Here is a 72089-nt window from a genome sequence, read left to right as displayed (position 1 = left end):
CACAAAATTAGAAGGAAGAAGGAAATAATAAAGGTTAGATCAGAAATAAATAATTTGAAAAAAAAAAAAACAAACAGAATCAGAAAAAAGCAATGAAGATGAGGAGCTGGTTCTTTGAGTTCAACAGGCCTTCTAGGCAGGCTCATAAAGAGAGAGAGAAAGGATTCAAGTAACAAAATTAGAAACAAAAGAGGAGAAATAACAACTGATACAACAGAAGACAAAGTATTATAAGAGATTACTATGAAAAATTATATACCAAAAATCTGGGCAACCTAGAAGAAATGGATAAATTTGCAGAAAAACATAATCTACCAAAACTGAAGTAGAAAGAAATAGAAAATTTGAACAGACCAATTACTAGCAATGAAATTGAATCAATAATCAAAAAACTCCCAAAAACCAAAAGCCCAGGACCAGATGACTTCACAGGTGAATTCTACCAAGCATTTCAAGAAGAGTTAAAGAATCTTGGGAAGATGTGGAGTAGGAGGACCCTAAGCTCACCCTTTCCCATGTTTACAAGTATATATCACTTGTGTTCAAGTAAAGAAACCAGAGAGTGATTCCAAGACTGGCAGATAAGCTCCATAACTAAATATAGAGAAGAAGCCACAGATGAGAGGTTAGGAAAGGCAGAAAAGGTGGTTGGGAGCTGCCCACAGGAGATGGGAGCCCACAAGGGAAGATGAAACCTCATGACATCTGACTTTGAAAACCAGAGGGGCTGAATTCCCCAAATTTATTTACCGATGGGACTAGGAGGCTGCACAGGTGAGAGACAAATACTGCATAATGAGAAAAGGGTCAGAGAACTCAGTGACACCATCAGGTGTCATCAAGTGTAACGACATCCAAATTATAGGGATCTCAGAAGGAAAATAGAGAGAAAGGGGGGCAGAAAAATGTATTTGATGAGATAATAGAGGTAAACTTCCCAAATCTGGGGAAAGAAACAGATTCAGGACAAACAGAGATCCCTCAACAAATTTAACCTGAGGATGTCCACACCAAGACACATAGTAATTACTGGTCAACAAATAGTGATAATGGAAGAATTTTAAAGACTGCAAGAGAAAAGAAGATAGTTACATACAAAGGAAACACCATAAGGCTATCAGCTGATTTTTCAGCAGAAATGTTACGGGCCAGAAGGGAGTGGCACAACATATAAAAAATGCTGAAAGGGAAAAATCTGCAGCCAAGAATATTCTATCCAGCAAAACTATCATTCAGAATAAAAGGAAAAATAGTTTTCCTGACAAACAAAAATTAAAAGAACTCATGACCACTAAGCCAGCACTACAAGTAATGTTAAGGGGGGACTCTATGAGTAGAAAACAAAAACCATATGTAAGAGTAAGAAAAATAGGCAGCTCAAAAGAAAAAAAAATAGAAGTATACTTGTAAAATTCAGTCAAGAGAAACACACACACACACACAAACAAAAAAAAAAAACACAATGTAAAATATGATGCCAAATATCTGAAAACTGTAGGGAAGAGAATTTAATGAGTTTAAAATGTAGTGATTGGAAGATGTTATATATAAACCAAATGGTAACCGTATATCAAAAACTGGTAATACATATGCAAAAAATAAAGAGCAAGGAATCCAAGTATATCATTAAAGAAAACCAACCATGAAAGAGACTAGACTAAGAGAAGCAAGGATCAGAGATAAACTATAAAACAACCACAGAAAAGTAATAAAATGGCAATAAATACATATCTATTAAAAATTAGATTGAATGTAAATGGACTAAGTGCTCCAATCAAAAGACATAAAGTGACAGAGTGGATAAAAAAAAAATTAGACTCATCTATGTGCTGCCTAGAAGAAAGTCATTTCTCACCTAAAGAAACCTGTACATATAAAGTGAGGGGATAGAGACCATTTTTCATGCAAATGGATGTCAAAAGAAAGTTAGAGTAGCAGTACTTAGATAGATAAAATGGCTTTTAAAACAAAGACTATAAAAAGAGACAAAGCAGGACACTAATATAATAATAAATGGGATAATCCAGCAAGAAGATATAATAATTGCTAATGTTTATGCACCCCACATAAGAACACCCAATATATAAAACAGTTAATAACAAACATAACAGAATGAATTGACAGTAATACAATGATAGTAGAGGATTTTATTTTATTTTTAAAGATTTTATTTATCTATTAATGAGAGAGAGAGAGAATGGCAGAGACACAGGCAGAGGGAGAAGCAGGCTCCACGCAAGGAGCCTGACATGGGACTCGATCCCGGGACTCCAGGATCAGGCCCTGGGCTGAAGGGGGTGCTAAACCGCTGAGCCACCTGGGCTGCCCCATAGTAGAGGATTTTAATACCCCACTTACACCAGTGAACAGATCATCCAAACAGAAAATAAGCAAAGAAACAATGACTGAAAGATACACTGGGCCAATGGATTTAACAGATATATTCAGAGCATTCCATCCTAAAACACATATTATTTAAAAATGCTCATGGAACATATCCAGAATAGATCACATATTAGGCCACAAAACAGACCTCAACAAATACAAGATGATTGAAGTTGTATCATGTATCTTTTCTAACCCACAACACTGTAAAACTATAAATCAATCAACTGTAAGAAACATTTCAAAAAGGCAACAAATAAATGGAGGTTAAACAGCACACAACTAAATGGTGAATGAGTCAACCAAGAAATCTAAGAAGAAATTAAAAAATACATAGAAACAAATGAAAAAGAAAATCAATAGTTTAGAATCTTTGGAATACAGCAAAAGTGGTCCCAAAAGAGAAGCATACAATGATATGGGCCAACCTAGGAAGCAAGAAAAATCTCAAATAAACACCCTAACCTTACATCTAAAGAAGCTAGAAAAAGAACAACAAATGAAGCCCAAGACCAGCAGAAAGAAGGAAATAATAAAGAGTAGAGCAAAATAAGTCATATAATTTTTCTTAAGCAGTAGAACAGATAAATGAAACCAGATTCTTCTTTGAAAAGATCAACAAAATTAATAAAGCTTTAGCCGGACTTTCAAAAATGAAAAGGAAGAAAGGGTTCATTCAAACAAAATCACAAATGAAACAGGAGAAATAACAAACACCATAGAAATACAAGTAATTTTAAGAAAAATATTATGAAAAAATATATGCCAACAAATAGAACAACCTAGAAGAAATGGATAAATTCCTAAAAACAAATAACCTAAAAAAAAAAAAATTGAAGCAGGAAAAAATGGAAAACTTGAAGAGATTGATTACCAGCAAGGCGATTGAATCAGTAATCAAAAATGCCCAACAAACAAAAGTCCAGGACCCCATGGCTCCACATATCAATTCAACCAAACATTTAGAATTAATACCTAGGCACACCTGGGTGGCTTAATCAGTTAAGAATCTGTCTTTGGCTCAAGTCATGATCCTGGGTCCTGGGATTGAGCCCCATGTCAGGCCCCCTCCTCAATGGGGAGCCTGCTCCTCCACCTGCCCCTCCCCTTACCTGAGCTTGCTCTCTCTCTCTCTCAAATAAAGAAAATCTTGTCAAACTAGTCCAAAAAATAGAAGCAAATTTCCAAATTCATTCTATGAAGCCAGCATTACCCTGATGCCAAAACCAGACAAAGACTCCACTAAAGAAATGGAATTACAGGTCAATATCTTTGATGAATACAGATGCAAAAATTCTCAACAAATCCAAACCATATATTAAAACAAACAAACAAAAAAACCATGAGTAGACAGGATTTATTCCCAGTATGCAAGGTGATTGATTCCCAAATCAATCAACATGATATATCACAACAATAAGAGAAAGGGTAAAAAACATGATTATTTGATAAATGCAGAAAAAAGTATTTGACAAAATATGATATTCATTCATGATAAAAGCCCTTAATCTAGTAGGTTTAGAGGGAACATACTTCAACAGAATAAAGGACTTCCATAAAAAACTGACAGCAAACATCATACTCAATGGAGAAAAGTGAGTTTTCCCCTTAAGGTCAGGAACAAGACAAGGTTGTCCACTTTCATCACTTTTATTCAACATAGTACTAGAAGTCCTAACCACAGCAATTAGACAACAAAAAGAAATAAAAGCATCCAAATTGGCAAAGAACCACAGTTGTCACTATTTGCAGATGACATGATAATATATATAAAAAACCCTGAAGACTCTATCAAAACAAAAAACAAAACCAAAAAAACCCCAAACTTACTAGAGCTGGTAAACGAATTCAGGAATAACACTGGATAAAAAATCAATACAAATAAATCTTTATTTTATTTTATTTTATTTATTTATTCATGAGAGACACAGAGAGTGCGGCAGAGACACAGGCAGAGGGAGAAGCAGGCTCCATGCAGGGAGCCCGACGTGAGACTGGATCCGGAGTCTCCAGGATCATGCCCTGGGCTGAAGGCGGCACTAAACCGCTGAGCCACCCAGGCTGCCCAATACACATAAATCTATTGCATTTCTATACACTAAGAATAAAGTAGCATAAAGAAAAATTAACAATCCCATTTATAATTGAACAAAAAGTAATACAATAATCTAGGAATAAGCTTAATCAAAGAGGTGAATGAAGTCCTACATTCTGAAAACTATAAAACACTGATGAATAAAATTGAAGACTACACAAACAAATGGAAAGATAGTCCATCTTCATGGATTGGAAGGACAAATATTGTTAGAATGTCCATACCACCCAAAGCAATCTACAGATTTAATGCAATCTCTATCAAAATACCAATAGCATTTTTCACATAACTAGAGCAAACAATCCTAAAATTTTTGTGGAATCACCAAAGGCCCTGAGCCAAAGCAATCTTGAAAATGAAAAACAAAAATGGAGGTATCACAATTCTGGACTTCAAGTCGTATTACAAAGCTTCAGTAATCAAAATAGTATGGTATGTTAACTACAGTGTAATTTAAATTTCAAAAATGGCCTCCTTTGTCAAGATAATTCTTATCTGCCTTCTTTCTGCTGGTTATGCAGGTTGCAACAAGTGGTACATGTATCAGAGCTCCCTCTTCAGGGACTCTTGACTTCATTTTAAATGAGGTTTTTTTGTTTTTGTTTTTGTTTTTGTTTTTTTTTTAACTCATTTTTACAAAAGTCACTCACTAAGTAATGCAATCCCACGCAACTGAACCATCTATCAGAGCACATAAGGTATTCAAAGAATGCCTGGTAGGAACTCATTTAACATTATGATGATTGAGCATCCTTTCCCATCCCTAAACCCCCAGGACCTTTCCATTCAACTTCAAAACAGTCTGAAATAAAGATTTCTTTAGCAAAGAAATGGAGCCATGGAAAGATCTTTGTATTTTGCAGCATTGGGATAGCTTACTTGGATAATTATACATAAAAACTGCTCCCAAGGACCCAAGACCGGAGAGTAGTAAGAGAACCATCAATGACGGACAAATGAAATCAGCCACTTGCCCGAGGGCCAGGGTAGTGGGGTTCTTCTCTCTCTGGAAGAGTAAGACAGTCAGTTGTTGGGGCTCAGAACAATAAATCCATGTTAACCAGATCAAACTCTGAGACTGTCACCACAATAAAGAGAAGAGAAAAGACAGTCCCATTTTTATGATTCAATGCTTGTGGGCCAGAAGGAAGTATGTGCTACCTGCGGTAGTAGGCTGAGTGAAGAGGTCAGGTCTTATCCCTAGAATATACAGATGTAACTTTATGGAGAAAAATGTTCCTTCCTGTCGTGATTCAATTAAGGATTTTGAGATTGAAAGATTATTTTGGATTATCTGGGTGGGTCCTAAATGTAACCAGAAGTGTACTTGTAAGAGAGAAGCAGAAGAGCCTTGACACACACTGCAGAGGAGAAGGAGATGTGACTGAGGCAGAAACTGAAATGGTGCAGCCACAATCAAGAAATGCTGGCAGTCACCAATAAAAAATAAATTTATTATTAAAAAAAGAAAAAAGAAAAAAAATGCTGGCAGTCACCAGGAGACTAAGAGGTAAGGTGTGGATTAAGTGTACCCCTTCAACACTTTGATTCAACCCAGTGAAAACGATTTGGCATTCTGGCCTCCAGACTTAAGAGCACAGTTGTATTGTTTTAATGGTTTTAATTCACCAAGTTGGTGGTAATTTGTTATAGCAACCACAGGAATCTAATACAGATGCTTAGCAGGTATAAAAACCTGTAACAAATATTTCACATATATTCATCAATTGTTGGCACAACTGAAATTTTAAGTTCTAGTGTCCCCATGATTAATTCTTAAAAATATAAGAAGTGCCTGGGTGGCTCAGTGGGCTAAGCATCTGCTTTTGGCTCAGGTCGTGGTCTCAGGGTTCTGAGATTGAGCCCAGCATCAGGCTCCCTGCTCAGCAGAGGGTCTGCTTCCCCTCTCTCTTTGTCCCTCTCCCTGTTTGTGTTCTCTCTCTCTCTCTCAAATAAATAAAGTCTTTAGAAATATGAAACTTTAGATAAAAAGATGCTATATAACTTATCTAAACTTCTTAGTCAGTGGTTTAGACTGGGGCAAGTTTATAAATAGTAGAATATAAGGTCAACTTTTTCCATGTCTCCTTTGTGTTCTGGTGCCAAGTTCATGTGAAGAGATGCTTAATAGTATCTGTTCATTAAATTAATAAAGTTATATAAAGGGTACAAAATTTAAAAAAACAGTATTCTGGGACTTTTAAGGGAAAAGGAAATTAGAGAAGGCTTAGAGAAACTGAAGAGATACTATAGAAGAAGTGGAGAATATATAGGAGGTGGAACTGTGAAGGGAGAGATGGGATGGAGGAAGGGGGGAGGAAGATTCTAAAGAGCACTCCTGCTGTGCGGTGATAATTCTTGTTAGGCTGAGCCAAAGTCTGCCCTGTTTGTCATCCTCAGTGAATTATCCGTGTCTCCCTCCTTGGACTTGCCTCAAGCTGCTTCCCCTTTAGGGAAGCTCTTATTTTTCTCGATTGTCTATGCAAACTCCGGCCTTCCTTCAAGTCTCAGTTTAAGGCCAAGAAGTCTCCCCAGACACATGCACTTCCCCAGTTCTCCCTCTCAAAAGTGCCTCATATGCACCTCAGTGGCACAGTCAGTTGAGTGATGGAATCTTGATTTCAGCTCAGGTCATAATCTTGGGGTCCTGGGATGGAAGCACGTATCAAGGTGCATGCTCAGCAGGATGTCTGCTTGAGGTTCTGTCTCCCTCTGCCCCTCCTGGTTGTGTGTTCTCTCTCTCAAATAAATAAATAAATCTTTAAATAAAAAAAAAGTATCTCATATGAGTCAATCTAGGACTCCCCAGCCTAACTCAGCTATATCAGAGTCATACTAATTAAAATTAATCTGAATATGCCTTAAGACTCTTATTATGGGTCACTCATGTACCAGAGCACAAAATATGGCTTCAGAAATGATTCAGAATTGACGAGCTAAAGCCAGGAATTATAAAGTTACACATTAATTCATTTGGCCAGTTTATTCCAGAGCTGTTTCTGGAGGAACAAATGTAAGCAAAACTCATGCCCCTCCCCCTCCACCTGCTCCCTTTAAGGAAGGAGGTCACAGTCTTACTCAGCACTACCACTGTGATGTGAAAGTAGCCATGAACAATATATCAATAATGTGTAATCGAGGTATAACTCGGTTCCAGCAAAACTTTATTTAACAAAACAGGGAGCTGACCCATGAGATACAGCTTGCTGATCCCTGATTAGGTTATAAGTCAGTGAAAATTGGAGGATATGGGAATAATGTGATGAAAGGATGAGCATAGCTATAGAAAGAGAGAAAGTTTAAGTTTCCAAAGATAGTCGACAGTTCTTATTAAGTGATCAAAATGAAGTAAATGCTTAGTGGTATTTCCCTCCTTGAAATCTTTCAGACATTCTCTGTTATTTATAAAGACCAAAAATACCAGTCTGGCACTGAAAGCAGCACTTTGATGGAAGTGGCAGTGTGAGATAGGATCATGACTAACCCCTGATATGGTTTCGGTATTTATAGTGAAAGATAAAATAAGATTATAAATTTACAAGAATGGCACCAATATAAAATAAGAATAAAGATGAGAGCAATAAATGGATGAGAGTATGTGAGACAATGACTGCTGAGAAGATTTCCTTTTTAGGTAAGGAATGGGGTTGATAGGAAGTCTTAAGGTCTATAGCTTTATAGTGTCATACTTGAAAAGCAGCAGGATAAGTTAAATTGAATCTAATCTCAATATTTTGTTTTCCCAGTTATAATGGCCATATCAGCAATATTTCCTTATTTTTCATCTTATTTATAAAAAATGTCCTGGTAAAGAAATATAGTAAAATAAAATGGCTAGTCGCATGGGTTACAAAATCAGACTTCTTGGGATCAACTCCCGGTTATTTCATTATAAATTAATCCTAAGAAATTTGCTTCAATTCTCCAATGTAAGTTTTATTTTTTCAATTATAATTGTTTCTTCCTATTGCTGTGAAGATTATTAGAAGCAATGCATATAAGGAACTAGAACAATGGCACGCTCCCAGTACTCAATTAATAGATGGCTGTGGCTTAGAATTGTAATTATTATTAATTACTGGATCTTCCATGAGATTCTTTGGAGATTTTCCAATGAATAAGAGAATATGAAGGTTGTTGAGGGAGGGCTTACCTCGAGGCAGCAGGTCCTTTACAGTTTTGAAGAGTTCTGATGAGTTGGTTATGTCAATGATTCTGACTACAATATTTTTCCCCACAGTTTTAACCCTGTAGGATCACAGCAAGGCAAATATGAGAATAACAAAGCAAAATATTTATTGGGAACCAAGATGAGTCTTTTTAAAAATATTTCTTGGACACAGAATGAAGGTCTTAGGGAATTTTCTCTAACTCATTCGCATTTATTATTTCACTAATAAGCTTTACATCAGGCAGAACAAATAAATTACCCCCTCCCCCCTTTTTTTTGTGAGGAAACCAAGGCTCACAGGGAAGGTCTAGACAAGTTGCAAGGATTTGATCTTACACTTTCTCTGTAAGGATTTAAAATCACCAAGATATGGAGTCTACTTCTTCCTTCTCTGAAAATCCAAGGTCCTAGGGCAGGGAGTTTTTCTCATGGATCCAGTGAAGTTATCTTAAAGTATCATATGTTCTACAGAAGGAGAGCAGTGGGCAGGAATGCTATATACAGAAATCTCAGATTGTAACTGGAGGAGATTTTTCTTTCACCTTTGAGACCATGGCTGAGGGCACATTCCTGACAGCTGGTTTTAGCTTAAAGCTGAGGTCCAGAAGTAGGGGGCCCAGGACAGGCTGGGGCATGTACAGTCTCCCCTTGGTCCTCTCTCCTGTACTCCTTATCTTCATCTTTGAGAATGAGTCAAGGCCCTGACCTGTTCCTAAGATGATGAATGAGTAGGTCAGAACAGAAGCTCCCCTACCATCTCAGTCACCTTTCCCATGGAGACAGCAGTGAGGCCTGACTGGCAATGAATCTTCCTAACAAGATGCTCCTTGACATGTAGACACTTTAATGAGCCAGCCCAGATTTGTGGCCTGACACCAGGGCAGAGGGAGAGAGAATAATTAGATGCTTCTGTCACAGGGACAGGGAGAAATAATGCACATGGTCAGAGGGCAGCTAATTCAACTACAATATAAACCTCTCATCAGGAATCAATTACTCCATGCTGATGGCAGATTGATTGATTGGCAGGGGTGGAGTGGAGAGCAGAGAGAAAGGAAAGAGAAGTTCTGTGTAGGTGACAAGAAGAGACACTCACCTACCACTGGGTTCTATAGGAGGCTCACCTGTGCTCACAGCACCCCCTTTAGAAAAGCTTTACTGGCCAACTCTATTAAGAGAGTAACTTTATAGACCACAGCTTCTTTATCCCTTCATCAGTCGATGGACACCAAGGCTCCTTCCACAGTTCGGCTATTGTGGACATTGCTGCTAGAAACATCGGGGTGCAGGTGTCCCGGCGTTTCCCTGCATCTGTATCTTTGGGGTAAATCCCCAGCAGTGCAATTGCTGGATCATAGGGCAGATCTATTTTTAACTCTGAGGAACCTCCACACAGTTCTCCAGAGTGGCTGCCCCAGTTCACATTCCCACCAACAGTGCAGGAGGGTTCCCATTTTTCCACATCCTCTCCAACATTTGTGGTTTCCTGCCTTGTTAATTTGCCCCATTCTCACTGGTGTGAGGTAGGATCTCATTGTGGTTTTGATTTGTATTTCCCTGATGGCCAGTGATGCGGAGCATTTCCTCATGTGCTTGTTGGCCATGTCTATGTCTTCTTTGTGAAGTTTCTGTTCATGTCTTTTGCCCATTTCAGGATTGGATTGTTTGTTTCTTTGGTGTTGAGTTTAATAAGTTCTTTATAGATCTTGGAAACTAGCCCTTTATCTGATATGTCATTTGCACATATCTTCTCCCATTCTGTAGGTTGTCTTTTAGTTTTGTTGACTGTATCCTTTGCTGTGCAAAAGCTTCTTATCTTGATGAAGTCCCAATAGTTCATTTCTTCTTTTGTTTCTCTTGCCTTCATGGATGTATCTTGCAAGAAGTTACTGTGGCCAAGTTCAAAAACGGTGTTGCTTTTGTTCTCCTCCAGGATTTTGATGGATTCTTGTCTCACATTTAGATCTTTCATCCATTTTGACTATCTTTGTGTCTGGTGTAAGAGAATGGTCTAGTTTGATTCTTCTACATGTGGATTCCAATTTTCCCAGCAACATTTATCGAAGAAACTGCTATTATAAATGACAAATATCCACCATTTGCTTCAACGTGGAGGGACCTGGAGTGTATTGTGCTGAGTGAAGTAAGTCAATCCGAGAAGGACAAACATTATATGGTTTCATTCATTTGGGGAATATAAAAAATAGTGAAAGGGATTAAAGGGGAAAGGAGAGACAATGAGTGGGAAATATCAGTGAGGGAGACAGCACATGAGAAACCTGACTCTGGGAAACGAACAAGGACTTTTTTTTTTTCTTTCTGCTGCATTTTCTTTATTTCAAGCCACAGGTCTACTTGGAGGGTCATGCAGCAAGTGGCTTATAAATAAAATCGGAGTCTATGAATAGTGTCATCACATTAAAAGACAATCGTTGGATTCTCCCATTAGGCAAAGAGCTTGCATCTTTGGAATCCATGAGTTGGTATCATTTATGGGATACCTGAGATGCACCTTGCTCCAATTAACATTACCATGCTACTCACTATAAAAAAGCCCAAGGGTGGGCGGGGTGTTGGAGTGACTGGGTGATGGGCACTGAGGGGGGCACTGGACAGGATGAGCACTGGGTGTTATACTATATGTTGGCAAGTCGAACTCCAGTAAAAAATATACAAAAAAAAAAAAAAAAAAAGAGAGAGTAACTTTAGCCATTTGGGCTTGTAGCCATGGAAAATCCTCCACAATTTTTGTAATTTATTATTCTGCTTCCAATACTTGACCTTGCCTAGTAGGAGTGGATAATAAAGGTAGATTCTCAATCTCAATAATGATTCTCAAGGAGGCAATTCTCCTACTTCCCTAGAAAATCCATTCTAATGATACAAGAGCCTGAGATATTTGATAAGAAGTGAGACTATATTCAAATAAATGGAAGATTATTTTCCTGATCCTGAGCATTTGAAAGCTGATGGGCCAGTTGAGAAAGATTATGAAAACATAGGAAACTTGGAGATTGAAGAAAAGAAAAGAAAAAAAAAAAAAAAGAAGGAAGGAAGGAAGGAAGGAAGGAAGGAAGGAAGGAAGGAAGGAAACTGAAAAAGCAAGGATCACAGCATGTGGGGAGAACATGGTGGTTCAGTTAGGACTCTAGGATAGATTTCTGGCTCTTAGTCCCAACTCTGTTTCTGTGTAAACTTGGACAAGTTACTTAACCTTCTGTGCCTTGGTTTCCTCATCTTTAAAATATGGAAATAATATGCTTAGGCTTGAGGATGTAATAAGATACGTTAAGTGCTAACTATACAATGATTTTGATTTAATAGAAGAAAGATGGTTTCTCTATATTTTTTGAAGAAAGAAAAAAAATCATGAAAATCCATAAACTTCCAACCCTGTCTTAGTTTATTCAGGCTGTTATAACAAAATATATGATAAACTGGGTGGCTCAAACAACAGACATTTATTTTTCGTAATTGTGGAGTCTGGGGAGTCCAAAAGCAAAGCACCAGCAGATTTTTTTTTAATAAAATAATTTTTATTGGTGTTCAATTTACCAACATACAGAATAACACCCAGTGCTCATCCCGTCAAGTATCCACCTCAGTGCCTGTCACCCACTCACCCCCACCCCCCGCCCTCCTCCCCTTCCACCACCCCTAGTTCGTTTCCCAGAGTTAGGAGTCTTTATGTTCTGTCTCCCTTTCTGATATTTCCCACACATTTCTTCTCCCTTCCCTTATATTCCCTTTCACTATTATTTATATTCCCCAAATGAATGAGAACATACACTGTTTGTCCTTCTATGATTGACTTACTTCACTCAGCATAATACCCTCCAGTTCCATCCACGTTGAAGCAAATGGTGGGTATTTGTCATTTCTGATGGCTGAGTAATATTCCATTGTATACATAAACCACATCTTCTTTATCCATTCATCTTTCGATGGACACCGAGGCTCCTTCAACAGTTTGGCTATTGTGGACATTGCTGCTATAAACATCGGGCACCAGCAGATTTGATATCTGCTGAGGGCCTGCTTCTTGGTCAGAGATGGCTATTTTCTGTCTCCTTACATGGCAGAAGGGGTGAGGGATCTTTTCTATATGGAAACTAATCATATTTGGGAGAGTTCTATCTTCATGATCTAATGAAGGCCCCACAACCTAATATCATCACATCAGGGTTTAGGTTTCAACATATAAATTTTGGAAAACCATAAACATTTTCATCTACAGCAAACTCTTACCTCTCACGTAAGAGGTTGAAATAGTGCCTGTCTGATGGCCTTTTATGTTCTAATGAGAAGTGAGTCCAGTTTATCTGCTAACACTGGGGATTGGATGAGAATACAAAGGGGTTAACAAGGAGAAGAATCTGTAAAATAGACATTATGGAAGTGGTAGAGTGAATTTCTCTGAGAAATGTGGTAAGATGGTAAACTGTGTTGGGGTAGGAATCATAAATATGTAGTGTGTTAAAAGTATAGACAGACAAAAAGGTATCTTTGGTATCTTTTAAAGTTGATTTTGAGCAAAGAAACTACAGCGGAGTGAGGATAGGGCAAGAAAGTTGAAATTTTCTGTAAGGAGCACAGATTTAAGGTATTTTTTTTTTAAGATTTTATTTATTTATTCATGAGAGAGAGAGATACACACAGAGAGTGAGAGAGAGAGAGAGGCAGAGACACAGGCAGAGGGAGAAGCAGACTCCATGCAGGGAGCCCGACGTGGGACTGGATCCTGGGACCCCAGGATCACGCCCTGGGATAAAACCCACGCTAAACTGCTGAGCCACCCAGGGATCCCCAGATTTAAGGTATTTAAGGAAGTAAATAAATTTTAGAAGGACAGGATGGATGGATGGATGGATGGATGGATGGATGGATGAATAGATGTGCAGATGAACAGACAGATGTATGGATAGTCCTAACCAATGGGTAGCAGGTCTTAATGAAAGCAAATAGTCTTTGCAACTAGGCTACTTGAGCTCCTGGGGTAGAAAGAGAGGATATGGTCAGAGTGGGCTACTTGAATTCATGCTGAAGATGCAACAGAGTTTGATAGTGACAAAGTGTAGGTAGGGCATGACCATGAGTGGCTGTGAGGTTGAGAAAAGATCTCTAGAGATGAAAAGGTTAGAGAGGCCAGGTGTTCATTATCATATGGATGGTGAAGGCCTCAAGATGACGGACGAAGTAGAAGAGGATAGGGATAAAGGAAAGGCCAGTGGGGGACTATACCTTGGAGAGAGGGCACTGGGTCCCTACAGAACCTGATGGCAGCAGCCTCAAAGAGGGGTGCAAGTATCCCACTGATTGCAGCAACAGCTGTCCCTTGTCTTCCTAACCCTCTTCCCCCAAACACTTCTTTCCTCTCACAGACACTGGTTTTGATTTCTTGGTTATTGTGCTTTATTTTCTAGTGTTATGGTAGTCTCAAGAAACACTTTCTTTTACAAAATGCAAATGCCCACAGTTTGCTGCCTCATTTACAAATATAATTTTCCCATTAAAATCAGCTTTGTCTTAATATTCTTATAAAGCTAAAAATGAACTATCTCTTAAGCATTCATTATTAATTTTTTTCTATATATTCCCCATTAGATTTCACATGGTTTGGGCTTTGTACTTTTTAAACAATTGATGATCTGGAAACAAATTCCTAATTACCATGGATGAGAATCCTCCTAGCTCAAATTCCTCTCAGAATAGCAGGAGGTTAGTGTGTTATCTTAAAGATCTTGTAATTCCTGTAACTAAAACATTACTTAAACTCCAATGTAAGGCTTATAAGATAACCTAAAGAAAGATTTCTCTGCAGGAAAGATTTGTAGCAGCCTACAATCTAATTTTCATGGCCACTGTGGTAGGACAGCATTTCCCTTGCTTAACTTCTGGAGGCCATTGCCCTGATTGCAATTATACTTAGGCTCTATATAAAGAACCATTTTGGGCAGAGGCCCTAGCCTAGGTGACACGTCTTGCCTTTTGCAAAGTCCTGAGCTGCAGAATCCCAGAGAAAAAAAACACAGTGGCTTCTTTAATCTTTGTATCTCAGTGGTTTAGACACAGTGATAATAATAATAAAAGCTACAATGTATTGAGCATTTTTCATCAGAACACTAAAGAGACACTTAACCATGCATTTTTCCTCTTCTCTTTCTTGTTCTTATTTTTCTTTTCTCCTCTTTCTTCCTCTCCCTTTTCTTCTCCTCCTTCCTTTTCTTCTCCTTCTCTTCCTCCTTCCTCTTATTCTTCTCCTCCTCCTCCTTCTCCACTATTATTATTAATGTTAGTGTTATTAGTGAGAACACTTAAGATTAATTGCCTTAGCAAACTTCAAGTGTATAATACAGTATATTAATTGTAGTCATCAAGCTATACATTAAATCTCCAGAATTGATTCATCCTGCATAATTAAAACTCTATACCCTTTATTTTAAATTTCTTTTCAAAGAAGATTTTATTTATTTATTCATGAGAGACCCAGAGACAGAGGCAGAGACACAGGCAGAGGGGGAAGCAGGCTCCCTGCCAAGAGCCCGATGTGAGACTTGATCCCAGGATCCCAGGATCATGCCATGAACTGAAGGCAGATGCTCAACTGCTGAGCCACCCAGATGTCCCAAAACTCTATACCCTTTGATCAACATCTCCCTTTTCTTCTGCTTTCCAGACCCACCATTCAGACTGTCTGCCTCTCTGAGTTTAACTATTTTAGATTCCACGTATAAATGAGATCATGAAGTATCTGTGTTTCTGTGTCTGCTTATTTTACTTTGCATAATGTCCTCCAGGCTCACACATGCGGTCTCAAATGGCAGAATTTCCTTCTCTTCTTAGGTCGAATAACATTCCGTGGTATGTGTATACCACACAATTATATGATACCACATACATTATTTATCCACTTGTCTGAGAATGGACACTTGGATTGTTTTCACATCTTACATGTTGTGAATAATTACATGTATGCACATTTAGTTCTCAATCATCCCTTCAGGTAGATATTTCAATATTCTTTGCTTTGCAGATAAGGAAACTGAGGCATGAAACATTTTAAGCAGGTGTGCAGACCCCGCAATTAGTACAGTGAAGAACCCAGGAGATTTAGATCAGAAATGGAGATAGGCCTCTGCTCCCATCCCAGTTTTTCCCCTATATTCTACTTGTGAAGGTGATTACACACAGGTATGAGAGGCTGAAGAAGATTTTAAGTAAGAGGGGGGATGTGAGTCCCACTTCTCCAACCATTTCCTTGGCTGAATCCATGGGAAAACCCTCCTTGAGGGGGGTAAGCTGTTTGTGCAGCATTGGAAATCTAGTTTTCTCATTCTAAAAAGAGATGAGAATATGTGTCTCTTAGCAGCAGTGTCTCAAGGACCTCTCTATGTCCACAGCCACTCAAAGGCAAATAGGTTGCAATTTGGGTGATTCCTATAGGTCCTGGGGTCCTGGAAGTGATAAATATTTCCACTCTGGTCTTCTTTCAGGCAATAAATGATGGTTGTGTTTGTCAAAGACCCCAGTAAAAAGCCTCAGCTTACAGTTAATTTTAAAGAAAAATAGAGATTCTCCTTCCTAAGCCTGAGTAAATATCACATTGCTTAGAACCCTAGTGACTTCATCCTTCCTTCCTTCATCCTTGTCCTGACACTTGACTATCCCTAACTATTTATAAAAGCCTAGCTTCTTATAAAAGGAAAAAACCGTTTCTTCCTGTCAAGTTGGGGAAAGCTCTTCAAGTCCCACTTTTGCTACCAAAAGGTATTTATGTCCCCAGAGGCTGAGGAAGATGTTTGTTTATCTCCTTTCCTCAACTTCATTTGCTGTGAAAATGAAACATACTCATGCCTCACTTTTCCTACTTCTTACTTATTTCATCCTCCAATCTGGGGAAATTTCCAAGGAACCTCTGCATGCATGTCCTTCCCCTAGTTTTGCAGACAGTCCTGCTAGACTCACAGCCTTTCCCCAGGGCCCACTGGCCCCTGAACTGCCACCTCTCAGGCATTCACAGGACCGAGATTCCTCGTTGAGACTTGAAATAGACTATGAACAGAGGAGGTGAGATGCAAACATTAAGCTTAGTCAGTACTTCCAGATCCAGCTTGTCCTGATCTGGAGGGGAGGAGCAATGATCTTAATTTTTTGTGACCCCCAATCCACAGGCACAATTCTGCCAAAATGATCTTTCCAATTTTTCAGACTACTTTTTGGACAAAAATCTTAAATAAGAATGATTAAGAAATATATGCAGTGCTTACCATGGGCTAAATTTTTTCCTGATGCCATCTCCTTTAATGCTCAACATTTGCACAAAATCACAGACCTAAAAGTGGTAACTGTGAGAATGTGGTACCTGCATTCCTATTCTAAATCTGCAGGAATTTTAAAGCATGATCTGCATATACTGACAAGGAAAGAAAGCAGTAATACAGTATTCTTAGCAAGTAATAGTAAAATAGAATGCAGAATAGTGTATCATTAAAAGTGTAAACATCCAAACTCAATAGCAAAAAAAAAAAAAAAAAAAAAATATATATATATATATATATATATATATATATATATATATTTCTTTGATTAGAAAGTGGGCAGAGGAACTAAATAGATATTTTTACAAAGAAAATATACAAATGGCCAATAGGTACATGGCAATGTAGTCAACATTGCTAATCAAACCACAATAAGATATCATCTCACATCTGTTAGTGGCTATTATTAAGAAGACAAGAGACAAGTGTTGGTGAAGATGTGGAATAATTTGTGAATTGTTGGTGGGGATGTAAATTGGTACAGTCACTATGGAAACAGTATGGAGGCTCCTCAAAAAATTAAAAGTAGAACTATAATTTACTTCAACAGTTTCACTTTTGGGTATAGGAATCAGAATTACTGGGCACCTGGGTGCCTCTGTTAGTTGAGAATCTGCCTTCAGCCCAGGGTCCTGGGATTAAGCCCCACATTGGGCTCCCTGCTCACCGGGGAGTCTGCTTCTCCCTCTCCTCTGCCCCTCCACCCACTCAGGATCTCTCTTGCATCTCTCTCTCTGTCAAATAAACAAATAAAATGTTTTTTTTAAAAAAGGAATCGAAGTTACTATCTTGAAGGGATATCTGCTTTCCCATGTTCATTGTAGCATTATTTACAATTAAGACATGAAAACAATCTCAGTGCCTACTGATGAATGGTTAAAAAGAAAGAAAGGAAAAGAAAAAGAAAGTAAGGAAAAGAAAAAGAAAGGAAGGAAGGAAGGAAGGAAGGAAGGAAGGAAGGAAGGAAGGAAGGAAGGAAGGAAGGAGAAAAGAAAGAAAGAAAGAAAGAAAGAAAGAAAGAAAGAAAGAAAGAAAGAAAGAAAGAAAGAAAAAAGAAAGGAAGAAAGAAAAAGAAAGAAAGAAAGAAAGAAAGAAGAAAGAAAGAAAAAAGAAAGAAAGAAAAAAGAAAGGAAGAAAGAAAAGAAAGAAAGAAAGAAAGAAAGAAAGAAGAAAGAAAGAAAGAAAGAAAGAAAGAAAGAAACAAAGAAAGAAACAAAGAAACAAAGAAACAAAGAAAGAAAGAAAGAAAAAGAAATAATGGAAACAGAGAACAGATTGGTGCTTGTCAGAGATGGAGTGGTGAGGATGGCAAATGGATAAAGGTAGTCAAATGGCACAAACTTCTATTTATGAAATGAATAAATTCTGGGAATGAATGCACAGTGTGGTGACCATAGTTGAAAATACATTATTTTATATTTGAAACTTGCTAGGAAAATAGATCTTAAAAGTGCTCCTCACACACAAAAAAAATGTAATTGTTCAAAGTAATGGATATTAACAAAACCTATTGTGGCAATCATTTCACAGTAGATACATATATTAAATCATTATGTTGTACATCTAAAATCAATACAATGTTATATTTCAATCATATCTCAATAAAACTGGGAAAAAATCCGTAAAACTCACCATATGTCAGTATCTGTACTGTAGTCATGTCTCTACCTATTTGTGTGTGTGCCCAGATATCGGAAAGGATGCACTAGACTGCAATACAAATACCCAAAGCACTCCTGGAGAATGGAACTTTGGATAATCCTATAATGAAGCAGATGATTGGTGAAACACTTTTAGGTTTGTTGGGGCTCAGGGGAGTCAGCCTTAAGGTATGTCACAGTGACATATTCATTACTTTGAATCAAGGTAGCTTAAGAAATAGCCAGCGCTATTTATACCGTGACTCTCCTTATTTCCAGGAAGCAGGAGATAAATCTCCATGTGGAAGATGTCCTCCCTTGCTAAAGGAGGTAAGGAGATATCCATATTGGCTGAAGCCAGAAATTTAGGGCCAAGGAGCTTGGGCTCTAAACAAACTTTGTTACTTTTACTAATTTACTACTCTAGTTCAAATTCTATTTAGAATTTCTTACTAATTGTAGGTCTCAAACATAAATTTCTTTTTCCTGTCAATTTCTCACAAATTTACTGTTTCTTTGTCAAAAAGGATAGAAGCAGCCTGTCCTGATCTTTTCTTATGTCTCATATTTATGAGACTCCTATATGTATGGATTAAATTTGATTTTCTCCTTTTATCTGTCCAAGGTCAGTTTAATTCTAGACCAGCCAGAAGAATCTTGAAAGCTAAAGAAAATTTTTTTCTCCTCAAACAGTTGTAAATCATAAATTAACCTAGAGTCGGAAAGGGGGTATTTATTAACTGAAAAAAAAAAAATGAGAATAGGCACAATTAGACTGAGGGCTCAAGTAATGTCATCAGCATCCCATCTCTCAATCTCTCTCCTCTCTCTCTCCATGTCTTGCTTCCCTAATACTCTGTGCTGATCTTATTTTCAGACAGAGTCACTGATATGGAAAATAAAATCAGAAATAAAGCCCAAACTGACTACTGGTATCTCCAGCCTTAGTAGCCCTCTCAGATCATGTTGAATCTCTAAGTGGTAGCAGATGAGTTCAGAGAGATAATGGGTGGGGGGAGCTGATATTATTTATGAAGGCTTATAGGTCATGTCAGGAAGCCACTACCACAATTCATGAGAGGTGACCACGTGGATCAGGGTGGTGATAGTGGAAACAGATATGAACTAAATCAAGAGGTAAATGTTTCTCAGAAGACTGATGGACTGACTATGCAATGTGAGGGATAGAAACAAGCAATTGAAACCAGGGTGACTAAAGTAAAAAAAACAAACAAACAAAAACAAAAAACCTTGCCCAATATAGTTTCTTTCTCTAATATTTCCCTCCTTCTTCAAAAATCCTACAAATCTCAGTGTCTAAACTATTAAATAACAAGTGTACATCCCTGCACTGGAAACAAGAAGGGGAGAGATCATGAAACCTATGCTCACAAGGGCTTTGCAATATAGGTGGAAAGGCAAAATTGAACATTGTAGGCAATGAGGTTTGTTGACATCCTTGGCTCTAAGTCAGCCTGAGGTAAGAATAAGGGTGAACTGCGGTGAAGAGAAGTTTGAAGAATTTAGAAGGTCTGAAAAAGCTTCATGGAGTAGAAGGGAAATGAGCTGAACCCATAAAGATGGAAAAGGTTTGGATAGGTGGAGCAAATCCTTAAGATAGAAGGGGTAGGGCGGGGTCCTCAAGGTAGAGGGAAAGAGCAAGTAAAGACTGGAATCAAGATAGGTGCTGGATTAATTTGCATAAGGAAAAGAGTTGAAGAAGTAGTCTGATGTGCATAGGAGATAAGAGTTCTAGATTTATACACTAGATTTATACAAACCATTCCAGCTCAGACACAAGCCTACTCTGTGATCTGGGAAAGTCTTCAAACACAAGAAGGTTTCAGCCAAAGAAGATAAAAATGTCCACCTTTATTTTTTTTTTAATTTTTTAAAAGGTTTTATTTATTCATGAGAGACACATAGAGAGGCAGAGACACAGGCAGAGGGAGAAGCAGGCTCCATGCAGGGAGCCCGAGGTGGGACTCGATCCCTGGTCTCCAGGATCAGGCCCTGGGCTGAAGGCGGCGCTAAACCGCTGAGCCACCAGGGCTGCCCCAAAATGTCTACTTTTAAAATAGCATATGTAATCCTCCTGATACGAGCCTGGAATTTAAGACCTTTGATTAATGCTCTATTAATATTGTAAATAGAGCATAAGACAAAGGAAAGAACACAGATTTTGGAGTTACAAGTACTGGTTGACTACCAGAGTCACTACTAACTATCCTAGGAAGTTCAAGCAGGTGCACTGGTTCCGGCAACAGAAAACACACAAGACTTTCCAAACAGAGTGGAATAAAATTCAAGAAATTAGATATATAGGTGTTAGAAGACAGATGGAACAAAAGTAGATACTAAGGTAACCTAGATAAAAAAGAACTGTTATTCCTGATCTTTGGGAAACAAAATAGAAATGCCATTACAGAACTCAGGAGTCAGAAAGAGGCACCATCTGTCAGATGCTGAAAACTTTGAGGGTTTGCCAAGTATCTGATTCTTAGAACTGTGGAAGTCTAACTTGTATTAGGGTTAGGGATTCTAAGGAAAAAAAAAAAAAAACAACAACAACACAAAACACTGGGTCTTGGATCCTCAGATATTACATGTAACTAGTGTCCTGATTTGTGTCCTGAGAGCTACTAAGGAGGCCAAATGTAAGGAGCTGCAGTTATGGACTGCTGCTGCAAAATGACAATAGGAATCAGAACAGAGACCCCCTTCCCATCCTGCAGTCTCCGGTCACATTCTAATGCCTCTCATTGTCAGGACCCAACTGAAAGTAAACTGACAAGCTGTCTATAAAAACGTACTTTGGAGACTTTCATCCCCAGAATCACAGAGCAGACTATGCAGGGTTCTCTAGGTTGAGAGTATGTAGTCAGTGCAAGTAGTTTGTTTTCTTCTTTGTATCATAGGGATAATACCTTAGTTGCAAGGATTAGAAGTTGTTAAAAAGGAAACCATAAGCCCAAAATGTAGCCATGTGTACTAAGCCACATTACTAAACCAGAGCATGAAACCTAGTCTAATTAGTTTCAACCTCCCCTAGAAATGATAGTCTTCATTGGTCAAAAATTTTCTGGCCAGTACCAATAAGGTAATCTGTCACATGGGCCCTCCTCATCACTCAAAGGACTATAAGGCAATCCAGCTAATATGACACTTTTGTCCTCAAAAGATGATTTCATTTGAAATAATCCTTTTTTTCTGTTTATGACATCCTTATCCTGTCTTTAATAACATTTTCCTTTATGTAGCTCTTTGTAGCTCCCCTTTACTTGCTAGATGAGATCCTGCTCAATTCTTGAATTTATTAATAAAATCAATTAGATCTTTAAAGTTTACTAGGTTTAATTTGTGTTATTTAACAAGGGAAAGCAAGTATAGCGTCGAGCATAGTGCCTGGCCTGTGGGGTGATCAATGGTATTAGGATAGTGTAATTCACAATGCTTACACTTGAATAGCTATTTCGAATTTTCAAGCCTGTTTACATCTATTTTCACATCTAATACTCAGAAACCTCCTGTGAAAAGAAGTAAATTTGGACACTAATGCTCATGTTACTAAATGATCTATCATAGCTGTTAACTCAGGAAATAAATGTGTAAGACCTGGGGCATTGCCATGGCCAATGGTCCCAACCCAGGAAATGCTGAAGGGGATGGACAAATAAAAAACACAGCTCTGGGCTGGGTTTGTCAACACTGTTGTCAAACAAACTCTGATAAACTTATTGCAAGAGAAGCCAATAACTCAAGAGATGAAGGTTTGAAAAAGAGAAAAAGAGAAATTTATTTTGGATGTCCGTGGTTGGGGACAGGTAGCAGTCTCAAGCCTTAACAACCAACCTTTCCACCTGCATGATAGAGACCTAGGGGGTATGTGCGAGAGAGCAGGTGGAGAGCTTGTGATCATGAGTGAGGGGTCAGTTTATGTTCAGCCCATGATGATAGGCGGGAAGGGGTCATGTGTGGAATGGTCTTCTAGGCCTTCTCTTGTTATCAGGGCTTTTTTGGTCCGGGGGTATTTCCAGTCATTGCAAAACACCTTCATCAATGCCTCAAGAAAGTGCAGTAAGAAATAAGTCCAGGGGGTTCTAGTTAGAGCATAAGCTAAGCAGTATTGTGTATTTCTGGTTTTAACTGTTGGGGCCTAGAGTCAAACAAGAGGGCTCACTAACACCCAGGTTTTATTTTGTTAGTTAATTTGTTTGTTTGTGTTCAGGATAACTCAGCAAAATAAAATTCCAGTTTATTGTCAGACAACGTTGTTTCACACATATATCAAACAGGCCAAAAAATAAATAAACGGCAACCTCATAGACAAAAAAAGGGAAAAAGAGAAGCCTTTTATCTTTAGCCTTTTTAACCAACACACCAACTACTTACAGTTCAGCTAAGTACATACACACACACAAAAATTTACCGGAATGCTCAGAATAAAAGTTTGTTGTTGTTGCTGGTTTTGCTTTTCCCACAAGTTTTTTTTTTTCTCTTCTTCTTCTTCTTCTTTGAGATGGAAGAATTGTGGTCCCACCACAAGTAAAGTCAGAAGTAGGACAGAGAATGTACTGAAGGCTGGTTTGGTCATCCAAGATCATTAAAAATGGCTGACCACTAACAATATGTAAAAAAATACAGAATGTAAATAAAAAAATAGAAATAAATTTTCTTTTTAAAGTACTTTTAAGGGATCCCTGGGTGGCGCAGCAGTTTGGTGCCTGGCTTTGGCCCAGGGCGCGATCCTGGAGACCAGGGATCGAGTCCCACGTCAGGCTCCCAGTGCATGGAGCCTGCTTCTCCCTCTGCCTGTGTCTCTGCCTCTCTCTCTCTCTCTCTCTCTGTGTGTGATTATCATAAATAAGTAAAAAAAATAAAAATAAATAAAAAAAAATAAAGTACTTTTAAGAAAAAGATCAGGACCTTGGAAATTTTGGTGTTTTTTCCATTATAAATTCCCATTGTTGTTTTTTGGTGACAGGGCACTGCCCACATGGGGCTGCCTGGCAGGACTGTGCATTCCAAGGGGGATCACATTCTGATTCTGACATGGGAAGTGAAGGGTGAAGAGGTCATGGAAGACTTTGTTTTTGTTAAATTTAACATTTTCCTTTTTTACTGTCTAGTCATCTTAATCAATCTGCTTCTTGGTGTAGACATCACCATCCTCATCATCTTCACCTCCCCATGTGCCCCCAGCTGCCTCAGCCTCCTTGTTTTTTTAAAAAAAATATTTTATTTATTTATCCATGAGAGACGTACAGAGAGAGGAGAGAGTTAGGCAGAGGGAGAAGCAGGCTCCATGCAGGGAGCCCGATGCGGGACCCCAGGATCACGACCTGAGCCGAAGGCAGATGCTCAACCACTGAGCCATCCAGATGCCCATCCTCCTTGTTTTCCTCTCCACTCTCTTCCTCACCATGTCTTCCTCCTCTTCCTCCTCCCTACTTCCTCATCTACCGCATTGTTGGCTTCCTGCTCCCCATTTTCCTCTTGAGCATTCCCGTCGGTATGCATGTCTCTTCCATTCTCACATCCTGCACAACTTCCTTCTTCTGTAAGTCCCTGGCAGTAATCTCAGAGCTGGTGTCTATGGCCATGTTGGACAAGATGGGGCAAACTGGTAACCCGATGCAGCAGATTAAAAGAAAAGTGGGACTCTGAGGATGAAGCTGCTGCAGCCTGCAGTGGGGGTGTTTGCAGCGAGAGAGGAGCTGGACTGGGAATAATGCAAAATTGGTGTTTTAGAGCAGCAAATGGGGTCAGTTAGATTTTAAATGATGATATCCTCCCTGGGGCTCTGACTCAGACCCTGGGCAAGAGGATTTCCTCATATGGTAACAAATGTCAGTAAGAATCAGGGTTATAAAAAAAAAAAAAAAAAAAAAAGAATCAGGGTTATTCCTCTCCAGAGTGAAGTATACATCTGCCTTTATCTGCATAGACTGCTCTCACTAAGGACCTCTCCTTTATCTTCCCCCATATTAGAACATCATCCTTTGATTAAAGCAATTACAAATAACCTTGAAAAGGTAAGATACTGGGCAGCCCGGGTGGCTCAGCAGTTTAGCGCTGCCTTCAGCCCAGGGCCTGATCCTGGAGACCCGGGATCGAGTCCCACGTCGGGCTCCCTGCATGGAGCCTGCTTCTCCCTCTGCCTGTGTCTCTGCATCTCTGTCTCTCTATGAATAAATAAATAAAATCTAAAAACCAAAAATCTCTCTAGAGAGATCAAGAATCAAGTTGATATGAGACAGATTAATAGGATTTAACTTAACAATTAAATTTAATAGCATAAGTACAGGGAATCTACACAGACACGGAATTTCAGATTGTCAGGTAACATGTTTCTCATACAAGCTAAGGAGAGGGGACCCGGATCTGAAGATACAATGAGGAGAAAGACCATTAGCAGGAAGGTGAGAGGCAAGGTTTGAAAAACAAAGGTTGCTCTATTATGTAAAGAGGAAACTCTGCTTTAGGTAAAGAGGAATCTCTGTTAATAGCTCTCTTCCTGGTACGAGCAGAGTTGAGGCTATGGCTAAAAACTATTCCTGAATCTGCTGGGATTCTTTTGTTTTTAAAGTCAAAATAACATTCATGCCAAAGGGGCCCATCTTGGAGGACCTGCCCTTGGCCCCCGCATAGGGGAAGAAAAATAATTTTGTTCTCTATCTTTCTAGGTTCTTATCTGAGATTCCCCTCACCCCACCCCAGTAATAGAAAACAAAACAAAATCCCCTTACGGGAGAAAAAACAGCAAAGATTTAATAACATGTACCTCCTGTACACGTGGGGGAGAACCAGGAAAACCGAGTAGCTTTCTGAAATGGTGGCATAAGCTACCACTTTAAATATCATCTCTAGTTAAAGATAAAAAATGTTGGGAGTCGGGGAGCAGTTATGGGAGGTTACCAGGAAAAGCACAGTAAAAAGGATAAGGTGGTTATGCAGATTTAAATCCTTGTCTTCACTTTTGATAAGACTTTCTAGAGATTTAATCATTCTCTTCTTGGTACAGGCAGGGGGAACCTTTGCAAATAAATATTTTTCTTAGAAGTATAAATGTCGTTTACAAAAGGGTAACTCAGCTTTCAAAGCTTTTCCTGCTTCTGCTGTTTCAAAACAACCCGAAACAAACAAAAACAAAACAAAAACAAAAAAACACCTAAAGATAATTCTTATGCCAAAGAAGCCTATTTTGGACTGGAAAATTCTGCTCTGCTTCAAGACATACCCAGGAACACTGTATAAATCTCAAAAATGGCATAAGCTATCACCATAAATAGCATGTTCAGGTCAAAACAAAAGAAATATTTGAGTGGAATAGAGTAAGGCCAGTTAAGGGAGGATATCTGGAAAGCGCAGTGAACAGGGTAAGGTTGTTATTACAGATTTAAGTCATTGCCTTGATCATCAACAAAATTCTCTTGTGATTTAGTCTTCCTTTTCTTTTTGGTAAAGAGAGAGGGAGACACCCTTACAAATGGAGATTTCTCTTACCAATGTAAATTCATCCTACAAAAGTATAACTTCTATTCAGTTTTCAAAGCTGCTCAGATGTCTGTTGTTATTTACTAAATGAAGTGATAGAAAAAAAAATGAAGTGATAGTTAATTTTTTAAATCTTGTTTCTTTTGTTTGTTTCAAGTTTTGTTATTTAAAAGTAATGAGCTCAAGATCCTCCTTATGCCAAAAAGCCGAAAACTGGGGTGTCAAATTCTGCTTTCCTTCACTGTCTCTATGTTATTGTCACTGGTCAGGGGTCCAATCAGAAAAAGTTATTATGGGTAAGGTACCTGAGTGCTCAGTCAGCTAAGTGACCAACTCTTGATCTCAGCTCAGGTCTTGACTTCAGGGTCATGAGTTTTAGGCTCTGCACTGGGCTCCATGCTGAGTGTGGGAACTATTTTTACAAAAACAAACAAACAAAAAAGAACTTCAATACCATATTTGGAGTGCCTGGTGGCTCAGTCAGTTAAGTGTCCAACTCTTGATTTTGGCTCAGGTCATGATCTCAGGGTCATGAGATCAAGCCCCATGTTGGGCTCAGCTCTGCACTGGGTGTGGAGCCTGCTTAAGATTCTCCCTCTCCCTCTCCCTCTACCTCTCTTTCCCCACTCAGACTGTCTCTCTCTCTCTCTCTCTCTCCTCTCTCTCTCTCTCTCTCTCTCTCTCTCTATATATATATATATATATATATGACAAAAAGAAAAAGAAAATGTTATTATATAAAGGAATTCTCAAAGAATTCCCAGCTCCAGTGGGTTCCTAAGACACAGCTCTTAAGCTGGGCTCAGGGTGCAAAGTTTGAACAGTACATGAGGATCATAAATGGGATTGTCAGGTTGACTGCCTCTAAAGGACTACTCTCTGTCCCATTTGCTGGGAATTAGTGCTCCCAGAAGCAATGGAGGGTCACTTTTCCACTTGTGGTTTACATGAGAAAAATGGGTAGATACTGTGCTCTGGGGGATTCCCTGACCACTCTTAAGACCGCTGGCCAGAGTTCACATGGAAGGAAGAAGTGTATGTACACATTTAGAGTCAGAGCGTAGGCATTGGGAATACATGAAGAAAGACCACAAAGTATATGCTATCTATGGTTCTATTTTCCCAAGAATTCTGTTAGGGTTGGTTTAGAGACAGGGGCTTGACAGGGGCTTAAAAGTGAGTTTGGCAGAAGTTTGGAATCAAATCGATGCTCATCTAAAGAACTAAGGAGCTTTTTAAGGAAATAAACTAGTTGAATAAACCATGATACTCTGCAGAATGGAGTATTATTTAGCTCTAAAAAGGGATGGAGGATATCTTCATATAGAAAATATCTTTATATAGCTTCATCTTCAGGATAAAGTGTTAAGTAAAAAGAATCAGAATAGAAAATTATGTGTACAGCAGACCACCATTTTCCCATGAAAAATGTGAATAACAAAAGAATATAAATAATTCTATTTTTAAAAAGAAGGCACCTAGAGAAAATAGACTTTCATGAATTTTTTAATATCCCTAAAATTAAAATCAAATTAATTAACTGTGTATATAGTTGTTGGCAAATCACAAAGAGAGGGCAAGTGACTTTAAAAACATACTAATTGGATTGAACATTCCTACTATTCTTAAAAATTTGAGGGACGCCTGGGTGGCTCAGCAGTTGAGTGTCTTCCTCAGCCCAGGCCGTGATTCTGGGTCGGGGGATCGAGTCCCACGTCAGGCTCCCTGCATGGAGTCTGCTTTTCTCTCTGCCTGTGTCTCTGCCTCTCTCTATGAGTTTCTCATGAATAAATAAATCTTTAAAAAGAAAAAAAATTTTTGATTCTTATGGATTAAAAAGTCCTACTCTTTATATTGCCCCAAAACTTTAAATGGTGCTTTGTAATCATGTTTGTTCCATAGTGGTGGTTTTTTTTTTTTTTTAATTTAGAAAATAATAGTGATTATCAAGAAAAAATCATGTTGCTGAAGACAGGCAAAAAGTTAGAAGCCTAAGGAAAATTTTGTGAAAAACAAATTGGAATTATTATGTATTTAATAAAGAGGAAAAGATTAAGAGAACAAATAAGAATCTTTGATATGATGTAAACATAAATATTGCCATTGGAGCCCAAGAAAGGGAAATTTAATTGTAAGTTTTTTGTTTGTTTTCTTTTTCTTTTTTTTTTATTATGAAACTTTACAGAAAAGTAGAGAATAGTGTATCAAACAAACATGTATTTACAACTTGAATTTAATAGTAATGTTTTGCTGTTTTTGTTTTCTCTCTTTGCAAATATATTTTAAAATAAAGATATCATTACACTACATCTGAAATAAAGTAGTATGCATCTCTAAAAAATTCAAGACTTACAATTACAAATTTTGCTACTGAGATCTGAGAACCCCTAGAAGACATGACCTTAGTTTTGCAAACTAGAGTGTGCAAGCTATGGACTCTAGCATAATAGTTGGGATGGTAAGGGGGATTTTTGAAAATTGTTTAAAAGACTTAGAAATGGAAAAATACTGAGCAGAGTGTGAGAACCCAGAAAAGAGACAGAAATATCTAATGGGAAAGTGTGATTATATTCTGCTATTTGGCACGTGAGTTATCCATTTTCTCTATCTCCCTACAATGTTTTAAATATGCACTTTTAAAATTTAGATATAGTTGATATATGGTACTATATTAGTGTCAGATGTATATCTCAATGATTTGATGTATATATATTGCAGAATGATCACCACAAAAGTCTAGTTAACATCAATTACCATACATAGTTAATTTTTTTCTTGAGATAAGAACTTTTAAAATTTACTCAAAATTTTAATTTTAAATTTTAGCAACTTTCACATATACATTATTGTTAACCATAGTTATCACACTGCATCTTAAATCCTCATGGCTTATTTTATAACTGAAAGTTTATATCTTTTGACTTCCTTCATCTATTTTGTCCACTACCATCCCCTGCCTCTGGCAAGTACCAATCTGTTCTCTGTATCTACAAGTGTTTTTATTTTCCTTTTGGTTCCACATATAAGTGAAGTCATATGGTATTTGTCATTTTCACTCTGACTTATTTTATTTAGCATAATGTCCTCGAGATCCATCCATATTGTCACAAATGACAAGAGTTCCTCCTTTTTTATGACTGAATAATATTCCATGTGACACATACATCACAATTTCTTTACCCATTCATTTGTCAGTGGACACTTAGGTTACCTCCATGTCGTGCCTTTGGTAATTACTGTTGCAGTAAACATGGAGGTGCATAAACCTTTTTGAGTTAGTGTCTTTATTTCCTTCAGATATATATATATATAATTATATATATATATAATTAGTGAAATTGCTAGATCATATGGTAGTTCTATTTTTAATTTTTTGAAGAAACTTCATACTGTTTTCCATTGGTGGCTACACCAATTTACCTTCTCACCAACAGTGTATGAGGCTTCCTTTTCCCCACATCCTTGCCAACACTTCTTATTTCTTGTCTTTTTGATGTTTGCCATTTTCATAGGTGTGAGGTAATATCTCGTTGTGATTTTGATTTGCATTTCTCTGATGCTTAGTAATGTTGCACACCTTTCCATGTACCTGTTGGCCATCTATATGTCTCCTTTGAAAGAAATAAATGTCTATTCACTTCTTCTGCCCGTCTTTTAATCAGATTTTGTTTTGTGCTATTGAGTTGTATGAATGGGTTGTATATAATTCTCTCATCAGATATATGATGTACAAATATTTTCTTTCATTTTGTAGTTTGCCTTTTTATTTTGTTGATATAGTGTTGGTATATTTATTTTGAGATGGCTTCATTTGTGTTCAAAGGGAAAATTAATGAATTAGGCTGATGTCACTGAAACCCAGGAATTTCAGTGAGGAAGAAATATATTTTTTAAAGATTTTATTTATTTATTCATTCATGAGAGACACAGAGAGAGAGAGGCAGAGACATAGGCAGAGGGAGAAGCAGGCTCCACACAAGGAGCCCAACGTGGGACTCTATCCCAGGTCTCCAGGATCATGCCCTGTGATATATAAGTATATATATAATAAGAAAGGAATATATATATATATATATATATTTCTATATATATATTTCTATATATGTATTTCTATATATATTTCTATATATATATTTCTATATATAGAGGTGCATGCATGCATTAGAATCGGTTCTCCCAATTAGTGTTTTTGTATTTTTTTGGATAAATACCTAGTAATATGTATACTGGGTTGTAGAATAATTCTATTTGGAACTTTTTGAGAAATCTCCATATTATTTTCCACAGTGGCTGTGCCAGTTTGCATTCTTACTAATGGTTCACAAGAGTTCCTTTTTCTCCACATCCTCACCAATACTTATTTCTTGTGTTTTAATTTTAGCCATTCTGACAGATGTGAGATGATTCCTTGATTTGAAGAAATAATTGTGTACAATTTTAAGATATTGCTGGTTTTTAAAAGTATGGTAATGGTATTATGGTTATATTTCAAAATAATATGAATGTGAAATTTGAATATAAATTATATATTAGATAACTTCAAAATTAAATGTTGAGTAGGGTCACTGTTTTAGTTAGTGAGAATGTTGTTATTTTGAGAAGATGGTTGCTAAAATACTAAAATATCAAGATATATACAAATTACTTTCAGGTGGTTTAACAAAACAAGAAAAGAAAAATATGACTGCTAATTTGGCACTTGGTAACATTTTTTAAAATTTTATTTTTATTATTTTTTAAAGATTTTATTTATTTATTCATAAGAGACACAGAGAGAGAGAGGGAGAGACACAGGCAGAGAGAGGGAGAGACAGAGGCAGAGGAAGAAGCAGGCTCCCTGTAGGAAGCCCGACGTGGGACTCGATTCCAGGACTTCAGGATCAGGCCCTGGGCTGAAGGTGGCACTAAATCGCTGAGCCACCCGGGCTGCCCACTTGGTAACATTTTAAATGTGAATCGAAGACTTGGTCTCTAAGTAGGTTTTTCAGTAGAAAAGACAGAGTTCAGTTATGAAAGGTGGGGTAAGATTACTTCACTTTGCTTCTCCCAATTAGTGCAGCTATAAAAACTTGGAAAGAATTCATGGAACTATTCTGAGAGGTAAATAATAACAAGGTAATTGGAGGAAAAGATCAAAATTCAAACTACCATCAAACTGATGGTGAGTTTGCCTATTATATCCCTCAACATCCCCCTATCAGATCTCAATGCAGCTTCAAGGGCAGAATAATTGAACAGAGAGAGCTCCAGGAGGAGCCTTCTAAAGGATCTGGAAAGGGTTCTTCTGGCAGGGACAATAATCTATCAGAATCCAGATCCTTTACTCGTTTTTTAATTGAATTGTTTTTGTTGTTGTTGTTGTTTGCTATGGGGTTGTTAAAAGAACCAGGAAAGGGATCTCTGGAAGCTAAGACCACAGAAACTCTGAAGAAAGGGATGTTTCCTCTTCAATAAGAGGAACTGTGGTCCTGAAAGAGTAGAATAAAGTCCCGTTGTTTTCTCTTTCTCTCAATCTTTCCACAACCCACAGAAGTCCATCATAATCTGTGGTCTCTACCCAATTTCACTGATTGCCTTCTAAAACAAAGTTACCAAGATTCTCCATATGATTTAAATAAAATACAGTGTCATAACACAATATTAAAATTATCTAGGATACAATCCAATTACTTGGTCTAGAGAGAACTAGGAAAAATAGCAATTCATATGGGAAAAGACAACATGCCAATATTGGTTGACACAGATAGTGGAATTTTCCTTCTTTTTTTTTTTTTAAGATTTTATTTATTCATGAGAGACACAGAGAGAGATTGAGGCAGAGACATAGGTAGAAGGAGGAGCAGGCTCCATGCTGGGAGCCCGACGTGGGACTTGATCCCGGGACTCCAGGATCACACCCTGAGCCAAAGGCAAGACGTTCAACCGCTGAGCCACCCAGGCGTCCTAATAGTGGAATTTTCTGATAAAGACTTTAAAACAGTTATAAAAATATTCCAGCAAGAAATTGTGAATGCTCTTAAAATGAATGGAAAATAGAAAGTCATTGTACTATTATAACTTTTATGTCATAATACTATCTAAGAAATTTATATCTAACAGAAAATAACATCTAACAAACTATGCCATTAGAACATCTAATGAGTTTATTCATATATAAAAATAATCTCATACCCAGTCTATGTTCAAATGTTTCTTACTGCCTCAATAATATCTTCTTACAGTGAGTTGGTTTGAATAGGGATCCTCAGTCCACTCATTCCATTTTATTATATTACTTAATTATCTTTGATTTTGAAACATCCTACTTTTCATTTTTTATGCTATTGACTAGGGCACTTGCCCTATAAATTGTCCCATGTTATGGGACAGTTTGGCCAATTGCTTCACCATGATTTAATTGTCACACTGGCTGTGTAAACTGGTAATTAGATCTAGATCCTTGGTTAGATTTAGGTTTTATTTCAAAAACAAAAATATTTTATAGTTGGCATTGAACTCTTCCTATTGCATTACATCATGAGTCATGTATAATCTAGTTATCCCACATTTAGTAATTCAAGATTAATCAGTGGCTCAGGTGGTGTCAGTTTAATTTCTATTATAGGCATTATATTCTATATGGCATTTCTATTATCAAATGCCCCATTGATTTTCTGCCTAATGATTTTAGCATCTACTGATGATCACTTTCTATATCCATTATTTTATTAATGTTTGAGAAAATGTTCCTTTTTAAAAATTTAGTCATTTCTTTTGTTCTTATTAGCCATAATTTTAAAAAAATTATTCACAAAGTATCTGGACATGCAATGATACAGTTTATTCAAAAAAGAAAGAAAAAAGTGAAGATACAGAATCTATATTGGTTTATGAAAATTCAAAATAATGAATTCCAACACAAAACAATATTAAACAATTGTTTCCAGCACAAAACAATATTAAAAATTATTTTATGAACTTATGAATTTGTATATGTTTTATTGTTTCAATCTGTGACAATTAGTTTTCTTTTTGATGCTCAAATGGTCTCATCTTAGGCAATGGGAACCCTGTTAATAGTAGACTGCTGTTTCTATCTCACATGACATCTTATTTTATGGGACAAAAATATTTCCTAGGATTATCTTGTATATGTTGGCACCTGGAATTGGCAATTTCTCCAAGGAGCCACATCTCATTTTAGTGGGAAATAGCATTTAGAGGTTAGAATACAGGTATCGGCAGTATAAGGTGTTATTTAATCTTCATAATAATTCTGAAATCTACTTATAATATCTCATTTTAGTAAAGATTCTATGGCTCAGAGAAATTGATAAACACAACTAAGATCATAAATTTATTTAGTGGCAGAACTCAAAAATTTTACATGTGCTATAGCAGAGTACACACAATACAGAGATGTGACCTTTGTAATTTGTAAAGAAATGAAATTATTCAAGTGCACTATAAGATAGCCAAGAATAATACTGGATTTCATGGCAATAGAAATATGGCTGCTGACATAAACTATAAAAATAGAGATGATATTTAAAGAGTTGGGCTTATGCCTTATTGGTAGAATAATTTGTAAGAGGTAGAAACACTAATACATACCCCGGGTGTCTTAGTTTGAGTGATCCTTAAAAACAGCACCTGAGATAAAAATGTATGTGATAATGTTTACTTTGGGGTGCTAGGAAGTTGAAGTAAGGAAGCAGAGAGAGTGAGGTAAGAGAGGAGAAGCCAGTCAAGGGTACATTTTCAAAGTTGCTGCTAGAGTTTCAAGGGCTCAATTCCACCTCTGAAAGGATACAGAATACCACTCAAACTGTTCTCCCAGAAATTGGTCTAGGAGTTTTCCTACATGTTTTGAATAACACCCCTTGTGCTTCTGGGCTGCACCTGATTATACGTAGGTCAGGCATAGGGAGAAAGTTTTAGAGAAGACCCTCAGCAGAAAAACAAAAAGACGAGGTCTGCACTTAGGTTGGACTCTGTCATTGTGCAGGCGACTCTTTGCCACAAGGGTGTCTAAAATGACTTGTGAGAATGTGGGTGGTCTTTGAACCCAGTTCTATGACCTTCTTCCATTCTGTTTTCTCTAAGTTGTCCTATCCCATTCTTACTACTGCTCTGGGTTTCTCTTGAACAGAGCAGCTTCAGAAGGGAGAAAAGTGAGAGGACTGAGTGCATGTGTGACACGTGTTTTCCAGGGAAAATGAACCTTACCTATGAGGCTCCTTTGATCCCCTATTGGAGGTGCAGTCCACAGAATAGATCCATTCTCAGCTCTAATTGGAGATGAGAAGAAAAGGGATGAGGGCTCATCCCTCTTTCATAATTTTAGGTCTCTCTGCCTTCTAAAGATTCTATTCCTATTATAGGTTTATTTTTCTTTTTTTTAAAGATTTTATTTATTTATTCATGAGAGACACAGAAAGAGAGAGGCAGAGACATAGGCAGAGAGAGAATCAGGCTCCTTGCAGGAAGCCTGATGTGGGACTGGATCCTGGAGTCCCAGGAGTGTTTGGGCCCTGAGCCAAAGGCAGACACGCTTAACCACTAAGCCACCCAGGTGCCACATCCTATCTTAGGTTCAAAGCACTCCATGTAAAGTAGTAAAACAAGTAGAATTCATGGGGTACAGGAAACAAACATTGGTCTTGTCTACACTAATCACATTCTCACTCCTAGAAGAAAGAAGGGGAAAAGAAAATGGGAAAGGCCTGCTGAGGAAGAACAATGAAAGCAGGTGAACAAATGCCAGCAGATCAGAAAAATGTATCTTCCCATACCTTTCCTAGAAAAATCTCCACCAGCTGAGTGCCATGCTCCACTCTGCCCAGCATCTCCTAGCATTCTTCTTCTTTTTTCTCCATACCTCCAGTCCTGATATCTTTAAAAACACTCTCCGCACCTCTCTTCACATCCAAAAAGGATAAGAAAATGATAAAGTCCTGAGCCCAATGAGAATGTTTTTTTCTGGCAAAACATCACTATGTCCATGCAGGAAGGAGTACATTGCCATGTGTCTGTGTGTGCACGTACATGCTCAGGAGTCCTTGCTATCTTTCCTTTTTCTATTAACAATTATAAGCCTTATGCCATCTGTTACCAGGCCTTTCATGCACCTGAGATAGTACACAGTAGCTCTGTAATAGCAATCAATTAATAATGGCAATGATGATGATGATGATGATGATTTATTCTACTGACTAATCCAGATCTCTGGGAAAAGAAGGACAATCACTCTTGAGAGACAACAGAGCTAAGAAACTGCCAGAAAAGTTTGCATTTTCTAACCAATTTTTCAAGTTTCCATTTATGACTTTTCTTCAAGTATGACACAAATGAATTGCTTTGGTTTCTGAAAGAACATTAACAAATGAAAAAGTTTACTTATACATTTTTAACAACACTCAATAAAAATCACTCTTGTGTTTCAATGTGAACTACTCACATTATAAATATTTGAAAATGTATTTTTGCATGAATAAATAATAAAGAGAAGTTTTGAGGAGAATTTATATTTTAAATGTCACTCAAGGAACAATTTATAAATACCTATGATCTGTAATTTGGCACTCATCGCCCATTATCTACAGCAACTTCAACTTTATATGATATTATGGCTTTATTTTGTCTTGACAAATCTTATAATCACAATTACTATTTACTTCAAATTGTTTCAAAGTTCCAGATAAAACTACTATCATTACTAGTAAGTACTTCTTCAAGGAAGCAGCTCCTGGTGGTTCTTTCCAGCTAAGTTTTGTAGATGATTGCAAAACAAGCTCTTCCTACCCCTGTTCCTTCTATGAGGCTGGCAAACAGCTGGGTGACTTCTTTTCCATTCTGAAGGCTTCATTTCCTAAGACACTACAGCTGCTCAGGCAGCTCCTGTTATGATATTTGTTCTCCATTTAGATAAACTGCACCCAGCATGAAAGGGTAAAGAAGCTGCCCTTCATTTATTTATTTATTTATTTATTTATTTATTTATTTATTTAATAAATTAATTTTTATTGGTGTTCAGTTTACCAACATACAGAATAACACCCAGTGCTCATCCCGTCAAGTGTCCCCCTCAGTGCCCATCACCCATTCACCCCCACCCCCCACCCTCCTCCCCTCCCACCACCCCTAGTTCGTTTCCCAGTTAGCAGTCTTTATGTTCTGTCTCCCTTTCTAATATTTCCCACACATTTCTTCTCCCTTCCCTTATATTCCCTTTCACTATAATTTATATTCCCCAAATGAATGAGAACATACACTGTCCTTCTCCAATTGACTTACTTCACTCAGCATAATACCCTCCAGTTCCATCCACGTTGAAGCAAATGGTGGGTATTTGTCGTTTTTAATGGCTGAGTAATATTCCATTCAGCCCGTCTGATGGGGGAAGAGGTCTATGGGGAATGGGAGTGGCAGAGTCATTTCTGCTCAGAAGGTTTTTCCTCTGTCTAAAAATTTCTCCCCAGGAGTGGTGTGTGTTCATTCAGTGTATGAATAATTATTTGCTAGGCATTATTCTTGGTGCTCAAGTAAAAATATATGAAATGATAAAAACAGAAATAAAGTGACCTCATCGTTTAAATACAAATCCAATGATGCCAAAAACAATGCTCATGAACAAAACTAAAAACTAGGCTTGATCAAAATTGAAAACTATTTGTCTGTGAAAGATACCGTTAAAAGAATGAAAATCAACCACAGTGTTGGGAGGAGAGGTTACTTTGAAAGTACACATCTGATCAAAGACTTTTATTGAGAATATATAAATTACACTTGAAATTTAACAATAAAAACAAAAAAACAGTTTTTAAAATAATCAAAACAAGTGAAAGGACTCTTCATCAATAAAGATATGTAGATAGAAAATAAGCCAAAGAAAAGACATTTTGCATAATTTGTTACAAGAGAAACGAGATACCACAACATACCCATTGTAATTGTTTTAGGAAAAAAAAGTGACAATACCTCATTTGTTACTGGTGGGAGTTTAAAATACTACAGCCACTTGGAAATACAGTTTTGCAATTTCTTATAATATTAAATGTACACATCAACATACCAGCAAAGTCACTACTGGCTATTTGTGCAAGTGTTTCGGAAAACTATATCCACACAAAAACCTACATGTGAATATCTATAGCAGCTTTACTTACAAATGCTAAAAATGGAAAACAACCACGATGTCCTTCAAAACATAAGCAGATAAACCAGTTCTAGTCCGTCCATCATGAGGAATTCTACTTAGCAATAAAAAGAAAGGAATAGTTTATTCATGCAACGACACACAGGAAGCTTAGTCGCACTTTGAGAAGTGAAATAAGCCAAACTACAAAGGCCACGTATTGTATGATTTCATTTATATGTCATTTTGGAAAAGGTGGGACTATAATAATAGAAAGTAGGTCGGTGGTTGCCAGGGATTGAGGGGGCAGAGAGTGATTCACTGCAGTAGGTCACCTGGGGAGTTTAGATTATAGAACTATTTTAGCGTGACTTGTTGATGTGCATGCACGCATGGGTCAGGATGGATACATGTATTTCGTGTCTCTGTCCACTGCTAAGGTCTAAGGGAAGTGATACTCTAATAACAATGAGTCAAATCTCCTCCAGATTTAGGTTTCTAAATATCATTTTACAATAAAAGAAGAAAATATCCTTGGAGAAATGGCTGATCCTCGAGAAATGGGAAGGGACATGAAAAATGCAAGACGTCCCTGAAGTATCTGGTAACGTCAGAAAGTAAGGAAATGTCAGAAACAATATTAGTGGAAACATGAGCAAAATACGAATGGAGTTAATATTGTACTAATTCAATTCCTTAGTTTGGGCACTTATAACAGTGATGTGAGATGCCAACACTGAGGAGTTTGGGTAAAGGGCATACATAAGCTCTCTGGACTTCCTCTGCAATTACAACTTCTCCGTAACTGCATTAATCCTGGCAACCACCTGGCAATTGCCTGGCAAATCGTCTCTCTTCCTGTCTTCCGGCTCCAACATGAGGAAGTTCCTGAGAATCAGGCATATGCCTGTGTGTGTGTGTGTGTGTGTGTGTGTGTGTGTGTGTGTGTGTTTGCGTGCATGTGTTCATGGTACAATCAGGACTAGATGCAGGGGTAGCACCGAGGGAGAGCTGCAGGTGGACAGAAATGACTCCTTCCTCAGCTTTCATTCATGCTATTGGATTTCACGGTGTGAATGAGGCAGGCAGAGGACAGGAGACCGTATCAGGAGGCTGCCCATCCCCTTCAGGATGGTGTGGCTGTTAATTTGCACCCTTCAATCAACAGGGGATGCCCCTAATATAAGATCATTCCCTCTTACCCTTATCCATCTTGTTTATCAGAGCCTCATGCAAGTAACTCTGGAAAGCCCTAATGAAATACAGAGTTACCGTCTAAACAGACCTCTGACATTTCAAGAAATTCCATGGGGGCACAACTGAACTCCCCAGAATAATGAAGCAGCCCAATAACTTACTTTAATCAGCAGCCTCTGAAAATAGCATTGCTTCCTCTCCTCTTGCTATTTAATTTCCCTCCCCCTTCCCCACCCTTGCCTCTTGTAACATCAGCCGGGAAGCATGTCCCAGTCCTTCCTACATCAGCCATGGAAGCTGCAGGAGTCTGAAGAGCTAAGAAATAAGCCCTGTGGCCTTCTCCTCTCATCCTACCCACCTTCCCTCCTGGGTCGCTCAGTCCTCTTTGACATCTTACTATCCCCTAACCAGGGAACCCACTTTGAGGGACCTGAGACAAGCAATAGAAATCCAAATGAGGGGGTGCCTCCCGGGCACCAGCATAGCTGCCAGGTGGTCATCAGGGAAGAAAAGGCGGCAGAGCCAGCATGACCCGAGGTGCAGTCGGAGGGACAATCTCACCCGCAAGCCAGTCCTTCCTTTAGGGAACAGGAGAGCTTCCGGAGGTGTTCACACAGAATAAAATGTTAAAATATAAGTGGCTCATCAACCCTTCCACTCCCGCTCCTGTTCGGTGACCACTTGACTCAGGGGATGAGTAAGCTGAGCGCCCCCCCCCCCCCCCCGCAAGGGTCAGCTGCATGGTGGGGAAGGCCGCAGGGACTCTGCGACGGGCCCTGACATTCTCCAGGTCTGCGCGGGCCCTCGCCGGGTCCCTTGGCCTGCTTTTCTCCCACAAAAGGATGCGTCCTCATTCCTTCCAACTCCAGCCCGTGTGTCTCCACTTGCTTCACGGACAAGTATCTGTGGTCGTGGTGCGGGCGGCCCAGTGGCCTCTCTGGGCCCTTCCAGTCGGCCCAGCCTCAGAGCAGTCTCTTCCCGCCTCACTTCACCTGGTGTTCTTGTTGCTAAAACCTGAACAAGCTAGATTCTCAAAAATCTGTAGGAAAGAGGATGGGCTGGGGGAGAGGAGGCGCCCGGCACCAGCCCAGCTTTGCCTCTTCCTCTTCGCCAGCGGTGACTCCCATCTCTGCCTTCAAGCTCCGTACTTGCCACTGTTCCTAAGATCAGACCTGGTCTGAGACAGGGCCGCTTTACATTTTGCTAAGGCTTTTTTTTACTCCCCCATTAAAAACGCAGTTTATATTCATTGAAGAAAATACATTAAGTCAGAAGAGTCAGGCAAGATGGCAGAAGAGTGGGGCATCTCACTGTTGTCTTCCAGGACTTTAGCTAGGTCGCCGTCACATCATTCCGAACACCTGCGAATTCACCTGGAGATCTAAAGCAGAATAGCTGCGCAGAAAAAAGCAACCACTGTGTGCAAGGCAGGAAGTGCAGACAAGTGAATCCAAGATGATATATGGGAAGATAGACCTGGGGGGGCGGGCTCTGGAAGCTGGCACCAGAAGCTGATAGAGCAGCAGAATGCAAAATCAGAACATTTAGATGTCTGCTCCCATGAAGGACATCCCGGCCTGAAGGCACTCAGGCGACTAAGCAGGGAGGAATCCGAGGTGGACAGTGTGGGCTCAGGATCCGGAGCGCCTCGGGAATACCTGGGGTGCCCGAGTGTGGGGAGTTCCCAGGCATCAGAGCCTGAACCTGGCTGCTGTCAATGAGCCCAGGAGTGGGCTCTCAGCTTGGGGCTGAGACCGGGTGGGGGGGCAGCAGGTAGCCAACCCCCACGAACCCCACCCGCCCTGGAGGAACAGGGGGCGCATGAGCCACAGGATTCCTCAGGGTTAGGAGACACAAACTGGGTTTGCACACCTGAGATGGAGATGCTAGTCACCGGCTGGGTGAGCACAGACTGCGGACAGAGACCAGGGACACACGGACCATTAACGGCTTCCCTGGAGGGCTCATGAGGAGTGGGTCCCACATTCTCAGCCGCTGGGCTGGAGATTGGGAGGCCGCATTTTTATTCTCATCTAAAGGGGTGCAGGCATCTAGAAGGTTCTGGCGTCAGCTCCATGGTGTCTGCGGAGAGGCTGGGTCTCCCTGGAGCTGGGCCCTGTCTCCCACGAGGAGCAGGGGACCATGGCCCCAACCTGATGCTCCCCAACCTCTGTCCTGGGGCCTGGGGAGGCTCAGGCTCCACACCCTCCCTCCCTGCCCTGGCCTGAACCCTGGCATCTACCTGCAGCCCCACAGAAGCCTTCGGGACTGTGGGGGCCCTGGCTGGGGGGTGTGGGTGAGAGCACCCCTGCGGACTTGCCCCAGACCAGGCCGTCCCCCAACGGAGAGCACGCCCCAGCCCCAGAGCCCCTCACCTGCGGGAGCCCCTGCTGAAGGGACTGGACACCCCCCCCCCCCGGATGCAGGAGGCAGACACCTGGGCCTGCCCGAAGAAGGCATGGAGGCCCCTCCTCTGAGTGTCCAGGGGCCTCCCCCGGGCCCAGCTCCCTTCCTGCCCACGCCCCGGGTCATCCTCCGGGGTGTCTCAGCCCAGCGCAGACATGGCCCTCAGAGGGCTCCAGGGGACGAGGTCCCGACCTGGGGGGGGGGGGGTAAGCCTCCAGAGAGGTGTTCCTGCAAATGCCACCCCCCCTTAGATGGATGAGGGGTGTCCAGGGGACTCACTGCAGAAAGCCCTGGTGGTCAGTGACCTTGCACAGTGACTGGTCCTGCGGAGACCCTGCTTGGTGCGCCTGCAACAGAGGGGGCTCTGTGGTGGGGACCGATCAGAGCAGGGAAATGGGGACAGGAGGGAGCAGAAGGGGTCCTCCCTCCCCCTGAATCCTGAGGGAGCGCCGACCCTCTGAGATTGGTCGGGCACCAGAGGAAGGGCCTGTCTGCCCGGTGGGCACAGCCTGACAGCCTCACCTGCTTCTATCTATCAGTGATGATCCCCACCTTGGCCTGACCTGACCTGGTGACTGTGGTCCCCACCTGGCCCTCACCTGGACCCGGTGACTGTGGTCCCCCACTGGGCTTCACCTGGACCTGGTGACTGTGGTCCCCTACCTGGGCCTCAGCTGGACCTGGTGACTGTGGTCCCCTACCTGGGCCTCAGCTGGACCTGGTGACTGTGGTCCCCTACCTGGGCCTCAGCTGGACCTGGTGACTGTGGTCCCCACCTGGGCCTCACCCAGACCTGGTGACTGTGGTCCCCACCTGGGCCTCACCTGGACCTGGTGACTATGGTCCCCACCTGGGCCTCACCTGGACCTAGTGACTGTGGTCCCACCTGGGCTTCACCTGGACCTGATGACTGTGGTCCCCGCCTGGGCCTCACCTGGACCTGGTCACTCTGGTCCCTACCTGGGCCTCACCAGACCTGGTGACTGTGGTCCTCACCCAGACCTGGTGACTCTGGTCTCCACCTGGGCCTCATGTGGACCTATGACTGTGGTCCCCAACTGGGCTCACTTGGACCTGGTGACTGTGGTCCCCACCTGGGCCTCACCTATACCTGGTGACTGGGCTCCTCAGCTACCAATGACTAGGATCCAGGATGGACCCTTAGTTGCTACTGACACCGGGACCATCCCCAGGGTCTCACTTGTTCCTGGTGACTATGGTCCTTGTCTGGGCTGACCTGGCTCATCCTTGGCTCTGATCCCCTCTTGAGCCTCCCCTGCTCTTGCAGGTATGGTCCCCCCTGTCGTGGGTGTGTAGTGTCTATGGTCCCTTCTGGGCCCCACCTGATGGTGCTGGGCCACGATATTGGCCCTTTGCAAGGCCAGCAGTGTCTCCGGGTCCTCCTGCATCGTGCTGCAATCCAAACACATCCAAGAATGACGGCGCGTGAGAACCTTCTGAGGACACATGCGTCCGGGTGCTCCCCGTAGGCAGGTGCCCCTCTGTCTGACCGGAGCTGGAGACAACCCCGTAGCCCCAAGGGGCACAGGCATCACACACGGGCCCTCGATGCCTGTCTGTCCCCCGCCCACCTACAGTCCACCTTCCCAGCCACTGTCCCAGGACACACCGTCACGCTGGGGTCACAGAGCGCTCCCACCCCGGTATCAGGAGCACACGGGCGGGGGACCAGGGGCTCTGGGAACTGCCCACCTGATGCTCGGGGGTGACGTCTCCCAGCCCCAGGCCGGCGCAGAGATGGTGGTAGGTGGGCCGGCCAGCGAGTGTCCCTGCGGGCTTGGGGCGGGGGCGGGGATCGAAGGTTTCTCTTGGATTCCACAAGCACACGACCAAGGGCAGAAAGCGACGGACTGAACTTCATCAAAATTAAAACCTGATGCCAGCAAGAGTGCGACCAAACTCCCCACCCTGAGGGCAGTGATGTGTGAATAGCCTGAGGGGGGCCTGGGGGAGCATGAGGGACTCCACATTCCAGTGTGTGAAGAGCAAGCCTGCTCACGGGCCAGGGGGACCCAGCGGGCACAGGGCGGGATGGGGGTGTCAGTCATCCCTGTCGGGGTCCAAGTGTCTAGGACAGGCTGGAAAGGTCATGGCTTGGGTGCCTGCACAGCACAGGGCTTACAGGGGAGCAGGGGTCCCGGGGGAGCTGCCTGAGTTCCGACTGCAGCCTCCTTCCCTGGACGGGGGCAGCAGGGTGGCCGCTCTCACCCCGTGGGGCTGTGGAAGGGCTGTAGGAGCTGCTCACGGTCATCACATGGGGGGTCAGGGTGTTGTGGACCCCAGCCCGGGAGGCCTGTGCCCCCTCCTGGACCCACAGGCCCCACTGTGGCCCGTGGGGAGCAGGGATCAGCTGCCACTCACCTGTGACCTGTCGCTGTGTGAGCGCCTCCTCTTTATGCACTGGGTACTGGGGAGAGTGGGAGGGTTGGGGTACTGGGGAGAGTGGGAGGGTGGGGGTACTGGGGAGAGTGGGAGTACTGGGGTACTGGGGAGAGTGGGAGAGTCGGGTCGCTGCGAGCCAGATCCGGAGCACAAGTGCCTCCGAAGGTCTGCGGATGCAGAGTGGGCACCAGGCAGCGGTGGAACCCAGGGGCACCACAGTTCCGCCCAGAGTGGGGTCCCGCATCATCACTGTGGGCAGGCAGCGTCCAATCAGCACTTAGCCCTTCACCCTGAAGGCCGAGGGTCCCGGGGGAGGGTCCTGTCCCCACACCGGGCGGGAAGGGGATGCAGGCACCCTCCCACATCCTCAGTTCCCATCCTCGGGCCTTGCAGGCCTCCTGCCCTTCAAGGGAGACTGGGGGTCACAGATGTCCCCCGCCCCCCAGGGTTCACAGCATGGGGTTGCAGTTAGGAACATTTGAGGGGCTCCTGGGTGGTTTAGTCGGTTCCACGTCGACTCTTGAGTTTGGCTCAGGTCAGGATCTCGAGGTTGTGGCGTGGAGCCTCACGTGGGGCTTGGGCTCCGGTGGGTGAGGAGTCGGCTCCAGGTTCCCCCTCTCCCTCCGCCCCCCCCCCCACTGCACCCTCTCTCAAGTAAATCTTCTAAAAATTAACATGAAGACACGTGAGCATCTTGATCCCCTCTGCAGAGGTGCCTTTGTGTGTGTAACGACCGTGTAAATGCCTTTCACGGACCCACCGGGAGTCCTACCAGAAACCCCTTTTCCTTGATACTTATTGAAGTACAGTCAACACACAATGTAACAGTAGTTTCAGGGCTACAACTAGTGACTTGGCAATTCTGTGCCTCACTCAGCTCTCCCCTCGAGAAGCGGCATCACCGTCTGTCCCCGTACAAAGTTGTCCCAACAGTACTGACTCTGTTGCCAGGCTGTACTTTCTAAATTTCTGGGGTTTATTTATTTAGAACCAGACGCTTGTAGCTTTTCCTATTGTTCATCCGTGTTGCTCACCTGCCCCCCGCGGCCCCTCTGGCCATCAGTCAGCACGATCCATCCCATTAACCAGAGAAAGGACATGGGGCGGCCCGGGGGGCTCAGCGCTTCAGTGCCTGCCTTCGGCCCAGGGCCTGATCCTGGAGTCCCGGGATCGAGTCCTACATCGGGTTCCCTACATGGAGCCTGCTTCTCCCTCTGCCTGTGTCTCTGCCTCTCTCTCTGTCTCTCTGTGTCTCTCAAGGATATATAAATAAAATCTTTAAAAACAAAACACAAAAAACAAGAGAAAGGACAAAAAGCATATGATCCTCTCAAGAGTTGCAGAAAAAGCATTTGACAAAATACAACATAAAAAGCACAGTGGGGTTTGAGGAAATTGTCTATCAATTATTGTGTTATCAATTATTTTGTCTATCAACCGAATAAAGTCCGCTAGGAAGGCCCGCAGCTGACTTCATCCTCAAGGGTGAAAACTTGAAATCGTCTCCCCTGAGCAGGAACAAGCCAAGGAGGTCCTTCTCAGCGCTGGAAGTCCTAATGTAGTCAACAGACAGGAAACAGCAGAGGTTCCACACCTGGAAGGGGGGCGTCACACTGTCCCTATTTACTGAAGATGCAGCACTAGAAACAGGAAACCCGAGAGCCTCCACCAAAACCTGTTCAAACTAAGGTGTGAGTTCAGGAGCGTTCAGGGACACAGAATGACCCTACAGAGCTCATTAGCCTCTCTGTGTCCCAACAATGAGCCTCAGGAAGGAAATTAAGGACATGACTCCCTTCTCAGGAGCATCACAGAGAACAAAGTAGTTAGACTGAACCAAGGGAGCGTGAGACTTGTGCGCTGAGACCCTCCAGGCTCTGGGAGGCCGTCCTGGGCTGGTGGGGCGGGAGCCTCAGCTTGTGAAAATGTCCACAGTTCCTGAAGCCACCCTCAGTTTCAATGTCACTCCTATCAAAATCATGGTGCCAGATCTTAGAAATAGAAAAAAAAAAAAAAAAAAACCCTAACATCCGTCTGCCCCCACGAATGACCCCGGACAGCAAGTCAGTATTGGAGAAGCAGGACAGAGCTGGACGCAGCACTTTCCTATTTCAATCGATGTCACAGAGATGCAGGATGAACCAGCGTGGTTCTTGGCCCCGGCTGGCTCCCTCGGTTAAGCATCCGACTCTTGACCTCATCCCCGGTCCTGATCTCGGGGTCGTGAGTTCTAGCCCTGGGCTGGGCCGTGGACAAGGCGTGGCTCCTGCTTAAACAAACCAGACCCACGGGGGGGGGGGGGGGGGGTCCGGCATCAGCTGAAGGAGCAGAACAGAGCCCGGAAGGACATGTGCTCTGATGCAAGGGATTTTTTTTTAACTTAATTTAACTTAAACCCAATTAGTTAACAGTGTAGTGTATTATACTTTCAGAGGTGGAATTCAGGGATTCACCAGTTGGAGAGAACAGCAGTGCTCGTGACATCCCGCGCCCTCCTTCAGGCCCGCCCCCCTCCCCTCCCCTCCCCTCCCCTCCCCTCCCTCCAGCGACCCGCAGTGTGTTTCCTCGGATTAAGAGTCTCCTCTTCCTCCATCTCTGTTTTCATCTTGTCTTTCCTTCCCTTCACGGATGTTCATCTGCTTTGCGTCTTTAATCACACCTGTCAATGACGTCACACGGTCATTCTCTTTCCCGAGTGACTTATTTCACTTAACACGATCCCTCTAGCTCTGTCCGCGTCACTGCGAACGGCGAGATGTCCTTCTCTTCGACGCTGAGTGACACCGACCTCTCTCTCTCTCTCTGTCTCTCGCCACCACCCGTCCCCATCCCCTTTATCCACCCTCTGCCCGAGGGCACCGAGGCTCCGCCCGCAGTGTGGCCGCCGTGGACCCGGCTGCCGTGCACATCGGGGGCAGGTGCCTGGCGTCTCCCGCGTCTCCATCTCCCGGGAGCTCCGGGCCGCGCACCTGCCGGTCCGGGGCGGCTCCAGCGGGCACTCCCCGAGCAGCCTCCGCGCTGTCTCCAGGGCGGCCGCACCGGCCCGCGGCCCCGCCCGCAGCGCAGGAGGGTGCAGGGGGTTTTGCGGGACGGGGTGAGTTTGGTCCACATGTCACGTCGTCCCTGGGCTCCAGGTCCCCGTCCGCCCGTGTCCTGGGGAAGCCGGGGTTGGGCTCCGCGTCGGGGAGACGTTTCCGCCGCTCACAGGCCCCGGCCGGAGCCTGGACGGAGGCGGGGGCGGCCCTGGGCGCGGGGACGCCGCCTCCCGCTCGGCCTCCTGCAGCGCCTGCGCGTCCCGCAGGGGGCGCCCGAGCCCAGGCCCCGCCGGGGGCGCGTGCGCAGTAGCCTCGTCCGCCTGCTGAGGGGAGCCTGGGTGCGCGGGGAGGCTCGGGAGGCCGCAGGGGCCGCGTCCACGCCGACAGGGGAGAGACAGCTGCTCCACAGGAAGATGCCCAGCAGCCCTTGCGACAGGGCCAGGGAGCAGAGAAGTCTAGGCCATGTTTTCTGCCGGGATTGCCCACAGTAGCCCCATGAGGTTATCCTCTTCCACAGCCCTTCTCAGAGGAGGAAAAGGAAGCTCAGGGAGGTGCAGTGACATTCCCGAAACATGCAGGCAGTAGAGGCGAGCCTCAGGCCCTGTGCTGTGTATATGGTGGTCACTCTCCTGTGGAGCTGCTGGCCCAGGACCCTTTGGGCTGTGCTGAACACCTGGTAGACACGGAAAACGACTGCGTTTTCTGAGAGGCTCCTCTCCTGGAAGGATCGCAGCAGGACTGTACAAATGAATCCATTCTGCCTTCCCGGAGCGTCCGCATGGTCCAGGCCTCACCCGGGGTCAGGGTGGATGATTCCTTTCCACACCAGAGACACAAGGAGGGGCACTGTAGTCAGCTTCCAAACCACGGGCCACTGGGAAGAACAGGGACTGGCGCTCAGCCCAGAGACACGCATCACCTCGGGAAGTTTTGCAGGACAAAGGACTTCAGGGCCCACACAGAAAAAGGTTCTAGGCTTCAAAATACCATTGGTTGGTTGGGACGCAGGGCAGAGCATTGGCAACTTCAACACATTCCAGTAGCTGAGCAACACCCTCATTTCTCTCAACTCATATCTTTTAGGAAGACCAGTATTCCATGGAGTCACCCGTAATCATCCAACTGCAGATAGAAGACAGAGGGTTAACACCTCAAATCCTGCCAAGATCCCACATATTGGGCCAGAGAAGAGACCAAAGCATGGCCTGCGTGGCATTTCCCCTAAGCTGATGTACCTTGGTCTGTTCCTGACCTAGGGAGGAAGGATCAGGGGAGAGCACCTTCTTCGGCAGGCCCCAGGGGAGCCAGTTGTTTCTAGTCTGGGCTCTTGGCTTGCCCTGATCATCTGTGGGTCCCGACTTTCACCATGAATGGGACTTGTTCTCAGCCCAGACCGGCCATGCTTGTAGTCGGTGGCCTGATGCACCTATGCTTCTCGGGGGGAGATGGAGTAATTGAACCCTTGGAGAAACTCATCCAAGATTTCCTGTGTGGATCTCTACACAAAAGACAGAGCCAGCTACTTGGGTGAGGAGGCATCAGAGGGCTTCCACCCAAACTGGGCTTCCAGGTAATGGCAGATCAAGCAACTTAAACAGTCTGTGGGGACACACTAGGTGCTCCTTGCAGCACAGGAGACATGGCAAGAGAATGGCATCATGTCAAGTGCCATGGGCCTTGAATGGCTGAAGCACTGTAGCAGACGGCCCCATTGATGGAGTACTATGAGGACCTCTAAGGTCACAGCTCATGACCGTTAGGCCTACAATGATCTGATGTGTTCTGGCACATGACACCTTAGAGATAAACATAGAAAATGGCTTCATCCCACCCTTCCTTTTGTCTTAAATCCCCCTCTTTAGTGTGATCCTTTGTGAGGCCTGAAGACATTGTACAACCACAGTGGAGCTGCGTTCTACACAGGATACCTGGGGCGTGTGGGTGAAATAAGGAAAATGGTAGTGAAACGCAAAGACACTCATTGCTGTCAGTGAAAAAAACACACCACCCGCACTCCTCAAAAGCATGAAATCCTGCACCATTCCAACCTAGGGGAACAGTGTCATCACCTCAGACGTAGCCGGAGGTTGGGAGTGGAGGTTCAGGTCTCTCTGCGTTTGGGCCTGTGCGGCACTCGTGTGGAAACACTACAGGAGGGCCCCAGGTTTCTCTCCATATTTGTGTGGAGGCCATCTCTCTGTGGAGAACCCTCTTCCCATTCTCACCTCAGAACAGCACTGCTCTTTGTTTGCCTGGTGCACTTGATCACTGTCTAGGTAGTTAGAAGAGTTGAAGCCACAGAACATCTCCTCCGGGATCTCCTGGCAGCAGCTTTGCAAATACAGTGCCCCGTATGTACAGGGCCAAGAGACATTAAGGTACTCCCTCCACAACACAAACCACCCCACTCCTGATGGCCTGATGCAACTTTGGCCTGTGGCACCCTGGGTGCACAGAGCACGAGGAAAGCAGGCCGTTTTCCTGTTTGCAAAAGACTTCTGGGATTCCATCTAACTGGCCCTGCTCCTTATCCTTCATGTGGCCAGAGCATAGGTCACTGGGGAAGGCAAAGCAGCCCATGGTCCACTCAGTAGAGGGAAAGTGCTGGTTGGGATTCCTTTCTCCAAGAATAGAGATAAAGCGCCTAGGATTGCACACACATTTCTAAGCACTAAGGTCATTGAAAGAATACAGTAGATACACTGTCTCGGTCTCAAGTGTAATCAGAGTGTCAGACAGTCGATCACTCCACCTAACGTAGGCACGCATGTCCACAGTTGGTTAGATGGGACATCTTCATGGCCGCCACATGGGATGAATGGGTCTACCCACATTTCGACCACTCAGATGGATGATAAGATCAAGGAAGGGCACTGGGTGGCTCAGTCAGTGAGGCCCCTGCTTTCAGGTCAGGCCATGATCCCAGGGACCTGGCTTTGAGACCTCCATTGGGCTCCCTGCTCAGTGGGGAGCCTGCTTCGCCCTCTCCCACTGCAGCTCACCCTGCTTGTTCTCTTTGTCTCTCTCCAAGAATTTAAAAAACTTCCTTAAAAGTGTTTGTGAAATGCCAAGTAAACTTGAGGTTGGTCTTTGGAGCCAGGAGAACTTTGATGCCTTCACAGAGCAGGTTGGGAGACTACAGGGGTTGTCGCTGGGGAGTGACTGTCATCCCAGGATCACATAGATCTCTTGATTTCCAATGGGAGAGCTTCATGTCGGGGTGTCTTTTGAAGAGACCAATGAGTCAAAGGGAGCGGCATGTGGGGTCCTTAACCTGGACTCGAGCCCTGACCCTAAACAAAGCTTATCCCGAAGCCGAAACCTAACGCTAACCCTAACCCAAACCCGAACCCTAACCCTAAACCTAACCCTAACTCTAACCCGAATCCTAACCCAAATCCTAACCCAAAATGGAACACGATCCCTCACCCTACCATAACTTTCCCAAACCTGAACCTGAACCCAAAACTGAACCCTAACCCTAACCCTACCCCTAAACCATAACCCTAATCCGTAAGCTTAACAGTAACCCTTACACTTACACTAACCCTAACCCTAACCCTAACCATAACCATAACCCTAACACTAACCCTAAAGCTACACCATAAATCTAACCCTAACCCCAGCCTAACACTAACATTAAGCACAGTTCCATTTGGAACTTAGGTGTGACATGCCATTGTGTTGGATGTATCGTGTTGGTCAAAACCCATCACGAAACACCTCGCGGTGACACAGGGATATTTATGCCACAAGTCCTTATCACTGGGAGCCATTGTGAAGGCTGCGACCCCCAGAGCCCAGAAGGAGGCCCCTCGGTCTCATTCAAAATAGAACAGGACACAATTGGACAGTTTGACTACAGAAGATGACCATGGCTGCATCTTCTAGCATTCCCACCCCATCATGCTGCCCCCACTGAAATGAGGCCGGGGGTAAAGTGAGCATTGTGATATTACGTTGCTGGTATGCAGGCCACATTCAAGTGGTATCCCATGCCACATCTCACCCCTTTATGTCAAAGCACCATCCTTAAAATTGCGCCTCAGATACACAGGGCACCAGCTCACATGCGTTAGAAATATCATCCATAGACCCCTAATGATGTCCCTAGGAAGGAGATTCTGCCTCTTCTATCACCATGCAGGGTGGGAATCTGGGGACTATGTGAGAGACACGGTGGGTTAGATAGGTCACAGATCTGGGAAAGCAAGCACAGAAAGAAAGGTCTGAAATCAGCTCCGTCTCCAGAAAAGTAGGACCTTCCTTACATTTTCAGAGAGTTGTGGCTATGGCACTTTTGGCTCCCGATGTACAGTTAAGGAGATGGCACGGGGTAAGCAGTCATCTGCCAAGAAGGGGCTCTGGATGGGTCTGACTGAAGGGAGGGGCCCAAAGGCTGGAATCTTGAAAAAGTGACGTCACTTCCTTGGGGACAAGCGTGGAACGGATTTAGAACTCTGGTAACCAGGAAGCTGAGTTGAACAATGTCTGTCTTTCCAGCTCACTTAACTGGAGCCTGTCAAGAGAACAAGATGTTCTGTTGCTGTTGCCCTACTTTCAGTGATTCTGGGTTTAGAGAGTCTAGACAGAGATGTTCATGTCGCTAAGGACGTCAGCTCGGCCCTCTTCGCCAAAGCTTCTGGTTATGTGCCGGAGACCTCAACAGGTACCACAGGGCACCTGGGGGAAGCCACTGGAGAGCAGCCCACACTGTAATCTCAGCAGAGGAGGCTTGCACCACTTTCACCCTCATTGGGTGTGTGTCCGTTTGTGTATGTGTAAGAGGGTGTGTTAGTGTGAGACTGTGTGTGTGTGTGTGGAGAGGGGACAGAGGAGAGGAACATGCCCTTCCTGGGTAGAAACCAGCTGCCACGGTTTGGAAGCCTGACACATCTTTGGTGTTCAGACGCCAGGTCATAGCAGGCAAGATGAGAAGGTGAGTGTTGAGGGCCAAGCTCAACTTCAAGTATGTAAGTCATGAGCACAAGAGTCTCTTTCATCCGGCTTCTCCTTGCCAGATGGCCCTTCGGCTGCCCCTGTGATGTGAAGTGAAGAACACGATTTCTAAAGGGGTTGTCCCCTTGTTGTGTTGTGGAGGGAGTACCCTAAAGTCTCTTGGCCCTGTACATACAGGGCACTGTATTTGCAGAGCTGCACCCAGGAGAACTTGGAGGAGATGTTTTGTGGCTTCAACTCTTCTAACTCCCTAGACAATGATAGGGTGCACCAGGCAAACAAGGAGCAGTGCTGTTCTGAGGTGAGAATGGGAAGAGGGTTCTCCACAGAGAGATGGCCTCCACACAAACATGGAGAGAAACCTGGGGCCCTCCTGTAGTGTTTCCACACGAGTGCCGCACAGGCCCAAACGCAAAGAGACCTGAACAGTGTCTGAGGTGATAAGACACTGTTCCCCTAGGTTGGAATGGTGCAGAATAGATTTCATGCTTTTGAGGAGTGGGGGTGGTGTGTTTTTTTCACTGAGAGCAATGAGTGTCTTTGCGTTTCACTACCATTTTCCTTATTTCACCCACGCACCCCAGGTATCCTGTGTAGAACACAGCTCCACTGTCTTTGCACAACATCTGCAGGCCTCACAAAAGATCACACTAATGAGGGTGATTTAAGACAAAAGGAAGGGTGGGATGAAGCCATTTTCTATGTTTATCTCTAAGGTGTCATGTGGCAGAACACATCAGATCATTGTAGGCCCAACGGGTCATGAGCTATGTCCTTAGAGGTCCTCTTAGTACTCCATCAATGGGGCCGTCTGCTACAGTGCTTCAGCCATTCAAGGCCCATGGCACTTGACATGATGCCATTCTCTTGCCATGTCTCCTGTGCTGCATGGAGCACCTTGTGTGTCCCCACAGACTGTTTAAGTTGCTTGATCTGCCATTACCTGGAAGCCCAGTTTGGGTGGAAGCCCTCTGATGCCTCCTCACCCAAGTAGCTGGCTCTGTCTTTTGTGTAGAGATCTACACAGGAAATCTTGGATGAGTTTCTCCAAGGGTTCAATTACTCCATCTCCCCCCGAGAAGCATAGGTGCATCAGGCCACCGACTACAAGCATGGCCGGTCTGGGCTGAGAACAAGTCCCATTCATGGTGAAAGTCGGGACCCACAGATGATCAGGGCAAGCCAAGAGCCCAGACTAGAAACAACTGGCTCCCCTGGGGCCTGCCGAAGAAGGTGCTCTCCCCTGATCCTTCCTCCCTAGGTCAGGAACAGACCAAGGTACATCAGCTTAGGGGAAATGCCATGCAGGCCATGCTTTGGTCTCTTCTCTGGCCCAATATGTGGGATCTTGGCAGGATTTGAGGTGTTAACCCTCTGTCTTCTATCTGCAGTTGGATGATTACGGGTGACTCCATGGAATACTGGTCTTCCTAAAAGATATGAGTTGAGAGAAATGCGGGTGTTGCTCAGCTACTGGAATGTGTTGAAGTTGCCAATGCTCTGCCCTGCGTCCCAACCAACCAATGGTATTTTGAAGCCTAGAACCTTTCTCTGTGTGGGCCCTGAAGTCCTTTGTCCTGCAAAACTTCCCGAGGTGATGCGTGTCTCTGGGCTGAGCGCCAGTCCCTGTTCTTCCCAGTGGCCCGTGGTTTGGAAGCTGACTACAGTGCCCCTCCTTGTGTCTCTGGTGTGGAAAGGAATCATCCACCCTGACCCCGGGTGAGGCCTGGATCAGGCGGACGCTCCGGGAAGGCAGAATGGATACTTTTGTACAGTCCTGCTGCGATCCTTCCAAGAGAGGAGCCTCTCAGAATATGCAGTCGTTTTCTGTGTCTACCAGGTGTTCAGCACAGCCCAAAGGGTCCTGGGCCAGCAGCTCCACAGGTGAGTGACCACCATATACACAGCACAGGGCCCGAGGCTCGTGAAGAGGGAGAGTTTGACTTCTTTGCCCATTTGAATGCCTTTTATGTCTTTTTGTTGTCTGATTGCTGAGGCTGGGACTTCTAGTACTATATTGAGTAGCAGTGGTGAGATTGGACATCCCTGTCTTGTTCCTGATCTTAGGGGAAAGGCTCCCGGTGCTTCCCCATTGATAATATTGGCTGTGGGCTTTTCATAGATCGTTTTTAACATGTTGAGGAAAGTTCTGTCTATTCTTACACTCTGCAGAGTTTTGATCAGAAATGCATGCTGTATTTTGTCAAATGCTTTCTCTGCATCTAATGAGAGGATCATATTTTCTTGTTTTTTTCTCTTCTTGATATTATCAATCACATTAATTGCTTTATGAGTGTTGAACCAGCCTTGCATCCTGTGGATAAATCCTACTTGATCATGGTGAACAATCTTCTTAAGGTATTGTTGGATTCTATTGGCTAGTATCTTGTTGAGAATTTTTGCATCCATGTTTATCAGGGATATTGGTCTATATTCTCCTTTTTGGTGGGGTCTTTGGTTTTGGAATTAAGGTGATGCTGGCCTCATAGAACGAATTTGGAAGGACTCCATCTCTTTCTATCTTTCCAAACAGCTTTAGTAGAAGAGGTATGGTTTCTTCTTTAAATGTTTGATAGAATTCCCATGGGAAGCCATCTGGCCCTGGAGTTTTAAGTCTTGGGAGGTTTTGGATGACTGCTTCAATTTCCTCCCTGGTTATTGGCCTGTTAAGGTTTTCTATGTCTTCCTGTTCCAGTTTTGGTAGTTTGTGGCTTTCCAGGAATGCGTCCATTTCTTCTAGATTGCCTAATTTATTGGTTCATAATATGTTTTTAAAATCGTTTGTATTTCCTTGGTGTTGGTAGTGATCTCTCCTTTCTCATTCATGATTTTATTATTTGAGTCTTCTCTCTCTTCTTTTTAATAAGGCTGGCTAATGGTTTATCTTTTTTTTTTAATCTTATTAATTCTATCAAAGAACCAACTCCCTGGTTTTGTTGATCTGTTCCACAGTTCTGCTCTCTATTTCATTGAATTCTGCTCAAATCTTATTAACTCTCTGATTCTGCTGGGCGTAGGATCTATTTGCTGTTTTTTTCTCTAGCTCCTTTAGGTGTAAGGTTAGCTTTTGTATTTGAGTTCTTTCCAATTTTTGGATGGATGTTTGTATTGCGATGTATTTCCCCCTCAGGACTGTATCACAAAGATTTTGAATGGTTGTATCTTCATTCTCATTAGTTTTCATGAAACTTTTTAATTCTTCCTTAATTTCCTGGTTGACCCTTTCATCTTTTAGCAGGATGGTCCTTAACCTCCATGTGTTTGAAGTCCTTCCAAACTTCTTGTTGTGATTTAGTTCTAATTTCAAGGCATTATGGTCTGAGAATACACAGGGGACGGTCCCAATATTTTGGTATCGGTTCAGACCCGATTTGTGACCCAGTATGTGGTCTATTCTGGAGGCTGTTCCATATGCACTTGAGAAGAATGTGTATTCAGTTGAGTTTGGATGTAAAGTTCCATAGATATCTGTGAAATCCATCTGGTCCAGTGTATCATTTAAAGCTCTCTTTTCTTTGGAGATGTTGGTTTAGAAGACCTATCAAGTGTAGAAAGCGCTAGATTGAAGTCACCAAGTATAAGTATATTATTATCTAAGTATGTCTTAATTTTGGTTATTAATTGATATATTTGGCAGCTCCCACATTCTGGGCATATATATTGATGATTGTTAAGTCCTCTTGTTGGATTGATCCTTTAAGTATGAGATAGTGTCCCTCTTCATCTCTCACTACAGTCATCGGGTAAATTTTAGTTTATCTGATATTAGGATGGCTACCCCTGCTTTCTTTGGAGGACCATTTGAATGGTAAATGGTTCTCCAACCTTTTTTTTTTTTTTTCAGGCTGTAGGTGTCCTCTCTAAAATGAGTCTCTTGTAGACAGCAAATAGATGGGTCCTGCTTTCTTATCCAGTCTGACACCCTGCGCCTTTTGATGGGGTCATTAAGCCCATTCACATTCAGAGTTACTATTGAAAGATATGAGTTTAGGGTCATCGTGATACCAATTCAGTCCCTGTTTATGTGGATTGTTCCACTGGACTTCTTCTTAAAGGGGAATTTTAAGAGTCCCCCTTAAAATTTCTTGCAGAGCTGGTTTGGAGGTCACATATTCTTTCAGTTCCTGCCTATCTTGGAAGCTCTTTATCTCTCCTTCTATTCTGAATGAAAGCCTTGCTGGATAAAGTATTCTTGGCTGCATGTTCTTCTCATTTAGGACCCTGAATATATCCTGCCAGCCCTTTCTGGCCTGCCAGGTCTCTGTGGAGAGGTCTGCTGTTAATCTAATATTTCTCCCTATAAAATTTAGAGATTTCTTGTCTCTTGCTGCTTTAATGACCTCTTTATCTTTGGAATTTGCAAGCTTACCTATTAAATGCAGAGGATTTGAGCGGTTTTTATTGATTTTAGGGGAGGGGGAATCTCTCTATTTCCTGGATATGAATGCCTGTTTCCCTTCCCATGTTAGGAAAGTTTTCAGCTATGATTTGTTCAAATACATATTCTGGCCCTCTGTCTCTTTCGGCGCCCTCAGGAACCCCAATTAAACGTAGATTTTTCTTCCTCAGGCTGTCATTTATTTCCCTTAATCTATCCTCATGATTTTTTAATTGTCTCTCTTTTCCTCTGTTTCCCTCTTTGCCATCAACTTGTCTTCTACGTCACTCACTCGTTCTTCCACCTCGTTAACCCTCGCGGTTAGCACTTCTAGTTTGGATTGCATCTCATTCAATTGATTTTTAATTTCTGCCTGATTAGATCTAAATTCTGCAGTCATGAAGTCTCTTGAGTCCTTTATGCTTTCTTCTAGAGCCAGCAGTAACTTTATAATAGTGCTTCTGAATTGGCTTTCTGACATTGAATTGTAATCCAAATTTTGTTACTCTGTGGGAGTGATGACTGTTTCTGGTTCTTTCTTTTGAGGTGAAGTTTTCCTTCTAGTCATTTTGCTCAGTGCAGAGTGGTGAAAAACAAGTTGTATTGGGAAAAGCAGAAAAAGAAGAGAAAGAAGAAAAGAAAAAGAAAAAAGAGAAGGAAAGAAAAAGGGGGAAGCAAACAGAAAACAAAAAACAAGGGGGAGTGACCTCTGATTTTGTATACTGTAAATCCCTCGACTTCCCCTTGAACTTTCTAGTGCCGCTTGGTCAATAACTTGCTTTTCCCTTGACCTTCTAGCTGATCTTCTGGGGGAGGAGCCTGCTCTGCTGATTCTTAGGTGTTAGCACTTTGGGGAGCTGGTTAGCCTCCTGCCTTGTGCAGGTCTCAGTGAAAGTTGTTTAACCTGTTTATCCCGTGAGGCCACTGTGAAGCTCAGTGGGAGTTGTTTATCCTGTGAGGCCCCAGGAGGTAAAACAACAGTAGCAGCGACCAGCTCTCCTGCCCTGGAGTCACCTCCTGCAGGAACTATGGAGCTCTCAGTCCACAGGGGCCTAGGTGCTCCGGGGGCGGGCCGCTGATCTGTTCAGCTCGGGGCAGAAGCATCCTTGCTGTCCTGTGCCCTCCCGGCCTCTGCCTGTCCTGGAGGGGTTCGCTGGATCTTGGGCTGTGTCCCCAGTGCCCTGTGCTCCCGGACCTGTGCTGTTGGAATCGCGGTCCCAGCTGCACAGCTCCCTCTGCCCAGAGCCTCTGCCCGAGCTGCCCCCGAGCTGCCCCCGAGCTGCCCCCGGGTCCAGCCGTGCAGGCGCTGCAGCCCTTCAGGGAGCTCGGCGCACTCTCCCCGGGGCGCAGGTGTCTGTTACTGTCCCAGGGAGCCTGAGGGCATCCCCACCCTCCTGGCATCCTGCTCCAACTCCCTGCGAGCACCTTTCCATCCAAGAGGATTGTTGAAGCTCCTGCTTCTCCGGGCCGGGGCTTTCCTGTACTAGGTGCACTGGCTGAGGCCTTAGCCTGGCTCCTCGCAGGGCCCCTCCCCTTTGGATGCCTTTTGTTTCTTTATTTCTTTTTTCCTGTCTTCCTACCTTGATAGAAGCGTGAACTCTTCTCACTGTAGCATTCCAGCTGTTCTCTCTTTAAATCTCAGGCTGAATTCGTAGGTTCTCAGGATGATTTGAAGGTTATCTAGGTAATTTGGTGGGGACAGGTGACTTGGGGACCCTACTCTTCTGCCATCTTTCCCCACCTCTATAATGTCTTCCTGACCTTTCTTTTGGGGCAAATTCCTCCATTGTGTCAACTTGGCTAAGTTTTTATCTTTTGTATGTTATTAAGGGTTGTTCTGTTTCTTGCACCTCGGAGTAGTAGTAAATTTTTAAAAAGTCATACAGTGTCCAGGGCCTGGAACATAAGAAAGTGTTTTTGGTGTATGCTGTGTGAATTCTGCTGTTGGGTTTTGACAGCTCTTTCCCACACATCCATCCTCTGTAGAGTTCCTCCTTCGTGGCAGTGTGGAGTTTTGGGGCCTTTATTGAGGTGTGGTTTGATTTGTTTGTTAACAAATGCCTGGAATAAAAGGAAAGAAATAAAAAGAAAAAAAGGAAGTGGGTGGGAGAAGCCTACTCCAAAAAGAAAGGAAAGGGAACCAACACAACACAAAAACAATAAAAAAACTATAGTCTGATTTCAAAGAAAAAGAAAAAAAAAGATTTCTTAGTCAAAAAATAAAAATAATAAAAGAGAAGAGAGAAAAGGAAATGTAAAAACAAACAAACAGAAAACTGTAAGCCCAATTCCAAAGGAAAAAGAATAAAAAGAGTAAGACAAATGAAAAAAAAAATGCCACCAGGTGCTATTTCTTCCAGAACTGAAGGGGATACTATGGGGCACTGTATTCTCAGTAAACTTGTTTCAGGTAGAGTTCTGTCTGTGTGCTCTTCTGGGGGAAAGGATAGCTGAGTTGGTTATGAGTCACCTGTCCCAGTAAAGAAAAACAGTTGCTTAGCACCAAGGTGCAGGATTTGATGTCAATGGCTTCCACCCCTATTGGGGGCCACTGTGTCGCCCTCTGATGTCCAGCAGTGTTTTCAGCCTGGGTAAAATGGTGACACCCCCTCTGTTCAGGAAGCCCTCACGGAAGCCAGGGCCATCAGGGAGCCAGTGCCAGGTATCTTGCATTTATGTCTGGTGAGGCTGGGATTCAAAGCTCCAATTCATAAAGGAGCCACCACCACTTGGATGTGCTTCCTCCTCTGCATTAGAGGCTCCATGCACTCTGACTATGTTCTTTGTCACAGAAAACCAGTCTTCTGTCCTTGAAGTGGGCATGTTCTATGCTGTGGCACCTCAAATAGCAGTAACCAGGTTATCCCCTCTCTGCACAGGACTCTGTCCCTTGCAGATTAAAGGGACAGATGCCTACAGTGTCTTTTGTCCTTGGAGACAGTATATATCCTCTTCCCTATGTAATCCAGAAAAGGGAACAATCTCTCCCAGTGTGACCCTTGAGAACCCTACACCACTTTGTGCCTGCTCCCCATCCAAAATCTTCACCTTCTCACCAGGAGCACTCACTACAGCTCCATTCTGGGGAAAGTATCACACTTCCCAAAGGTCAGAGTTTGAGCTATGATCACTGTAAAAAACCTGTGCCACTCAGCTCCCCAACTCCCCAGTCTGTGGTACAATAGGTTTTCTTTTTTTGTGAACCCTACATCTCCTCTCTCAACCTCTCTTTCTCTTAACTTTCCCTATGCAAAGGGTTCCCTCCCCTGTGCAGCAAGGCAGCTCTCTCTCCTAACTCACTTCCACACACCTCCACCTGCCACATTGTCTCCCTCCAACCATGGAAACCCTTCTTCCAATACTCAGATCCATTTCCTGGGTATTTCAAGTGATCCATACAGCTGTGTTTCAGGGATGAGGAAAGCCCAGGTCCCCCTCCTTCTCTGCCATCCTAGCTCCAACCCACCCCAGGTGTTTTTCAAACTGCTGCTTCTCTGCAGGGCTGATTGTTGTGCTTTTTTTAAGGACAGGGGTTCAGCTATCTATTGCCCTCCAGGTCCACCAATGAGCCACTGATTTTTAAAATTCCAGGCTTTGAGTCCCTCTGTTTGTAAGAAATCATGAAATTCAGCCTCTCTGGTTTTCTGACATCTTTTTTTTAAATTAAAAAAAATCCTAGAGAAAGCTTTTGTTTTGTTTTTCTTGCACTCATTTTCTTTTTTTTTTTAAGATTTTATTTATTTATTCATGATAGCCACACAGAGAGAGACAGAGAGGCAGAGACACAGGCAGAGGGAGAAGCAGGCTCCATGCAGGGAGCCCGACGTGGGATTCGATCCCGGGTCTCCAGGATCGCGCCCCGGGCCAAAGGCAGGCGCCAAACCGCTGTGCCACCCAGGGATCCCTGCACTCATTTTCAATCAAGGAGGCAAGTGTCCACATTTATCTTTCTTTTGTGAAGATTTATATTTCTTATTCGAGTTTTGAGAGAGATGGTTTTTCCTGGTTCAGGCTCAATATATCTACAAGCAACACAAATTATCCACTGTGTATGAACACTGAACTGCTTTGTTACTTAATTGTATAAAGTCCAGAAAAATCCAAAACATGGGCCGACACTTCCACTTACCTATGATGATCTGTTTCAGAATTTGTTCACTCTTTTTACCTTTGTAGACATTGTAGATTTTACTTACTTTTCCACCAGTTCAACCACTCATCCTTTCATTTTCTTTTAAAATTTGTTTCAGAACTTTTAGAATTCTTTTACCAGGAAGATCTTTGAAGGATCTGAGTGCCATCTATTAGGAAATGAAGGCTCTTCTTTATGTTCTCAAGGCTTGATTTTTATTACTGTTTTTTTTGTTTTGTTTTGTTTTGTTTTTTACTATAACTGTATATATTGCCATTTATTTTACTGGACAATATATTAAATTTCTGTGGATACTGTAACAAATTATGACAAAATAAATGGCCAAAACAAATGAAAACTAATTCTTTCACAATTTTGGAATCCTAAAATCTGAAATCAGTTTCACTGGGCCAAAATCAAAGTGCTGGCAGAGCTAGGCCTCCTCCAGAGGCACTAGGGGAGGCTCCATTCCTTACCTCGACCTACTTCTGGAGGCTGCTGGCTTTCTTTGATTTGTGGTCTCATTACCCAATCTCTGCCTCTCTGTTTACATTGACTTCTCTTCTGTCTGTGTGAAATATCTCTCTCTCTTTTAATAAGGAAACTTGTAGTTATTTTTAAATGCTACATGGATAATCTAAGATAATCTCTTCATTTTAAGATCTTTAACTTTTTTATTTAAAGATTTTATTTATTTATTCATGAGAGACAGAGAGAGAGAGAGAGAGAGAGGCAGAGACACAGGCAGAGAGAGAAGCAGGCTTCATGCAGGAAGCCCGATGTGAGACTTGATCCCAGAACCCTGAGATTATGCCCTGAGCCAAAGGCAGACGCTCAACCACTGAGCCACCTAGGTATCCAAAATCTTTAATTTAATCATAGCCAACAAACTTGTTTTTGGAAATTGGGTAACATTTGCAGGTACCAGGGATTAGATCTCATTATTTTAGAGGACATCTATCAGTCTACCACTTTCAGCTACGTTATCATCACTATCTCCTTACCAGGGGCAGATTTATTATTATCATTATTCTAGTTACTTATATTTCTGGGTATACTAAGATGGAGTTAATTAATTTGGTGGCTAATATCATGGACAGATGTAAAGTTTAAAGTTCTTATGATCATTTTTTTCAGAAGTCAGTTGTTTAAAAATAATATATCCTGATTCATAGCATCAAATTTATTTTATGTGATAAATCAAGTTTGTTTCTTTACTTTTATATTCTATATTGTGATAGTTATATTGACAAATTATACTATGTATTGACTACCACTAAGTGTATCACAGTACAAATATCATCTCATTAAAGCTAAAATAACCCCATAATAGAAAATTTCTCTTATCTACCTATAGCCAAGTAGGAAATAAGTGCTGGAATGATCAATTAACTTGACTATTACAGTATAGCTAAGTGGTTTGGAGCTGGGATTGAAAATGAAGATTTTCAGAGAATCTATTCATGGCAGTCATATTGATTCATATTCTCTTGTAAACTAAAAGCAAAAATGAATTAATGGGACTTCATCAAGTTAAGAAGCTTCTGCACAGCAAAAGAAACAGTCAACAAAACTAAAAGACAACCTACAGAATGGGAGAAGATACTTGCAAATGACCTATCAGATAAAGGGCTAGTATCCAAGATCTGTAAAGAACTTATTCAACTCAACAGCAAAGAAACAAACAACCCAATCATGAAATGGGCAAAAGACATGAAGAGAAATCTCACAGAGGAAGACATAGACATGGCCAACAAGCACATGAGAAAATGCTCCACATCACCTGCCATCAGGGAAATACAAATCAAAACCACAATGAGATCCCACCTCACACCAGTGAGAATGGGGAAAAATAACAAGACAGGAAGCAACAAATGTTGGAGAGGATGCGGAGAAAGAGGAACCCTCTTACACTGTTGGTGAGAATGTGAACTGGCGCAGCCGCTCTGAAAAACTGTGTGGAGGTTCCTCAAAGAGTAAAAAATAGATCTGACCTATGACCCAGCAATTGCACTGCTGGGGATTTACTCCAAAGATACAGATGCAATGAAACGCCGGGACACCTGCACCCTGATGTTTATAGCAGCAATGTCCACAATAGCCAAACTGTGGAAGGAGCCTCGGTGTCCATCGAAAGATGAATGCATAAAGAAAATGTGGTTTATGTATACAATGGAATATCCTCAGCCATCAGAAATGACAAATACCCACCATTTGTTTCGACGTGGATGCAACTGGAGGGTATTATGCTGAGTGAAATAAGTCAATCAGAGGAGGACAAACATTATATGGTCTCATTAATTTGAGGAATATAAAACATAGTGAAAGGGAATAAAAGGGAAAGGAGAAAAAAATAGTGGGAGATATCAGAAAGGGAGACAGAACATGAAAGACTCCTAACTCTGGGAAAAGAACTAGGGGTGGTGGAAGGGGAGGTGGGCGGGGGTGGGGGTGAGTGGGTGGCAGGCACTGAGGTGGGCACTTGACAGGATGAGCACTGGGTGTTATTCTGTATGTTGGCAAATTGAACACCAATAAAAAATAAATTTATTTTAAAAAAAAGATACGACAAATACCCACCATTTGCTTCGACATGGATGGAACTGGAGGGTATTGTGCTGAGTGAAGTAAGTCAGTCAGAGAAGGACAAACATTATATGGTCTCATTAATTTGGGGAATATAAAAAATAAAAAATAGTGAAAGGGAATAAAGGGGAAAGGAGAACAATGAGTAGGGAAATATCAGAAAGGGAGACAGAACATGAGAGACTCCTAACTCTGGGAAATGAAGAAGGGTTGATGGAAGGGGAGGTGGGCGGGGGGAGGGGGTGACTGAGTGATGGGCACTAAGGGGGGCACTTGGCGGGATGATCACTGGGTGTTATGCTATATGTTGGCAAATCAAATTCCAATAAAAAAAGAAAACAATGTATGTTGGTAAAATGAACACCAATAAAAAATAAATTTATTTAAAAAGTAAATAAATAAAAAGAAAACTAACAGCTATTTGTGGCTTTTATTTATTACAGTTTCACAAATTCTAAATAGATTATGTGAAATTTGACAAATGTATCACTATGGAAAAAGTCAGGAAGTTGTCACAAGATTAGAGGGAACTCCTTTCTAGGTGTATCTGTAGCTCATGAATTATAGAAAAAGAAGATAAAACCAAAACCAAAACCAAACCAAAACAAAACAAAACAAAAACCACACCAAACCAAATTAATATGTTAAGGACATAGTTTATTTCTTTTAATAAAAGAAATCAATATTGGAGTTTATCTGCAAATTTTATCTATATTTGCTAGATTATTGAGATAGAATTTAACTACAAAAAAGATCACCTTTTGGGGGGGATATATTTTGATGAACTCTGAAAAATATATAGTCATGCAACCACCACTGCAATCAAGATATAAAATATATCCATTGTAAAATGTTTTCTCATGACACTTTTATGGTAATTCACTTCTATTAGCCTCTAAAACTTTGATTAGATTTCTACCCTTATAGTTCAGTGTTTCTCTGAATTATAGAAATAGAATCATAGAGTATATAGATATTGCATTTGGCTTCTTTCACTTAGCACAATATTTCTAAGATTCAATCATTTTTAAAAATTGTTTTATTTATTCATGAGAGACAAAGACAGAGAGAAAGAGAGAGGGAGAGGGAGAGAGAGAGGCAGAGACACAGGCAGAGGGAGAAGCAGGCCCAATGCAAGGGGCCCGATGTGGGACTCGATCCCAGGACTCCAGGATCATGCCCCGGATTGAAGGCAGGGGCTAAATTGCTGAGCCACCCATGGATCCCCTCAATCATTTTTTTTATATCTAATTCATTGCATTATATACATATGCCGTAATTTGTTAAACTATTTACAAGATGTTGGATATTGGATCATTTCTAGTTTTGGGTATTAACATAAAATGTATTTTACAGGTAAAATCAGTTTACTTGAAGGATCAAAATAATTTCATCAGACATCCATCTGAAGCCTCAACTTATTAATCTGATAAAATATTATGCTTGTTACTTGTAAATATAACTCACTAGTAGGTGTCAGAGTGTAAGATGGTTTACATTAATGTCTGAAATTGCATCTTTGCTAATTGGAAGCAAGGTAGTGTCTTGGGCTTGTATAAACCAGTTTGGGATTTTTCAGTGTTGCCCCAAGACAGTGAACTGATGATGGTCCTGTTAAATAGTTCATCAATTATTCTAAGTCACTTGTGATACTCCTCTGGGATACTTTTACTTCAGCTTTTATTTAAAGTGGATTACAGTGGTGTCTTTTATTGCCAGTCATTAGTACTTTTGGACCTTTGATCCCCAAAGATTAGGTTTTCTTTTCCTTTGTTTTATTTCAGTAGAACCTCTGGGTCTGTAGTAAGTAGAATGTGATAAAACTGCAGCATTTCATAAGTGTACAGGGACCAATATGGAATTTCTCTTGGAACAGCTGCTTATCTTTCATCAGATAATGTCCCGAGTCTTTTTCAGTTGCCGTATTTCATTTTATTTTAAAGTATAACTACTCATTTTGAGGTTTTGAATGACAGCAATTATAAAAACAAGCTTTCACAAAATGCAACTTATCTGGAATAGAAGATGGATGTCCATTAAAATTATTAATACTTGAGTTCTGAACTTCAAAGTGAGTATGGATTTGAGGGAATTTGGAAATTCTTTACATAAGGACTGTATATACATGGTCCTTCCCACAAAAATCATTCATAGTATCCAGCTCAGAAAATAAAATATGATGATAAAAGACTAAAATCATAATTAATTATGTCAACATACATCTCTGCCATGCACACTTAAGGGAACACTAGATCCAATAGGTTCAAGGAGGTAAGGCAACTATAATTTTAACTTGACTTCAAAATCAGAAGTTATATCAAAGGCACAAGTCCAATTCAGGGAGTTGAATTTGAGTTCTCAATTTTTAACGTTTATAATGTTTTTAATGGTACAGTCATTTGTTGGCTGTATATTAACAGATAGTGTAAACTGTTTTATTCATATACAGTTGCATCTAAATTTCATTTTTCTCTGATTCTCTGTATGAATTAAGTATTGCCCTTGGTTAAGTGATATGGAAAAAATGCTGAGCAACTGTTCTCTCAAATGGAATAACATAGCTCTAGAACAGTCTGATAGATCCACGCAGTAACCAAAATTGTATGAGTAACTCCTAGAGCATACTTTTTCTTTTTCTTTTCTTTTCTTTATTTTATCTTTTAAATAAATTTATTTTTTATTGGTGTTCAATTTACCAACATACAGAATAACACCCAGTGCTCATCCGTCAAGTGCCCCCCTCAGTGCCCATCACCCATTCACCCCCACCCCCCTGCCCTCCTCCCCTTCCACCACCCCTAGTTTGTTTCCCAGAGTTAGGAGTCTTTATGTTGTGTCTCCCTCTCTGATATTTCCCACACATTTCTTCTCCCTTCCCTTATATTCCCTTTCACTATTATTTATATTCCCCAAATGAATGAGAACATATAATGTTTGTCCTTCTCTGATTGACTTACTTCACTCAGCATAATACCCTCCAGTTCCAACCACATCAAAGCAAATGGTGGGTATTTGTCATTTCTAATGGCTGAGTAATATTCCATTGTATACATAAACCACATCTTCTTTATCCGTTCATCTTTCGATGGACACCGAGACTCCTTCCACAGTTTGGCTACTGTGGACATTGCTGCTAGAAACATTGGGGTGCAGGTGTCCTGGCGTTTCATTGCATCTGAATCTTTGGGGTAAATCCCCAACAGTGCAATTGCTGGGTGGTAGGGCAGGTCTATTTTTAACTCTTTGAGGAACCTCCACACAGTTTTCCAGAGTGGCTGCACAGTTCACATTCCCACCAATAGTGTAAGAGGGTTCCTTTTTCTCCGCATCCTCTCCAACATTGTGGAGAGGATGTTAATTTTCCCCATTCTCACTGGTGTGAGGTGGTATCTCACCGTGGTTTTCATTTGTATTTCCCTGATGGCAAGTGATGCAGAGCATTTTCTCATGTGCATGTTGGCCATGTCTATGTCTTTCTCTGTGAGATTTCTCTTCATGTCTTTTGCCCATTTCAAGTCAGAAATAGAGCAAAGTTGGGAGTTTTAAGAAGAACATAAATATACATTTTTATAGAAAAAAGTTTGTGACCACTCAGCTGAAGACTGTGTCTTCAATTGCCATTAATAAAATTTAAGCTGTTCCTTAAAATCTGTTTCAGATAACCACAGTAAGCATGGAGCATCTTAGTTTTGTTCTTCTCCCAACAAAAAAATTAAGAAATAGATAGTAATATTAATAAGACAAAAGCAAAGAATAAAAATAACAGAGTGCTTTAATAATTTATTTCCTTTAAAAGTTTGCAGGTAATGCATATAATGAAATAGACTGGAATGTTTCACATAAAATGGAATACTATAACATGGAAATAAATAGAATTTTTACACTTAGAAAGGACAGACAGGAATATAATGTTTGGGAGGAAACATTTTACTATTCAGATTCTTTTTGCTGGTTTAAGAATTAAATTGACATGAGACATTAACAGGAAAATATCAAATTAATAGCATATATATGGGAAGGGAGCTTTGTAAGATTATGAGAATTATGGGCAGTCAGGCATTTGAGGCTACCATTTTGAGCTACAAAAGATGCAAGGGTCTGGGACCTTCAAAGACAAGGAAGAGATTTCAAAGGAAAATGAAAAAGAGTAAGTGTTTGGGAAACAAATATTTGCTGGGCCACACAGAAAGAATGAACATAAAGAAGAATTTTAAGAACCAGACTTTGCTAAGGTCCTCCCTCTCGACCACATTTTAGATCTTGCCAATTCATATTAGCATACAAACAACCATAATTATTTGTGGTAATATCTCCCTTTTTGAAGCAAGTCTTTTATCTAAATTATTTTAGACATTTGAGGAGGTAAAAAGGAAAACATTCTGAGACCTCCATTTCTTAAAAATAATCAGCTTAAATTAATTGTCAGGTCAAAGAGACACATTTTGGGGTGGCAGATTTTACTTTCCTACAATAATTTCTGAAGTAATTAATAGTTTTACAAAAATATTGGGGAATATTAAAAAGCAGTGACCCAAATTATGTAAATACATTAGGAATACACCTCAAAAAAGTTACTTGAAAAAATACAGAATATTTTTATTAAAATATGTTGTTTGTTTTTGTCATGTTTTCCTTTGTTGTATTTATTATATTTCCTAAAAGACAACCAACCACTTGAAAGCCATAGCATAACCAGTCAAGAAAGTTGATAATAATTGAGTATTCTTAGTAGAGAAAAAGATCCACTTTATCTAATTAATGGAAGTCAATCCTGCTTAGTCATTGACTATCATAGGAATTATATATAACTCTAAATCCTGGTTTTGAAAATCACTCGGATACAATTTCTAAAACACAGAACAACTTTGTGTCTTTTGTTCAGGTGGAATAAAAATGATGGGAAACTACATTAAAATGATTCATATTCTTTTATTTAAATTATGCATGTAGAGTTGACATGACTCAGGAAGAATGGGTAAAAATGCATATTAGCCAAAGAAAATATTCAAGTTCAAGAGAAAACATTGTGAGAAATATTACAATAAAGAGAACAAATGGATAGGAAAGAATTTAGAATTATCTTTAGCATGTAATTATGTATCATTGTAAATTTCAGATGGAAAAATAATTTACAAATAGATAAATTAGAGAATATATGTCCTTTTCCACTTTAGGTAAATATATAAATATTTAGGTTAATATATATTTAGTTAAAATATGTAATTAGTATGTATATTCATTTAGGGATTCTTTAGATTTTATTTTATTCATGAGAGACACACACAGAGAGAGAGAGAGGGGCAGAGACACAGGCAGAGGGAGAAGCAGGCTCCATGCAGGGAGCCCAATGTGAGACTTCATCCTGGGACCCCAGGATCACACTCTGGGCTGAAGGCAGCGCTAAACCACTGAGGGACCCAGGCTGCACCTATTCATTTAGTTTATATGTATTTAGGTTAATTTCTATATATTCAATTTATAAACATTTAGGCCTATTTATATATATTTAGGTTTTATATAGTTATATATATATGTTAATGTGTGTATATATAGGTTAATTTACATTACGCTGCAGTATATTATATTCATGTATATGTTTGACTTTGTCCTCTTTTCTTACGTATATTTGACAAGGCTTATAAAAGAGAGATGAGAAACCATTCAACGGAAATAGAGTTTATTCTCATAAGACTGACAGATGACCCACAATTGCAAGTTCTGATTTTTGTGTTTTTATTTCTTTTTTTTTTTTTTTGACTACCTGGATGGCATTTTATTTTATTTTATTTTATTTTATTTTATTTAAAATAAAATAATTTTTTATTGGTGTTCAATTTACCAACATACGGAATAACACCCAATGCTCATCCGATCAAGTGTCCCCCTCAGTGCCCGTCACCCACTCACCCCCACCCCCTGCCCTCCTCCCCTTCCACCACCCCTAGTTCGTGTCCCAGAGTTAGGAGTCTTTATGTTCTGTCTCCCTTTCTGATATTTCCCACACATTTATTCTCCCTTCCCATATATTCCTTTTCACTATTATTTATATTCCCCAAATGAATGAGAACATGCACTGTTTGTCCTTCTCCGATTGACTTACTTCAGTCAGCATAATACCCTCCAGTTCCATCCACGTTGAAGCAAATGGTGGGTATTTGTCGTTTCTAATGGCTGAGGAATATTTCATTGTATACATAAACCACATCTTCTTTATCCATTCATCTTTCGATGGACACCAAGGCTCCTTCCACAGTTTGGCTATTGTGGACATTGCTGCTAGAAACATTGGGGTGCAGGTGTCCTGCGTTTCATTGCATCTGAATCTTTGGGGTAAATCCCCAACAGTGCAATTGCTGGGTGGTAGGGCAGGTCTATTTTTAACTCTTTGAGGAACCTCCACACAGTTTTCCAGAGTGGCTGCACCAGTTCACATTCCCACCAGCAGTGTAAGAGGGTTCCCTCTTCTCCGCATCCTCTCCAACATTTGTTGTTTCCTGCCTTGTTAATTTTCACCATTCTCACTGGTGTGAGGTGGGATCTCACCATGGTTTTCATTTGTATTTCCCTGATGGCAAGTGATGCAGAGCATTTCTCATGTGCATGTTGGCCATGTCTATGTCTTCCTCTGTGAGATTTCTCTTCATGTCTTTGCCCCTTTCATGGTTGGATTGATTGTTTCTTTGGTGTTGAGTTTAATAAGTTCTTTACACATCTTGGAAACTAGCCCTTTATCTGATACGTCATTTGCAAATATCTTCTCCCATTCTGTAGGTTGTCTTTTAGTTTTGTTGACTGTATCCTTTGCTGTGCAAAAGCTTCTTATCTTGATGAAGTCCCAATAGTTCATTTTTGCTTTTGTTTCTTTTGCCTTCGTGGATGTATCTTGCAAGAAGTTACTGTGGCCCAGTTCAAAAAGGGTGTTGCCTGTGTTCTCCTCTAGGATTTTGATGGCATCTTGTCTCACATTTAGATCTTTCATCCATTTTGAGTTTATCTTAGTGTATGGTGTAAAAGAGTGGTCTAGTTTCATTCTTCTGCATGTGGATGTCCAATTTTCCCAGCACCATTTATGGAAGAGACTGCCTTTCTTCCAATGGATAGTCTTTCCTCCTTTATCGAATATTAGTTGACCATAAAGTTCAGTGTACACTTCTGGGTTCTCTATTCTGTTCCATTGATCTATGTGTCTGTTTTGTGCCAGTACCACACTGTCTTGATGACCACAGCTTTGTAGTACAACCTGAAATCTGGCATTGTGATGCCCCCAGATATGGTTTTCTTTTTTAAAATTCTCCTGGCTATTCGGGGTCGTTTCTGATTCCACACAAATCTTAAAATAATTTGTTCTAACTCTCTGAAGAAAGTCCATGGTATTTTGATAGGGATTGCATTAAACGTGTACATTTCCCTGGGTAACATTGACATTTTCACAATATTAATTCTGCCAATCCATGAACATGTAATATTTTTCCATCTCTTTGTGTCTTCCTCAATTTCTTTCAGAAGTGTTCTATAGTTTTAAGGGTATAGATCCTTTACCTCTTTGGTGAGATTTATTCCTAGGTATCTTATGCTTTTCGGTGCAATTGTAAATGGGATTGACTCCTTGATTTCTCTTTCTTCAGTCTCATTGTTAGTGTATAGAAATGCCATTGATTTCTGGGCATTGATTTTGTATCCTGCCATGCTACCAAATTGCTGTATGAGTTCTAGCAATCTTGGGGTGGAGGCTTTTGGGTTTTCTATGTAGAGGATCATGTCATTGGCGAAGAGGGAGAGTTTGACTTCTTCTTTGCCAATTCGAATGCCTTTAATGTCTTTTTTTTGTCTGATTGCTGAGGCTAGGACTTCCCATACTATGTTGAATAGCAGTGGTGAGAGTGGACATCCCTGTCTTGTTCTTGATCTTAGGGGAAGGCTCCCAGTGCTTCCCCATTGAGAATGATATTTGCTGTGGGCTTTTTGTAGATGGCTTTTAAGGTGTAGAGGAATGTTCCCACTATCCCTACGCTCTGAAGAGTTTTGATCAAGAATGGATGCTGTATTTTGTCAAATGCTTTCTCTGCATCTAATGAGAGGATCATATGGTTCTTGGTTTTTCTCTTGCTGATATGATGAATCACATTGATTGTTCTACCAATGTTGAACCAGCCTTGCATCGTTGGGATAAATCCTACTTGGTCATGGTGAATAAATTTCTTAATGTACTGTTGGATCCTATTGGCTAGTATCTTGTTGAGAATTTTTGCATCCATGTTCATCAGGGATATTGGTCTGTAATTCTCCTTTGTGGTGTGGTCTTTGTCTGGTTTTGGAATTAAGGTGATGCTGGCCTCATAGAACGAATTTGGAAGTACTTCATCTCTATCTTTCCAAACAGCTTTAGTAGAATAGGTATGATTTCTTTTTTAAATGTTTGATAGAATTCCCATGGGAAGCCATCTGGCCCTGGACTCTTGTGTCTTGGGAAGTTTTTGATGACTGCTTCAATTTCCTCACTGGTAATTGGCCTGTTCAGGTTTTCTATTTCTTCCTGTTCCAGTTTTGGTAGTTTGTGGCTTTCCAGGAATGCGTCCATTTCTTCTAGATTGCCTAATTTATTGGTGTATACCTGTTCATAATATGTTTTTAAAATCATTTGTATTTCCTTGCTGTTGGTAGTGATCTCTCCTTTCTCATTCATGATTTTATTAATTTGAGTCTCCTCTCTCTTCTTTTTAATAAGGTTGGCTAATGATTTATCTATCTTATTAATTCTTTCAAGGAACCAACTCCTGGTTCTGTTGATCTGTTCCAGAATTCTTCTGGTCTAGATTTCATTGAGTTCTGCTCGAATTTTAATTAACTCTCTTCTTCTGCTGGGCGTGGGGTCCATCTGCTGCTTTTTTCTCTAGCTCCTTTAGGTGTAAGGTTAGCTTTTGTATTTGAGTTCTTTCCAGTTTTTGAATGGATGCTTGTATTGCGATGTATTTCCCCCTTAGGACGGCCTTTGCTGCATCCCAAAGATTTTGAACGGTTGTATCTTCATTCTCATTAGTTTCCATGCAACTTTTTAATTCTTCCTTAATTTCCTGGTTAACCCTTTCATCTTTTAGCAGGATGGTCCTTAACCTCCACGTGTTTGAAGTCCTTCCAAACTTCTTGTTGTGATTTAGTTCTAATTTCAAGGCATTATGGTCTGAGAATACGCAGGGGACGATCCCAATCTTTTGGTATCGGTTCAGACCCGATTTGTGACCCAGTATGTGGTCTATTCTGGAGAAAGTTCCATGTGCACTTGAGAAGAATGTGTATTCAGTTGAGTTTGGATGTAAAGTTCTGTAGATATCTGTGAAATCCATCTGGTCTAATGTATCATTTAAAGCTCTCGTTTCTTTGGAGATGTTGTGCTTAGAAGACCTATCGAGGGTGGAAAGAGCTAGATTGAAGTCACCAAGTATGAGTGTATTATTATTTAAGTATTTCTTCACTTTGGTTATTAATTGATTTAAATATTTGGGAGCTCCCACATTCAGGGCATACATATTGAGGACTGTTAAGTCCTCTTCTTGGATAGATCCTTTAAGTATGAGATAGTGTCCCTCTTCATCCCTCACTACAGTCTTCGGGGTAAATTTTTGTTTATCTGATATAAGGATGGCTACCCCTGCTTTCTTTTGAGGACCATTTGAATGGTAAATGGTTCTCCAACCTTTTATTTTCAGGCTGTAGGTGTCCTTCTGTCTAAAATGAGTCTCTTATAGACAGCAAATAGATGGGTCCTGCTTTTTT

At 41.7% G+C, this 72089-nt stretch overlaps 1 protein-coding gene and 2 long non-coding RNA genes across 7 annotated transcripts; 1 reads left to right on the top strand and 2 right to left on the bottom strand.

Annotated features, from left to right (window-relative positions):
- Window positions 1–36836: 36836 nt before the first annotated feature.
- On the bottom strand, window positions 36837–43820 carry LOC118354897 (ESX-1 secretion-associated protein EspK-like). Of its 5 annotated transcripts, none has more exons than XM_049109737.1 (5): window positions 43208–43820; window positions 42539–42653; window positions 42169–42341; window positions 41105–41172; window positions 36837–39814 (listed from the first exon to the last, which is right to left on the bottom strand). In XM_049109737.1, the coding sequence occupies exons 1-4, from the start codon at window positions 43473–43475 to the stop codon at window positions 41123–41125; spliced, it is 606 nt and encodes a 201-aa protein (XP_048965694.1). In that variant the 5' UTR covers window positions 43476–43820; the 3' UTR covers window positions 36837–39814; window positions 41105–41122. The 5 variants fall into 5 exon arrangements, with proteins under 5 accessions (XP_048965694.1, XP_048965693.1, XP_048965696.1 ...); XM_049109736.1 differs by having other exon boundaries at window positions 42539–42622; XM_049109739.1 differs by having other exon boundaries at window positions 42169–42238; window positions 42539–42622; window positions 43208–43622.
- Window positions 43821–46614: 2794 nt separating this feature from the next.
- LOC112671472 (uncharacterized) lies at window positions 46615–50656 on the bottom strand. The gene is made up of 3 exons (XR_003143651.3): window positions 50535–50656; window positions 48489–49487; window positions 46615–47385 (listed from the first exon to the last, which is right to left on the bottom strand). It is a non-coding gene; the product is annotated as an uncharacterized LOC112671472 (long non-coding RNA).
- Window positions 50657–50742: 86 nt separating this feature from the next.
- Window positions 50743–62144, top strand: LOC112671017 (uncharacterized). Its single transcript, XR_003143320.2, has 4 exons — window positions 50743–50932; window positions 51400–51523; window positions 52614–53106; window positions 59355–62144. It is a non-coding gene; the product is annotated as an uncharacterized LOC112671017 (long non-coding RNA).
- The last annotated feature ends 9945 nt before the right edge of the window (window positions 62145–72089 follow it).

Source organism: Canis lupus, chromosome 5 (genome assembly GCF_003254725.2).
Source record: "Canis lupus dingo isolate Sandy chromosome 5, ASM325472v2, whole genome shotgun sequence".
NCBI classification, from domain to species: Eukaryota; Metazoa; Chordata; class Mammalia; order Carnivora; family Canidae; genus Canis; species Canis lupus.
Note: the sequence above shows the minus strand (reverse complement) of the source record. Positions and strands in the feature narration are given on the sequence as shown.

Excerpts from the sequence above, each read along its gene's own strand:
- LOC118354897 (XM_049109736.1), bottom strand. The coding sequence starts at position 43,475 with ATGATGCGGGACCCCACTCTGGGCGGAACTGTGGTGCCCCTGGGTTCC. Across the intron at positions 42,342-42,538 it reads ACGTCACCCCCGAGCATCAG|CTCCGGTCAGACAGAGGGGC; the intron begins GTGGGCAGTTCC and ends GGTTGTCTCCAG. Across the intron at positions 41,173-42,168 it reads TCGTGGCCCAGCACCATCAG|GCGCACCAAGCAGGGTCTCC; the intron begins GTGGGGCCCAGA and ends CCTCTGTTGCAG.